General features: G+C 44.4%; 1 protein-coding gene across 4 annotated transcripts; it reads right to left on the minus strand.

The window, feature by feature from the left end:
* Window positions 1-1478: 1478 nt before the first annotated feature.
* Csnk2a2 (casein kinase 2 alpha 2) lies at window positions 1479-41873 on the minus strand. 4 transcript variants are annotated; one of them, XM_050144007.1, is made up of 12 exons: window positions 41407-41873; window positions 40666-40777; window positions 29331-29432; window positions 25740-25790; window positions 16645-16704; window positions 12090-12173; window positions 11298-11408; window positions 10695-10796; window positions 10105-10205; window positions 9486-9634; window positions 7283-7376; window positions 1479-1922 (listed from the first exon to the last, which is right to left on the minus strand). In XM_050144007.1, exons 1-11 carry the CDS (start codon window positions 41508-41510, stop codon window positions 7300-7302), a joined length of 1053 nt encoding a protein of 350 aa, XP_049999964.1. In that variant the 5' UTR covers window positions 41511-41873; the 3' UTR covers window positions 1479-1922; window positions 7283-7299. The 4 variants fall into 4 exon arrangements, with proteins under 4 accessions (XP_049999964.1, XP_049999963.1, XP_049999965.1 ...); XM_050144006.1 differs by lacking the exon at window positions 1479-1922 and having other exon boundaries at window positions 5486-7376; window positions 41407-41872; XM_050144008.1 differs by lacking the exons at window positions 1479-1922; window positions 25740-25790 and having other exon boundaries at window positions 5486-7376; window positions 41407-41872.
* Window positions 41874-67541: the final 25668 nt, after the last annotated feature.

Below are 67541 nucleotides of genomic sequence, written 5' to 3' on the forward strand. Positions count from 1 at the left end.
CCTTTATTTATGGCTAGAAAACAAATATGAGTGAGTACATCCCATGTTCCTCTTTTTGGGTCTGGCTTACCTCACTCAGGATAGTGTTTTCTATTTCCATCCATTTGCCTGCAAACTTCAAGAAGTCCTTGTTTTTTACTGCTGACCCAGTAAGCTTTTTTAAAGACAGTGTCTCTCAGGTTGGTCATGGGGTCACACACCTTCAATCCCATGGGATAATAATGGAATTCGTGAGTGTGTCATTGATGCTGGGATAACAATGGAACTTCTGGAGCCTTGATTGAAAAGCACTCTAGGAGACTATAATGGGAGGAGAAACCAAGGCAAGGTGCTTGAGTCCACTGGTCAGTGATGTCCAGTGGTGGGGTGGGGTGGGATGGGGAGTGTCAAGCTCTCACACATGGAGAACTGACTGGATCTGACATAGTGGGTCCACGATGGCCCTGTAGGAACTGGCATATTCTTTCCGCATAACCACTTGAATACTGTGAGTGTTCACACTTGGATTCACACGGCCACTCAAAACAAGAGGCAGAAGGGTGTAGAGAAAGTGGCCCTTGTGAAGAGCAAGCCTACATCCCAGCCTACTGCCTGCTTCAAACTGCCATGTCTCTGAGCTCTACAGGCAGTGTGAGAATGATTAGTGGCCAGAGGTTGGTCACAAACCCCAGCTGTGTTCACTTGTGTTTACTCCCCTCCCCCCTCCCCCGTCCCCGCACAGCTGTTCTAGGATCAGTGGAGAGGAAAGAGCACTCTAAACTGGCTTTGTTTCCTGTTAATGGCTGCTTCCACTGAAGCCCTGGTGTATGTGTGTGTGTTTGTGTGTGTATGTGAAGTCTCTGTGTGTGCACGGGCACACATGCTTTCCCTACCTTTCCTGGGGGGGGGGTGGTCCCAAGACAGGATGAAAAACATCTTTGGCCTTCATCCCCTCCCTCCCATTGGATAGCAGATTCAATCTGCCTCTAAGACTTGAAGCATTTCTTCAGAAGGAAGTGGGTGTGACTGAGTGACAGAATAAAATGTTGAGGCATAGTAGTAGTGGTGGCACAGGCCTTTAATCCCAGCACTGGAGAGGCAGAGGTGGGCGGATCTCTGTGAGGTTGAGGCCAGACAGCCTGGTCTACAAGAGGCTAGTTCCAGGACAGCCAGAGAAAGGAACCCTGTCTCAGAAAAAAAAAAAAAAAAAATGTTGAGGCATGAGCTCTAAAGAAACAGCAAACGGTGACTTACAGCCTCTTCCTGAAATCACCATGGAGGCCATGCTGAGCCACTCCTGTGGCAGAGGTGAGAGTGAACTACAGGGAATGCATCAAGGCAAGGCCCAGCTCTTCCGGCCTATGCAGCGACCCAGGCTGCTCACGCCACTCTGCCTGACACAGGCCCTGCCCGCCCTGCTTCCCTCTACTTAGGGGCTGGTCATTGCCCTCTCTGGTTTTGGCCAATGGCCCCTTCCATACTAAAAACTCTACATCCACTTCTTTTAAAACATTTTATTCAATAATATATACTTTTAAAATAATAATATGTAACTGCCCATCATGCCATACACTGCCGCCATCCCGTCTGTGGAGTCTGTGGTCAGCTAGTCCTTGGGATCTGCTGGAGCAACAGGCAGCCATGGGACGGGCCAAGGGCACGGGGAGCAACAGTAACCAACAACCATTTTTGCATACCCTTCACATTTCCCATGCTTTCTGGGTCGGGAGGAAGTCAACAGGAAGCCAAAGGCATGTGAACCTTTTACATTCGGAAGTGAGGTCTGATTTACGGTGGTGGGCTGCCCTTCAGGTGGTCTAGTTCGTGCTCGCCAAGCCTGCCACCATTGTGTGTCTGCTCTCGGGACGTGATCTCGCTACACGCGTTAAGACGTTTGATTTTGCTCTTGTTCTTATGGAAAAGTATGAGGAACCGCAACAGACCTGGGGAGAGATGGGAGGAGGGGAAAGAGGGCATTAATCAATCAGAGCCAGATTGAGAGGCAGGCCACCTGGGACAGGGCACAAACTTGTCTTTTCCACTCGATGGGACACCGGCTGCACGAGCACAGGCCTGAGTGTCCTCTTCCTGCTCTTTGATACTCTAGAGGCAGTCATTGGCCTGCCTTCTGGAGAGGAACTCTGGCCACATTATGTCTGGTCATGTCTCTTGCCCTATTCTTCAAGTTCAGGTGCTGATGCAAATGCCTAGTGACCGTCCCATAAGTCAGACAGGAGGTCCAGCTCCAGGGGCTCAGACCTGACACGCTTTCTGAGGGTACCGAGCCTAGGAAGCTGAAGTCTTGGTATTTATTCCGGGAAAGGGCTGAATCCACTCATTGGAGGACAGTGGGCGGGCTCAAATGATTGCCAACCTGCCTCTGCAAGCAGCTAGCTGTCTGGGATGGCCTTTCATAGCCATCATGGTAAAGTCGGTGACTAGCTTCTACAGACCACAATGAAGCAGCCAGTAAGCTCTCAGTCACTCTGTGGAAACTTCCCTTGGGGGAAAGTTTCTCCTGCTCTACAGGTGAGAAAAGCTGCCCATGCATGTTAAGAAATTACATTCCACCCAAGCTCTTCAGCTTTTGTCCCAGGTTCCAATCCAGAGCGATCAGTCAGGGATAAAAGCACAACCATGCAAGACCCCTACCACCAGCCAAATGATGGTACAGGCCCACAAGGAGTGGTAGGGAGAGATTTTCACAAATACCCAAGCCGGGGTCCCAAAGTTAAAGTCAGGTAACAAAGCCAGTCAGTCCTGAGAAGCAGGGGCCTTGAGTGATGCCACTGAGAAACTAGAGAACAAATCTACAACACTCCAGTCCCACTGCTAACAGCAAACTGATGGCCTCAGCCACCAAGTATGTCTTCAAAGCTCCTAGTGTATGCTGGTGCTTCCCCCTCCAAGACAGGGAAGGCAAGCTAAGGTCCCAGCAACTGTTTGTCTCCTAGTTGGGAAGATCAGGCATTCATTGTTGACATGGCAGCCCATGTCAGTCATCTAGGGCTACACCGTGGAACTGGGGCTGCAGTGTTCACGTGGAAGAATCACCAACAACACAGGCAGCGCTGTCTTCCTGCAAGCAGAAGGCTCCTTGGTTCTTCAAGATCATCCAAACTTGCCGCTGGATAGCAAGATTTCTTTTTTCTTTCTTTCTTTCTTTTTTTTTTTTTTTTTGAGACAGGGTTTCTCTGCGGCTTTGGAGCCTGTCCTGGAACTAGCTCTGTAGACGAGGCTGGTCTCGAACTCATAGAGATCCGCCTGCCTCTGCCTCCCAAGTGCTGGGATTAAAGGCGTGCGCCACCACCGCCCGACTGGATAGCAAGATTTCTGCCCCAAACTTAGTCACCATTTACAGCAAGAAGAGCCAGCAAGTGAAAAACTTAAATTTATTGATTCAAAGTTTGTTTGTATTTTTTGTTTTTCTTTTTAAAATCCCCAATACATGCAGTTCAGGGTTAAGTGTCACATTTGTAGCACATTGTTGAGTATTGACACAAAAGTATGCATCAGTTGCATAATCCAATCTTGCCAGCTTCTATGACAAAGATCGCCACCCCCCAGCGCAAAAGCAAGGGCTCCTAGCCACCTCCCTTCTCATCATCCATACACTGGAATTTGTGTTTTAAAGGCAGGACACACCAGTTTTAATTTTTTAAACTCCCCGGCAAACTCACAAGATCTGCTTGCTTTTGCTTTCAGAAGGGATGGCATTCTGCAAGCACCTCTCCCCGCAGCTCTTATCCACTCATGTGCAAGAGGGAGACTGCCCTTCCTTCTGAGTGTCTGGGAATCTAAACTGACATTAAAGGAAACACTCCTACACTGACCCCAATACACATGAATTCTTCCCATTGTTCCTGTCCCGAAGCTGTGCTGACATAGCAGCCATGATCCTGGAGAACCTAGGTTGTTTCCCTGAGTAGGTACAGCCCAAAGCCCCTAGCAACCACCTCTCAAGGGCCATTGGACCCAAGCCAGGGGCAGTATCCTCTCCCGGCACATTTGTCACAGGAGCTTAGTGACCCCTAGTTTCATTCTCAGGAAGTATGAGCTGTTCAAAGCTCACCTTTATATTTTTCTTACTGGATCCTTTTCTTTCACCTGCACCCCACCACCCAGCCACCTCCCTAAGCCTCTGGGACCCCCAGCTCCTTTCTCTCAGCAGTCAGCCTGAGATTGCTTTCTTTTCTGTGAGAGGACCCATGTGCCCTAAGCCAGGTGGGCATGGACATGTTAAGAGAAGGTTCACGAGGAGGTCTGGCAGGGCACTCTGTTCCATACCAGGCCTCAGGAACACACGCTCTCTTTACACATGCAATAGCTTCTACCCAGCCACCCACAACAGGGACAGGAGCCGGGTTCAAATGAGTGGTGGCCGAAAAGAACAAACCGCCACCAACACACTTCTTAGTAGCATTCTCAGCATGGCTTTCTCAGCCCAGGCAACCTTGAGGTCACACTCCTTGTGGATACCAAGGAGACAGTGAGCTGGAGTCAGCCCTGGGGCTGGAGCCTCTTCTCAGCGCACCAGGTGCCGGTCTTGAACACAGGCAGTACCTGAGATGACAGTGCAACACTACCCTGTTCCCCACTGTTTGTTGTGTTTTTGCTTTTCATTAGGAAATAATTAAGTCCTTGTCATAGGCACTTTTAACTTGTTATAAGGTAATGAAACAAAAGAAAATTACTGAGATGAGTTTAAGATGTATGTATTCATGTGAAGGATACTGAGTGGGTAAATTGACCAGTTTAGTCTGAATGTAACTCTCTCTCTCATGCGCGCGCGCACACACACACACAGACACACAGACACACACACACACTTTAAAACTCTCCAAACTCTAGGGGCTGGACCCAGGTACCCCTGGATCAAGATAAGTTTGGAGACAGGTGAGAGGGCTACTAGATTCACTACAACTTGGGAAACTAGGCAGAGTGCAGATCCAGAGAGAGCAAGCATTAAGCCCAAGGATGTTCCACAGTAAGGGGGAAGAGAGGTAAAATACAGGCACTGCTGCATACAAAGGACACGCCCCACTGAGCTATCACTCAAGGACCTCTCTCCTAGAGCACGCCAAAGAGGAGGGTCAGGGGAACATGGCCAACTCTTCTCACAGAAGTTTTCACTATCTCTGGAGGACCCAGGACAAAGAGGTGGGGTTACTGCTCAATTGAGTCCCCCCCAACAGACTCTTGAACAATTTAAAGGGAGAAGAGAAGCATGGGTAATCAAGGCGATGAAGTTAGAAAACAGGAAAAACATACGGTAACACATTCCCTGGACAACCAAAGGGCGCACGAGAAATCCCATAGTATTCCCAACACTTGAGGTTTGCTGCCTGACATGTTAACCCAGGTTCAGTGGCGTCCATGTCATGTTGCCAAATCAGGAAGAACAAATGTATAGCACATCGGTACACAGAAGCTGATGCAAGGAGGCAGATCTGGATGAAAGTCTTAACTGCACGGCAATGCTTTGGCTTCATAAAGGATCTTAAAGAAGATTTTAAAACTTTATTTATTGTGTGTGTTTACATGCCACAGCACAAGTGTGGGAAGAAGACAGCTTGTGGGAGCAGGCTCTCCCCTTCACCGTGTAGATTTCAGGGACTGAACTCTGGGCATCAGTCTTTGCAGCAAATGCCTTTACCTGCCATGTCACTGGCCCAGAATCTTACTTTTTAACCTATAAACTCAATTCCATACTATCAAGAAAAGTGTTAATTTGCCTTTTAAGTTCTCACAGACCAAACGACAAAATAGAATCTTCATTTAGAGATGGACCTGCTACCAATACCAATACAAGTTTATTGGAATTTGGAATGTAAACAGATGTTTCAAACAAACAATCTAACCTTATAAAAATGTATGGCATTATTAAATAGTTAATGAAGAAACCCTAAGTGTGATGTGGTTTATACCCCAAACATGTTAGGTCTCCAGAGCTGAGGGCATAGCTCCGCAGCCAAGGAGAGGGGACTAGGTGACAAACCATGTCAGTGACCAGTCCCCCAAATGAAATCAGCCCTATAAAAAACAAAAAACAAACAAAATCTACCTCTTTCTGCTAACAGGAGGTTAGCACAGTGGATCTATAAAGCTTTGACACTCGCTCCAGGAGCCCCAGTTCCTCCCCCCAGCCCTGGTCATCCTGCTTCAGCCAGTTGCAGGAGTCATGGGACAACCTTGCCCACAAGCAAGCGCCTGCATGCCAGACTTCTTTGCCATTACATTCATGTATGACCTATCAGAGCTGTAAATGCCATTACCCCGATTGCAGCCAGACCTGTTTGTCACAGGATTAAAAAGAGGGAAGGTGGAGGGCTATGCCTTTTGTACATGTGACGTCTTTCCTGAATGAATCCTAATAGAAAATTTCCCTCCCTCCTTGACCTGCCTGAAGACTAGCTTTGCAGCTGCAGCCATGGTTGTGAACAAAAGTAGTCTTTGTTTTAGAGTGGTACATTAAAGGAGGTGCCTGCACAAAGCTGTGCTGAGAAATGGTGAGGTTTTCCTTACAAGGCAGGGGGAAAACTCAAAAAAGAAACAAGATTCAACAGTTAGGCAAATCCATAAAGGTGAGCCCCAAGTTATGCACACAGCATGGAACTTCTAATGCACCTGGGACCTGTTCATGGCATGTCAAGATTTATAGTGCCTTCTTCTGACACTATAGAGGACGTGGTGAGAGTGACCGCAGTTTGCCTCCAAATGGATAGACTTAGAAGAAAACTGCAGGAATGAGGTACATTTCCTGGAGAGCTCATGTCATAAAAAAATACATAACACATGAATTTGTAAAAGAGCTTAAAAAAAATACTGTCACTGTTTTAATCTTTTTTTCTTTTCTTTCTTTTTTTTCTTTTGTAAATGAGGCTGGTGTGTCAGAACAGACTGCTGACTTTTGCTAAAACTTGAGCCTGAATTCTCACAAAAGAAAACCAGACCACAATGGAATAGATAGGAAGTCAGATATTCAGAGCTTGTTGACCGAACGGGTTAATTCAACAGTGGTATCCTGTTAAACGCAGGTACGTGCACAACAACTCCGAGCGTCTCATCTCCCATGCATTCCAAAGGGAGAGTCCCTCAGATCCTGCACTATGCGCTGCCACACTGAACAACGCAGATCCCTGCAGACTAGTACTGGGGAGTTTCTTGCTTTTGACAGGCTTTAGGTCTTTACTCTTCTTTGCCTTTAGAAGGAATGATTAGAATTTCTTTTTATCACACTGTAGTTTCCTTCAAGTTTTTGTTTGGTTGTTGGTTTTATTGGCAAGCATCAGTGCCGCATTACCGTCGATTCTCCAGGCTTCATCGTGCTGCGGTGAGGCCACTGGAAAGCACGGCGTTCTCTGGGCAAGGCTGGGACTGCTCCTTCACTACAGGGTCTGCAAGAGAGGAGCACAGGTCCACACGTCAGCACCCGCCTTTCCTATTCTATATGCACCAACCCAGACATTTATGAGGAACTCAGGTCACACAAGGACCAGGCACCAGGATCAGGAACGGACTCCTTTTCTTTTTGTCCTCAAGGCAAGGAATAGCACCCAGTCTCATGCTTGCTAGGCAATCTTCTACTAAGTCATAGTCTCAACTACTTCTGAAAATTTTATTTGTTGCTCAAATTAACACTAAACTCAGCCTTAGGCTGCAGCTCAGTCAGGGTAGTGGTCATGCCCAGTGGGGAATTATGTGGAGGTCATTCTACTTCCTTAGAATAGAGACCTGGCTGCCGGGCGGTGGTGGCGCACGCCTTTAATCCCAGCACTCGGGGAGGCAGAGGCAGGCGGATCTCTGTGAGTTCGAGACCAGCCTGGTCTACAAGAGCTAGTTCCGGGATAGGCTCCAAAACCACAGAGAAACCCTGTCTCGAAAAACCAAAAAAAAGAATACAGACCTGGCTGCTGAAAGGCACAGCGACCCTAACTTAGCCACCAATTTCTTGTCATTTCTTCTTTACGTACCAACATAATACCTAGCCTTTAAATTCTTTAAAGCATGTACAATGAGCACCTTATAAAAAGGGTGAGTAAAAGAGCCTGTGGCAGTCTATCAATTTTAAGCAGAGAGAAATACTCAATTTATTTAGAAAAGCAATCAAACAATTATCTGAAATATCAGGTTGTTTTTGTTATTATTTCAGAGACAGGGTCTAACTATATATACTAGATTGCTTCAAATTTGCAATCCGTATGCATTTGCCTCATGGGTTTATACCAGTACTGCTTTTTATTTTATTGTATTTGTTTGTTTGCTTGTTTTTTTCAGACAGGGTAGCCCAAGCTCTCAGGGAACTCACTCTGTAGTCCAGGCTGGACACCAATCTTTAGGTGTGTATCACCACACCTGGCTATTTGTTGTTTTAAGACTGAGTTTTATTATGTATCCCACTGACTGCCTCTAAGTGCTTGGCTTAAAGGTGTGTGCCACTACGCCAGGCGACACTAGTATCCTGAAGGTGGTCTACCTTGAAGAGTAAAAACAGCTTTGTGATTGAAATGAGAAAGCAGACGATGGAATGTCAGCAGTCCAGAGCTCAGAAGGCTGAAAGAGAAGACCCTTTCAACTTCTTGTTGCTTTAAATTTCTGTCCTAGGTTTAAGACCATAGTAAGTCCTTCATACTCATTACAATTACTAGAAATTAGCTAAATTCCAAAGGAAAAAAGGACAGGAAAAGCGCACAAAGGGGTCAAAGAACAGCCCCTTCCATGACTGACTAGACTGAACCACCTCTGCCCCCACACGGAAAGATGTACTCAAACCACAAGCAAGTGCAAGAGGCCACATGCTGTGGGAAATGTCAGAGCCTGGCGCTCACTTCAGGTTGCTCTTATTCACATACTGCTTCCTTTAGAAACCATTAGTGTCATCCCACTGCCTTTTTGTCTGTTTGCTTTGTTTTGAGACAGGGTTTCACTGTGTAGCCTTGGATGTCTTGGAAATTGTTCTGTAAACCAGGCTGATCTCGAACTCAGAGATTCACCTGCCTCTGCCTAAGTGCTGGGGTTAAAGGTGTGCATCACCACCACCCAGCTGATCTTCCTATTTTTAACTTATTTCTTTAAAGGGAAAAAAAATAATCTTTGATTATATTTTCACACTTGGAAAAGAAAATCTTGCCAGGCAGTGCTGTCACACTTTAATCCCAGCACTCAGAAGGTAGAAACAGAAGGACCTCATTGAGTTCAAGGTCAGCATGGTCTACAAACTGAGTTCCAGGGCAGGTCCCAAAGTTACAGAGACACCCTGTCTCTAAAACAAACAAGAATCTTAGATACCTCAGTATACAAGGCCAGAATGATGGGAATGGGTAGACAGCATTGCCTCAGGGGTATTACTAACAGTGAATTAAGCAAACACCTCCAGGAACTAATAAAAATCACCTGTAAATTGCTCTCAGTGATCTAGGATAACGATTTGAAGCCAAATTCCTAGGTTGATCTAATCCAAATATCTAGTTTTCTGACTGACACCAAAGATAAAGGGAGACACTCACAGAAGTATGGGTGCTCCATGGCCTCTTTGGCAGTCAGTCTCTGTTGATGGTCGTACCGCAGGAGCTTGTCGAGAAGATCTAGGGCCTCAGGGCTGACAAGGTGTCTGTTCTCACTATGGATAAAGTTTTCCCAACGCTTCCGTGAATGCCTACAAAAAGTGTATCATTAATAGTCTGAGACTAAATACAAGAAAAACCTCCTCTAATAGACCTAACACAAACCAACCCTTAGAATGCTGCACTCTGTGAAGCAGCTGAAGCTCATTCTTCTCAGTACCTACTTCAGAACAGGCTGGTGTAGGTACAGCCTGGTGCCCCCGTATAACCACGGCATGCTGACATGAAACTGCTCAGTCTATTTAAAACATCTGCATCTGATTAAGCATTATTCTTCTGCCTTATTTTTTCATCAACTGTAAGGCCTGGTGGTAACAAAGCGAGGCAATGGTTGGTAGATATCTGTGAGTTCAAAACTAGCTCTGGTCTACACAGAAGTGAGACTCAACCTCAATAAATAAATTGGATAAATGAGAAATTGGATTTTGTGTAATATTCCCACTTCAGAAATAGAGCAATGCTTGCTCCCTCCCTTACCCTCTCTCTTCCCTTTTTTACTTACTGTCCCAAGATATCATTGAAGTGTGGATCTAGGTCTATGTGGTACTTCTTCAGATACCCATACAGTTCATCTGTCCCCAGAACCTTGGCAATTCGAACAAGCTGAAACACAGAACACACTGAACCAAACCACCAAGCACAAAGCTTCCCATGAACTTGCCAGGACACTGTGCTGGGTCTGGGAATTAGGAAATTCCACACTACCCAAATCTCTACGGACCCAACAGAGACCCCAGCCTAGAATAAACAAAGAGACTTAAGGACACAAAGCTCACATGAATGCAAGATTCTAAACTGCTTTTAAAGGGTTAACATAATTTAGATGCTAATATCTTTGGGGACACTGATCAACAACTAGAATCTGTTTTTGTCAGACAAAGAGCTGCGTTATTTCTTAGAGCCATCTTTAACTTTCACCACAGACAGCATTAGCTGTCTCTGCATGGTCGGGGCCCTTATGCCTACCTACATATAATTATTCGTTAGCTTACAGAGCCCATGTGCACTGAGCAACACTCCATACCTCATTCCTGCCCCAGAGGCTATTTCCCTAGCATTTGTGACAAACCAGCAAGGGCTGAAGCTGCTCACCTGGTCGTAGTTGTCCTGCCCATGGAAGAATGGCTCCTTTCGGAATATCATGCTTGCTAACATACAGCCCAAGCTCCACATGTCCAAGCTGTAATCATACATCTGAAGGCAGAATGTCATGAAGTCAACAATGTATCAACTCGAGTTTCTCATACTCATCTGACATCTAAAGATTAGCCCTTGCTTTTGAGGCACTACAGCCTTATCCATACTAGACAAGTATCTACTACTAAGCTCCATCCTCAGCTTTTCTGCAGTTACTTTAGAACTAAAAGTCACCCCTTTCCCTTAAGATTAAGAAGAAAAAAGCCAGCAAGAGATTTAGTAAAAGGCTGTCAAGCCTCTAACATAAGTTTGGTTATAAGAACCAATATGGCGGAGATCACAAACTCCTGCGAGTTTGTCTTCTGACCTTCCCACGAGGGCTATAGTTACAAGTATGCTCATACATACACATACACACATAAAAAATAATAAATTCTTTGTTAATGTAGCTGAGAAAAACCTTTAGAGTATAATAATAAACAACTGACTACACAGCAATCAGGAAAATCCTTAAGAGAATATAAAGATAGCTCAGAGCAGCTTCACTGACACATTCACCTGATAGTCCACAAGGAGCTCTGGTCCCTTGAAGTACCTCGAGGCCACGCGAACATTGTACTCCTGAGCAGGATGATAGAATTCCGCCAGACCCCAGTCAATCAATCGGAGCTATGAGAAAGACCAAACAATGCGAGAGGTGCACTTCCAGATGCCCACCCATACCTGAGGATGCCACACCACATCTCTGCTACAGGTATTCGGCCACACGTAGCGTACCCATGAAGTCTACTTCAGAAACTGTAGATGAGGTCATTTCTGGAGTAGAGTACTTAGAATATTCTGAGTTTTTCCCCTTTTATAGTTATCCTGGTTTTTTACTCTACAAATCAAAAGCACTCAGCCTTTTTTCAGTCTCCATGCTCCTTTCATGTGGAACACATTTCCCATCATTCACAGCTCTAAAGCCTCAGGCACTACTGAAGGACTCAAGTGCATGCCCCACTCTGGAACTGCTCTATTTGGTCATTAAGCTAACACGGGCTAAAACAACCAGAGTTGGAGAGACCCAAGTGTACTTTTTAGGGACAGTAGGGTTGGTCTAATGGTCACTAAAAAGCAAAGCAGAAACTACTACTATAGTTTGTTCCTGAGGTCCTCTGAACACAAAAACCAAAATAAAACCAGTGACCATAGCCAAGGTCACATGTACTTCCTGGAGACTAGAGAAGTCACAGCAACTCAGCCTACTGAAGAAATGTACGCTCTACAGACACCACAGTGCTACTGGACAAGGCTGAGGTTTCCCCAAGCCTTCAGCAAAGATATGGTGCTACCTGGCTAGACTGGTACCTTTTTTTGTTGGTGATCTATCATGACATTGTGAGGTTTCACATCCCTGTGCATGATTCCCTTGCTGTGGCAGTAATCCAGAGCCTAGAAGGTAAGAAAGCAGAGAAAAGTAAGCAAACCCTCTACCATCCCCAAGGCAAACACATTTTTATTATTTGTGACACTTTACCTTGAATTGTCTCAAAAAGGGCAGCTTACTGCCTTTAAGGAGAGAGAAAATAAGATGCTCTCCAGGGACACTACAGCTGGTAGCCAATAGAAAGGGGGCTGTTGATGATCATAATGAAGGTTGCTTTAAAAAAGAGAGAATGAGAGGCCAGAGTGTGGGACCTCAGAATCTACGTGGACATGAAAAATGAATGACATATGAATATATTTATTTTTTTCCCCACGAGACAGGGTTTCTCTGTAGCTTTGGAGCCTGTCCTGGAACTCCCTTTGTAGACCAGGCTGGCCTCGAACTCACAGAGATCCACCTGCCTCTGCCTCCCGAGTGCTGGGACTAAAGGTGTGCGCCACCACCACCTGGCCTGAAGATATCTTTTAACCAGGCAGACTTAAGTTATGTGAACTATGTGAGTTTACATTTACACTTTTTCTTAAACATAAAACCTGAGCCAGCATCTAAGAATTACTATTATTAGAGAATTATTATTAGAGAAAATCACTTCCTGTAATATAATCAGTATAAAAGGCTTTTAAGTGTTGAAAGCCAATGATCCTTAGTAAACGGAAACTGAGAGCTGTGTAACCAATGCCACCATGTTGTTGTAGAGCTTTTCAGCACCCCCATAGTTCCCTGGAGCTCGTTTTTAGTTAATGCCTATGCCAAGCTACTCCTGGGCACCGTGGATCTGCTATCTAGAGAGTTCTTACCGCTGGATATTATTACTAATAGTACAGTACTTTGTCTAATTTTCTCACTGAACTTATTTATTTTTGACACTGAATCATTTATGAACTTACTAGGGTTGTTTCTACTTTTGGCTGCGGAGAGCAAATGCTTCAATGAACAATCATATTTAAGTTATTCTGGAGGGTAGGTATCCATTTATCTGGGGTAAATTTTTTAGGGGCAGAAGCGCCTTGTTGCATGGTAACTTTACAATTTTTAAGAAACTGCCTGTTTTCAAGTCCAGCACAAGATGGTCCCAGTTTTTCCACATTCTCACCAACAGCTGTCACTGTTTTTTTTTGTTGTTGTTGTTTTTGCTGGCCTCTCCCTCCCAAGTGCTGGGATTAAAGGCATGTGACACCACCACCTGTTCCTTTTTAAATTACAGCTATACAGGTAGCTCAATGTATTTCTCATTTGTATTTTCTTATTAGTGATGAAACTTCTGTCACGTGTTTACTGATCATTCTCTCTCTATATATTTAAATGTAGACTACAAATAACATATATTTATATTATATCAAAATATATTTATATTGTCTTTAAAGAAACATTGATTTAAAATTTTAAGCTTGGATTATTAACAAGCCTTTTTCCTTTTCATTGCTACACAGTTCAGTCAGGCTGCCCTCCACTCTCCGTACCCAGACTGGCCTCAGAGTCAATATTCTCCTGCCTCAGACTCCTGAGTGCTGGGATTACCCCACCCAGCTTTTTTTTTTTTAAACCCCTAATATATCTCCCACCTATCCACTCACAGCTCTTAAATCTTCTTTAACACACACACACACACCATAGGTCATCTTTGTGAACACCAAAGTTAGATCCTTTGGCTTAAGAAGCACAGGAAAGTTTCAGGAGGCCAGAAAATTCTTCATGTGGGGGCCTCCTGTATTAAAGACTATTCAGCACAATACATGGCATCTACTTATGGTCTAGGTGTCAGGTGTGTCACTTGGGCTGTGACAACAAAAGTAATTCTAGATACCAAGTACCTCCTGCAGTGGTAGACTAAGAAGGACCATACCAGGCATCTTCATGCTGGAGGGTTTTTAAACAGAGAACAAGCAAGCAGCATGCCAAGAAACATGTTCCCTGTTCTATAGCAACAGTAACAGACAAGCTTTGACATTTTTAATTTGAATTTGTAGAGTGGACAATATAAAACCTGGGGATAGAGGTGAGATATAATCTCCAAAGAAGGGAATACTAGACAGAAGGAGCCTAAGAGCACTTTCTGGATGTCCATAATTTTTCTGTCAGCCTTGTCCATTGTTTTTTGTATAGTAGAGTAGCCACCAGCTATGCAAGACCACTAAGCACTTGGCAAGTGATCAGTATCACATGAGCAGAGAACAGAGCTCTTAGGTTTTGCTTGAACAGCTACCATAGATCTAAGGACACTTGGCTGAAGGTTTATACATACCAAGTCTACTATCACAGAAACTCAAGATTTACTTTACAACAGCTGTAGCAAGATTCTAACGTGCTGTTGTGCCTTCATTAAACTGACATTTTGCTTAATCAGCATTTCATTTCATAGTTCTCATTCAAGTCCCATCTTGGCAGTTTTCTTATAAAACTAGGCTCTATGTGGGCAAATGCCCCTGGATCTGAACCAGATCACAGGAAACCTGGAGATAGGGTCGGTCACCGAGCAGTCACACAAAACATCCAGCTCAGTTTCCGCCATTTTACCCAGCCTTTGTCAAAGATAGAATCCAGACAATACCTGGGATGGGAAAGCCACTTGGAAGCAAGGGCTGAGGGGAAAAGCAGCAGTGATTAGTTCTTAGCAGTACTTACTGGCCAAACACCCTGTGGGGATCCTAAAACACCTTTAAATTCCTGTTGATCATTCATCAGTAGGAACAGATAGAATACTGCTACCACTAGACAGTAGCAGGGCCCCAGCACTGAGGACAGCTGTGCTAGTTTCTTTGTCCAGCTGGCACTCGCTAAAAATCCACAAAACCTAAATACTGACCTAAATGAACACTTCTGAGAAATGGGCAGTGGCTCTTAAGGGTGCATGTGTGGGGTTTTCTGGGAGGACTGCAAACCTCTTCCTACTAGACTTCTAGTCTGGAGAAAACACAGAAAAGGTGGACCAGGTCAAGCTCTAGTCTACCCTTCCCAACAAAAAGGGAGCTCAATAGACATGGAGTGAATCTCAAGCCCACCACTTGTGGCTCCAGGAACAGGCAGATCATTAAAGCACAATTCTATGGAAAAGCATTCATTTCATGGAGTCAGGTCTTTAAACTTCCACTCCCTAAGTCCAGCCTTGCTCTAACCTGGTTCAAGCAATGTTCCACAGTTCCCACATAAACCCCATCTTGGGAATTTTCTTAATTGACATCTAATCCCCCCCCCCCCCCCCCCAGTTTTTGTAATACTCTATGATTTATATTATTATTTTGGAGAGAATTCTCACTTTGTAGCTCTGGCTGGCCTGGAATGTACTATGTAGATTAGGTTTGTATTGAACTTAAGAGACCCACTGCCTCTATCTCCCCAGTGCCAGGAGTTAGTCATACGCCACCATGCCTGGCCAATTCTGTATTTATAAAGCACTTCTGTGAGCTCATAGTTCTTATGAAGTTATTAGTGATTCATTACCTTAAAAGGTACATGCAGCATTTTCAGAATGCTTTACTCAAGTGTTCACCTAGACAAATGAAAATATTCTTTTGCCAATTGATAATGCTTCTATTTTTCTTTTTTATAGTACTTGGTATTTTTAAGTCATTTAGAAGGTCCACCCATCACTTCTCCCTAGATTGAGCACTAGCACTTGGGGTGAGGGGTAGATCTTCTCATATAAGAAAGGATGTTAAAAGACAGTTTGATAAAAACAAACAAAAAAAGACTGCCAATTCTGTACCCATCCCTCTTTATGACTTTCCCACGAAGAAATAACCATTTTACACCCTTTAAAATCAAGGGCTGGCCACAGGGGTTGACTTTGGTTAACAGGTGCGGGCAAACCAGCCCAGGCCAGGTTGAAGTGTTTACACATTGAGGTCTTCATTCTGACGGGATCAACTATTCCAGCAACGTCAGCCTGTATCACAAGATACATGAATGGGGCCAACCCAGACCACTTTGTCTCAGTCAGGCAGACTTGAATCTAAAAAAGACTTACCAGGCAAACTCTGAGATTACGAGCAATAAGAATCCATCTTTAAAGTCTTTATGTCTGAGTGACTTAGGAAAACTTCAACAGCCAACAAGAGGCACAGGGGGTTGTGAGCTTTGTATAACGGCCCTGTCCTGCCTTTGACCAGTCTTCTAAATTTTACTGAAAACCTGTGAGGAGGGCTGGAGAGGTGACTCCGTGGCTAAAAGCACTGGCTGTTCTTTTAGCTGGTCCTGGTTCAATTCCCAACCCTCGCATAACAGTTCACAACTGTCTGTAACTCCATTCCAGAGGATCTGACGCCTTCACACCAATGCACATAACATAAAGTTAAATTAAAAAAAAGAAAAGAAAAGAAAACCTAAGAGGTCTCACAACAGAATTCTCATCAGAAGTTTAGGCCTTACTTGATTCTCTGGGTAGCAGAAGATATTCTGCTTAAATTTTGTCTTTTCAAAAACTTCTTAAAGGAATATGCCTGATTTTTTTTTAAAGTACTGTTTACAAATGCTACTTACTTTAAGTAGTTCATACATATAAAACCGGATATCAAAGTCAGTCAGGATCTGGTAGAGTTGCTGAAACAGATTTTAGAAAACAGAAAGTTAATTTAGTCTGATTGTATTTGTTATTCTAAATGCTGGCCTTCCTCCGCAAATTTAGTTACAATGGCCACCCACAACTTCACTGCCTGACCTGGAATGGCAAAGATGAGGGAGCTCAACAGTCCACCTTCAGCAGAGAAGGGGAAAAAGAAGAGTTCTGGGAGAGGGAAACACTATAGCCAATTTGATCTTTGCTACTTAACGTTCTAGAATTCTAATAACTACAGCCACGCTGTTGTTAAGTCAAAGTTGTCTAGCTGTCTACATCAAGCTGAGCCCACCCAGCTCAGAGCACACATGGAACCTTCCCCAGCTGCTGCCGACTAGTGTTAGGGGAATGAAATGACTTGTAAAAGAAACAGAGAGAAAGTAGTAGTCATTTGAAAAATGCCATGAGTCTTCTCAAAAATCTATGCCCTCTGATCCCAAGAATTCCAGGCTAAAAAAGATTACATAGGCAGTAACTGATATATTTTTTTAAAAAGGAATAATGTAATAAGGTGTTAAAAATAAAAAGGTAGCAGTGTCAAACATGACCACAAGACAAGCTAACACACGCAAGGAAACTTTCATTACTGATAATCCAGAGATTCGCCTCATGGAGTTTGAAATAAATTTGAATTTCTTGGAGCAGAGTACCAGGATCATTAAAGAGTCACATGTGCAGTCAGACACTATACATTGCCTTTAGTAACCAATAGTTCCAAGCAAATTCCTTTCCCTGTCAATGTAGGCAGTGTTTCCTATAAATAAAGTTAATTGAAACAACTTTAAACTTTTCTTTTATTAAAGAAAAGAATCACATATCCCAGGGATCTTCCAAGGAACACAGAATGGTAACACTGTGATTTTATAAACAGGAAAATGAAACTTATCTGCAAATATGACAAAGAAACTGATTAAAAGCAGTTGTAGAGAAGAGGCCACATCTCTCCTCCCCCATAGGGAAGAGTAACTTGCCTTTCCAGCTTAGTAAGAATATGTAGCTCTCTCAGCCCCAGATAACTGCTGGCTTGGGCCCATAAGATGCTGTGCGGGTAGGGGCTTACCTGTGGGCTGAGCTGTACTCAAGCGTACTTACTCACTAACTTGTTTCAGCCTCCTAAGGACCAAACCCCAGGTCTCTGTCTTCCCAACCCTGTGCTTCAAGGCAGGTTTCTTAGCTAGTACTTGATCACAACTGGCAACCAGAATATAAAGATCTAAGATACCAACTTGGGTGTGAGAGATCAATCGCAGAGGCTGTGCTAAACTGAACCATGAGGTCAAGAAATAACCCAGAAAAGAGAAAAGATCAAGTTCTCAAACCCCCAGAGTGCTAATATTTTATATTTCTAAAAAACCAATATGGGATATCTTATTTGAACCTTTATCTCTAAAGGGCTTTTTCCTCTTGGATCACGTACTATCTATATAAATCATCATGTAAAGGACCTAAGGTATAAAAACAAATGCCCTTAGGCTGTCAGCAAAGTATTCCTGACTATTCTAACCAGTACTACTTTTACTAAATATGAAAGACATTTACTCACACAACAGTGCTTGGACCTATTCCATTAAAAAGCCCTGAATGGCTGACCATCAGTCAGTCTGACCTTTCTTCATGGTTCTTGGTGGGATTAAGATTAAACTACATCTGGACCAAGTAACCACCTGTGCTTATGATTAAGTCCTTAAGGGCCCCGGCGGTGGTGGCGCACGCCTTTAATCCCAGCACTAGGAAGGCAGAGGCAGGCGGATCTCTGTGAGTTCAAGGCCAGCCTGGTCTACAAAGGGAGTTCCAGGACAGGCTCCAAAGCTACAGAGAAACCCTGCCTCGAAAAACCAAAAAAAAAAAAAAAAAAAAAAAAAAAAAAAAGTCCTTTTCAAGGGCCAACCTGGTTTCCTCTAATTGTTACTCCAATCTCCATCGCAGACTTCAGGAATCACCTTCTCTGAGACACCAACAGGTATCTGCTCCTCCATTGCCCCCTTTCAGAGATCCTCTCCAAACCACCGCCTCAGCTTTCTACACAGAAATGGGTCTCATCCTTCTTTAAACCCTAGGTCATGCTTTCCCTCTAGGGCAGTGATTCTCAACCATCCTAATGCTAAAATCCTTTCATATACATTTGTTTCATGTTGCGGTGACTCCCAATCATAAAATTATTTCTTTACTACTTCATAATTTAATTTTGCTACTGTTACCATGATTGGTAATGTAAATACCTGATATGGGACCCTACAGAGGTTGAGAACCACTGCTCTAGGGTGTTTGTTCACAGCATAGTGAGACTCTCAGGGTCCCTAGAATTAGCACCAGGTACTGGTAGGGAGCTGAGTTCTGAAGGTAAATCCTCACTGTAGTAACCGCGAACCTGCTACCTGCCTAGAGTCCTATGCCAGTGTTGCCCGAATAACTAGCTATGTATATATAAGGAAAGCAGCTGCTGCCAGCTGATGGTCACTACTGTGGTGATTCAGGATCTCTGAAGTCTTCCCACCTTCCCAAGTGTCATGAATGCACTGCAAAGCTGTATCCTACACCCACTGTCTCCACCAAACTCTTAAGTCAAGCCCTCACAGCAGGACAGCATGTCTAGCTCCTCCACTCGCTCTTATAATGCTTACCAGTTAGTGACTGAAACAGACCTAGCTTTCAAGAACTAGCAGAGTTCATGTGAAATTACAAAGGGAAACTTCCTAAGAAGCACATTTTCCTTCCAGGTATGCAGAGAATATTATTAACTAAGCAACTGCAGACTGTTGGCAGGAAAACGCTTTGCTCACATTTGCATAAGAGACTTACCAAAAACAAACCAAGTTGTTTCCCCAGAAGATTATGGTCTCACAAGTAGAGGCACTTGCTACCACACCCAACAACCTGAGTTACATCCCTAGGACCCACATGGTACAAAAAAGAACTAATTTCTACAAGTCTGATTTATACTCACTCACAAATAAAGTTTATAAAGGTAGTAAGGAAGAAACGACTTACCTATTCAGGTCAGTTGCAAAGCCTCAAACACACTGGTGATTCCCTAAAAATCAGTTCTACTACAGGAGTAATCTAATGAGCCTGGTTGAATATGTCTTTGACTTTTAAAATAAACCCTGCAACATGTGAAGAGGAGAATAGCAGACAATGCAACTTGATAACCAGGCTTGATGTCTCCTATGCACAAGTACAAACATCCAAGGAATCACCACAGCGGGCCTCACTTACTCCTACTGCATGCATGAATGCGTAACTTCAAAGACTCTGGGGAACTGTCACAGTCAGTCATACTGTGTTCTTGCCTAATGGCTACAATTCAAGAGGACTTCATTTTCTATGGACTCTGATCCAGTACTCAAGAGCACAGATATAAGAAGTATGAGAACGCAGAGCGAGTATACACAGCTCAGTATACACCTGATGGAGGAAGGTCATTGGCTAATAAAGAAACTGGCTTGGCCCATTTTATTGGTTAGAACATAGGTGGGTGGAGTAAACAGAAGAGAATGCTGGGAGGAAGAGGAAGTGAGGTCACAAGAAATGCAGCTCCTCTCAGAGCCAGATGCCTCAGACAGAGAGGCCAGGCTCTGCTCTCCCATGCAGCTCAGACCCAGGATGGACGTAGGTTAGAATCTTCCCCGTAAGCGCACCTTGGGGTGCTTACACACATTACTAGAAATGGGCTAGTCCAGGTGTGAGAGTTAGCCGAGAAGAGGATAGATAGAAATGGGCCAAGCGGTGTTTAAATTAATACAGTTTGTGTGTTGTTATTTCGGGCATAAGCTAGCAGGCAGTTGGGGTGCTAGGGACGCAGCCCCACCGCTCCTATTTCAACATACACCAAGAAATCTCAGGGTTCAAATGGAGGAAGATCAAAAAGGAGGGGATATATAAAGCCAAAGATAAGCATTATTTCATGTTGTAGCCACCAATTTAGATACTGCTAACAAGTAACCTTCAAAACCGAAAAAACAAAACAGTGTTGTTTGGAAATTTACGGAACTAGAACAAATTTTAATTTATAACATTCTTAATGCACAGATAACTGGCATCTCAACTGATACCTTTTCCTTTAGACTTGTTCTAAGACATGGTCTTCCTATGGCGCTCAAGCTGACCTGGAACTCACTATTAGTTCAGGTTGGCCTTGAATTTAGAATTCTCCTATCTCAGTCTCCCAAGCACTGGGATTGTATACAAGTGTGTGCCACCACACCCGACTCTCACTGGACACTTTCAAGTTGAGAAGTGTGCTGTTAAGTAATTACTCTAACTCTTAGGGACAGCCCCCCCTCCCCCGCCCTTTAAAGTTTGTCTTTTTAAGGGACACTATGTTTCTTTTACTGTTTAACTTTGACATACAGAAATCTGATGGTTTTTTAAAGGGAAACACCAAACTAGTACCTCTATCATGAAATGTAACACTAGCGAAAAATTAGTAAGGAACCATCAGGGTTTAAAACATGACCCACATTAGAATCACAAAGCAAACATCAACAGGCTCCAAATAGTCAGCACTGTACAGGCTAGGTATCTGTGGTGCTTGTGACCAAAAGTTGTTTGTTTTTCAAGACAGGATTTCTTTATGTATCCCTGTCTGTCGTGGAACTTGCTCTGTAGATCAAACATGCCTTGAACTCAGAGATCTCCCTGCTTCTGCCTCCTGAGTGCTGGGATTAGAAGCATGCACAACCACCACCCTGTTTCTAATGTTGGTTATTTTTTACTTCTTAGAATATTTGCATAAAAATAATTAAGTATTTTGGTGATGAGACCAATTAATTCATTTATGGTTTGTTTTGGGGGTATTTTATTTTTTGAAATAGGGTATCATGTTGACCTCAAATTCCCAATCCTTTTGGTTTCTGCCTTCTGAAGGATAGGATTAGATACCCCAGCCACATCTGAACAAAATCCAAAATCCATTTGTGTTTCATATATTCATATACACAGAACAAAGGTAAGTTCAAACCTTTTTTTTCTTTTTGGAGACAGTGTCTTATTATGTATCCCTAGATGGCCTCAAACTCAGAGATCTACTTGTCTCTACCTCCCAAGTGCTGACATTAAAGGCATGTACCACCACATTCAGTTCATTCAATATTTTAAATAGTTCTGGTCATGAAAAAAGCTTCCCCTTCTCTACTTTGTGGGGTGATAAGACTTGTAGACTAGGGATGCAAAACCTGGATAGAACATGTTTTCTGGATACAAATACAAATAAATTAAGAGTCAATAATATAAGAATTTCTGAAAAGCCCAGTTGATCTTGAACCATATACTCACACACATACAGCTCTAAAGACATTATGGGGACAACAGTAACTGAGAAAGTTCTAAAAAAGGCCATGATAGTAGATGGATTACAGTATAACTACCTAAACTTCTTGGATACTGTGAGGAACACAGAAACACACTCAGATTCTATTAACAGCACATTCAAGAACCAAGTATGGTAATGTCCAACTAACTCTAAGACGACTTAAGAGGAAAAAAAAAAGAACCTAGCAATGAGAGGGAAAGACAGATTTAACAACAGCAAGGGCATCAAAAACATTGAGTGGCCAATCAACAGGCTGATAGGTGGACATTGTGCAGAAAGTCTGGGAGGAAACCCCTTAACCTGCTAGTTTAAAATCTGCATTTCTAACTCAAAACCTATCACCTAACACTAACAAATAAGAAGTTAGGCAGGAAGACAGCTGCCTAGATTTACACACTGTATATACACTTTCAGAGACTACAATGAAGAAAAGCTGCCTAAACCCCCCCCCCCCCCCCCCCCCCCCCCCCCCCCCCGACAGGGTTTCTCTGTGGCTTTGGAGCCTGTCCTGGAACTAGCTCTTGTAGACCAGGCTGGCCTCAAACTCACAGAGATCCTCCTGCCTCTCCCTCCTGAGTGCTGAGTGCACCACCACCACCCGGCTCCTAAACTCATTTTACAAACATAATATAACCTAGATACCAAAGTAAGATGTCTGCATAATGAAAGAAAATTTACAGATTAAAACTGTCAACTGATTCCCCCCCCCCCAAAAAAAGGCCCCAAACCAACCAAGTGTGTCCGCTGCATTGCTGCTTTTGTTTTGCTGTGTAGTGATAGTGATGGAACCTAAGGCCCTGTGCATGCGAGGGACATCAGTGCTAGGTGAACACCCATCACCAAGCCACAACATAAGCCACGTCACCCTGACATTCAATGAGAACAAACACTCTTCGGATAGTACTTTAAAGTCAGCTATTAATGCATTTCACACTAAAAGAGAAAAAGATGAAAAGGAAAACCGAACCTTCCCATTTAGGCACAGAATAAACACTAACAGAGTGCCCATTTGTGACCTGCCATATCTAAGCGCCATCATTCATCCTACCAAAACACACATGCTACCTGATATTTAGTGTTGTTTTAGGATGACCAAATAGCATGGCTCAGCATTCAAAGGGACTCTCACCCCTCTGCTTCACCTGAAGGTCCTATTAAGGTAAAGCAGTCACAGGCCTGGGAGGGATGAACTCCAGAACTACAGTGAGAGGGACAACAGTTTGAAGCCAGAAAACGTGTTCATGGACTTAACAAACTAAAAAGCTCGAAATCTGGCCAACAGTGAGGTACCCATAAGCACAGAGCTTCAAACTAAGAAGAACAGAAAGGCCCAGAAATGAACAGAGCCACTATCTCTGAAAGAGAGCAAACAGCAGGCTGCAAACAGGGCAGCTGTGAGGTAACGTACCAACAACACTCTACTGGAGACTCTCAAGAGAACGATGCCCTTCAGAGCACCACTCCAGAACAGGAGCGGCAACTTAACAGAGCCAAACAACAAAACTGTGGAGAAAAAGATGAAAGGCATGGGAGAAAATGCAATCTCTCTATGAGAAAACAGATATTACATAAAGCATAAGAGAACAGGACACTATTTTTAAAAATTCAGAGACTGAAACGGACTTCTAAAATACAAAGCCTAACATTTGAATTATATTCTAGACAGCAAGAACAAGAGAGGGGTGAGAAATCAAAGAACACTGACACTATGGAAGGCTTTCAGATGGAAAAGGCCCAGCAAGATGCACAACAAAGGATGAAAGAAGCCCACAGGAAGGCACATGTCTGAACATTCAGAAGACTGAGAATGGAGAGAAATTCCTCAACACGTCCAGAAAAAGAAAAGAAAAATCTGTAAGATCAAACAGGAGGGGCTCTAGTGCTACCACTGGAACAAACGTTTCAAAACTGAGAAAATCATGAGTCTCAATGTAGAATTATATCCCGGTGAAGACATAAGTGGGGATAAAAGATGTTCTCAGATATCCAAGTCTCAAAACCACTGAGCTCCACAATTCCTTTAAAAGCATCCATTAGAGCATCATGTCTTCAGAACACCTCCTTTAAGGATTCAGATCCCAGAGAAACAGGTTCCCTATGATGTTAGATTTCCTGTCAACTCCCAAAGAACACTGATACAACACCTGGCAGACACCACCCTCTGAGAAACACAAAATGCTAAAGCCACACTGATTTTACTTGTAAGGGAGTTATAATAAAGTATTTGTTACGTACAAGAAAGGCTGCATTAGGTATATTTAAAACTTACTACTCATTTTAAGTAGATGCATCTTCTCTCCTTACTTTTCATTAGATACCCTTAGAGATAGCACCTAAGAAAATTATACGTGCAAATACGGTTATTTCATTTCGCCTGCAGCAGGGATACTGGAAACCTGCAACTTGACAAGATGGTTTTATTTCTAGCTTCTAGCTCAACAAACTCACAAGTGTCTGACTCCTTGCCAGAGCTGTAACCACCCTCAAGTCTTCTCATACCCCTGGAAATCAACATCACTATTTTTTTTTTCATATCAAACTATGTTCTAAAAAAGGTTTTCTCTTTGCATATCTTAACACCAGAAACCTCATTAGTAGGTTCATGTTTTTTTATTACAATTAAACCAATCCATGAACCAAGTTAAAGCTGCACATGGCTGCTTATTTTAGTACTCAGCAGATTAAGACAGAAAGGCTATAATAAATTCCAGGCAAACCTGGGCTAGGATGGTTCAAAACTCAGTGTTTAAAACATTTAAAAGAATATTTTAGGGCTGGAGAGATGATTCAGTGATTAAGAGCATTGCCTGCTCTTCCAAAGGTCCTGAGTTCAATTCCCAGCAACCACATGGTTGCTCACAACCATCTGTAATGAGATCTGGTGCCCTCTTCTGGCCTGCAGACATACACACAGACAGAATATTGTATACATAATAAATAAATAAATATTAAAAAAATAAAAAATAAAAGAATATTTCAGCTGGAAACACTGGAAGACAGTTGTAATCTCAGTACTCAGGAGCCTGAGGTAGAAGGATAAAGTCTGAGGCCAACCTGAGTTAAATCAAACCTATCTTTAAAAACTTCAGTATATAGCTAGGCAGTGGTGGTGCATTCCTTTAATCCCAGCACTTGGGAGGCAGAGGCAGCATGAGTTTAAGGCCAGCCTGGTTTACAGAGTGAGTTCCAGGACAGCCAGGGCTACACAAAGAAAACCTGTCACTAAAAACCATACCAAGTGTAAATACCCCAGAACAGGGTTCTTTGACAACAGCGACTGAAGTAGGTTTTTGTATCAACTGCTTTGGACACAGTGTGTATGAACACATGTTTAGCAGCTTCAATCTAAGGATTCCTTCCACTTAAGCTCTGTATCCATTATCTTTCCCTACCAGCAAGGGTAGATCTCATGAAAATCAAAGTTAATGTACACTAAAACTGTGCTGTATAAAACAGATGTGTAATAGATGAGGCATTACATCTCTTATTACAGCTGAGAGGATTCGATAGTGCAGCTAACTCCTTGAGAAAGCAAGTCAAAAGGCAATGACTCCTCCAAATTCAAGAACCCCAAAGATTTGCAATATTTGGGATCCAAGCTGCCATCTGATTCACCAACATCATCCCTGACTGCTTTGAAGTTCAAGCAGTACCCACCCTACCACCTCCAACCCCTGTGAACCCCATGCCAAAAAGAAGCATACACACCTTAAAATCTGTATTATTGATATATTCAAATACCAAAGCTGGTGTCTTTGACTGAAAGAGAGAACAGTGATTCTTTTTAGATACTCAGACAGTAATAAATGCAGTTTGTATTGGCCCACCCTCAAACCTCACAGACAAAAAGGATTCTCTCATTAGGGACTGCCTGTGTTTTTTTAGATTTGTTATTTATTTTTGTGCTTGTGTGCATCCATCACTAAAGAGACCAGAAGAGGGTATCAGACACCCTGGAGCTGGAGTACTAGGAGGTCGTGAGGATCTGAAATGAGTCTGGAATCTGAACTCAGGCCCCTCCGGCTGAGCAGCATGCACCCTCATCAGTGCTGAGCAATTTCTCCCTAAAAACCTGTTTGTTGTTTTGTTGTTTGATTTTCAAGTATTTATGATGTCTGGGTTGCTGCAAAGTAACTGGGGAAAGTGGGAGGTAGGAGAGGCAGGGTTATAGCTGGCATGAAACGAAGGTTAACACTGCTCAGTCATGCACAGGAAGCTCAATATGTACTGTTTACATCTGTGTCTATGTAAAGTTTTTTTTTTTTTTTAAAGATTTATTTATTATGTATACAACTTTCTGCCTCCATTTATACCCACACACCAGAGGAGGGCGCCAGATCTCTTTACAGATGGTTTGGAGCCACCATGTGGTTGCTGGGAATTGAACTCAGGACCTCTGGAAGAGCAGACCGTGCTCTTAACCACTGAGCCATCTCTCCAGCCCTCTATGTAAAGTTTTAAAGAGCAAGATATTCCCAGAATGACCCAGCAGCAGCCCTGAGAAACCCATTAGTGATTTTATTAAGACTTACAGCCAACAATATGCCAAGTTGCCATCTGCATCAGGTATTGCACACTTTGATCTTGGTTTAGCAAACAAGTTGCATCTGACACAGTTTTCATACTCTATTAAATCTTTGTAGGCTCCTAAAAGATCACCTGGGCTGGGTTCAGAGGTGAATGTCTATAATCCAACTTTTTCTTTTCTTTCTTTTTTTTTTTTTTTCTTAATAATCCAACTTTTAAAAGCACTATAGTTAGAGAGACTTCTCAGTGGGTAAGAGCACTTGCTGTGAAGGCAAAGAGGCCCTGAGTCCAAATCCTCAGCATCCATGTCAAAGCTGGCTATTATAATCCCCAAGAGATGGAGACAAGAAGATTCCAGAAGCTTGATGAGCAGCCAAACTGAGAAGACTCTGGCCTCCAAATACATGCGCTCCAGGTAGTAAATGTTTAGTTAAGTAACTTCCTTTTAAAATCTAGAGCTTCAAATGTCAGGTTAACTCAGGAGAAATAAAATCACACTAATAAGTAGAAATGATGTTTCAGAATTGGGAGAAAAGCATGGGTTTTAAGGGTGATAGAAATAAAAATTCACCTCAAAAATCTTTACTGCTAAAACTTTAGCTCAAGGACAAATCATAGGTTCTTACGAAGTGGGCCACAGTGAGAATGTGTGCAAGAACTCGTGCACATATGCGCACATGTGCACGCACACACACTCATCTTTACCTGGGCAATAGAGTCCAAGCAGCACCAAAAACAAATGTGTCTAACACTGTCCTCAAGAATTTGACCTTTCTACAGATTTAAGTAAGCCTGACCCTCTCAAATTCAGGGGCTAAGATTCCCTTTCTACTTCCACCTACACTACTCAAAAACAGATGTATTAGGCAAATATGTATGTCTGCTCTGTGCATGTGAGTGCAGTCATTCAGAGGCCAAGTGTCTGATCCCTCTGAAACTGGAATTACAGGTGGTTCTTAGTCTCTTGACATGGGTGATGGGAATAAAACTCGGGCTGTCTGGAAAATAACATGTACTCTTAACCACTGAGACAGCTCCCAAGCCCTGCTTTTTTTTTTTTTTTTGCTTAACTCAGGTATCACAGAAATTACAAACATTAAGTCAGATATCAGTAAGTTTAGCTAACAGAGGTGAGATGAAGAGGCGAGGGGGGGAGATAAAAAGAGGGGACACATATACAATTTGTCTACCATATGCAAGTCCCTAGCACAGCTTCTGAAGTCTGGTTGCACCACCAGGGGTCTCTAGCTCAGGTTGGCCTTAAATTCCCTAGTAGTTGAGAATGACCTTGAACTTCTGATCAACCTGATTCTATTTTCTGTGTGCTGGGATTATAGGCAAACATTACCTTGCCTAATTTATGCATTTCTAGGGAACAAAACTAGGGCTCATTCAGGCTAACGGGCACATAACAACTCAGCTATACCCCCAATTCACATTCTCTCTGTGTTCTTTAAATGGACAATACCCATTTTTACCTCGAACACTAAGACTATATATATATATATATATATATATATATATATATATAGTGTGTATGTATGTATGTAAGTGGACAAATAATTCTAAACTCAAACATTATGTAGTTCAGGGCTAATCTGAATTAAACAGAATGGGATATATTATTTATGAAATCAATTGTAACTTAGTATATAATCACCCCTTCTCAGTCTTGATCAGGGCCCAAAAGGAAAATCTTTTCTTATCCTATATTACTGTTCAGCAGGGCAAATTACTTAGCCTTTGTAGACTTTTGTTTTCTTACAGTATAATGTCTCCCTGAATCACTGTGGGGATTGAAAGGTGTGATACAGCTAAATACTCGGCACAGTGCCTAGCCTACAGCTGTCACTCAGTCTAGCAATTAAATGATGAGGATGTCCTCAGCATACAGAAGCAAAGCCCTGGTTCTTAATAAGCTGATGTAAAACTGCCACAGAGAACAGGGAAATAATTTCACATAAAGCAGATAGACAACAGAAACACAATACAAGTGGCACCAAAGTGGGTTCTGCAAGGATGGAAGCTTAGTCAATCAAATACTGTCACTTTACCCTAGGGTAAGGAAACAAAGGTTAAAACAGAACCCTGAAAATAGGTCAAAAGTTATTTTATATGTTTCTTAATTTTTTATTATTGGGAATATGTTATGTGCATGTGTGTATGTCGGCACACACAAGTCAGAGGTCAACTCTGGATTAGGTTCTATCTACCCTAATGTGGTTTCTAGGGATCAAATGCTAGTCACCAGGCCTGTGAAGCAAGTGCCTGTACCTAGTGAGCCATCCTGTCCCAAACTAAGCATTTTAGTTGTAAAAGTATGCATATATTCCTAGTTGTACATACACACCATGAGGCTCCTTGTGGTGGATGCGGAACTAAAGATATGAAACAGCAAGGCTTCTCTCTCAAAGGACTGGTAGTCTAGGACCTGTTTAGTTTTCTACACTAGAATCAACAAAGACATCCCCAATACCAGGCTTACTAGTGAGGTAAGATAGTGTAAACTGGCAATGAGATGCTTCAGGGAGCTAAATCAAAGAAACAGGCAATAACAGGTAACAAATTGAGGCAAGGTTTTTCTCTGTACATAGACTGCATTTAGTGGTGGTAGCTAGCTCATCACTGGGCCATGACAGTTGTATGGTTTTTAAGCCCATTTACCAATGAATACCAGTGTCATCAGTCCGTTATGCAGTACCACACAAGGCCCTGGGTGTTAAACACCCCACCCCAATCCACTAAAACACTCCCCAGCCACCAGGCACCTACCACAGGGTCCTTTACAGTGTCAATCAGCTTAATGATATTTGTTCCACCACGAAGGTTCTCCAGAATCTTAACCTCTCGTTTTATCTTCTTTTTCTTCACTGGCTTAAATACACAAGAGTAATCAGAAGTGAGACTTCTTTTTAAGTTAACATATTAAAATAACTTCAACAATGTTAAGGCAACAGCAAGGATTATTTGCTGTGTACTATGCTTATGCTGTGTTAAAGAATATGCTTAAATTATTAGAGAAAAAGAAGGCTTACCCACTGTAATCTTTTAGGTTAAACAATTTATAGTTCATAGTTTATGTGGCAGGATCTTTATTACATCTAGGGCATTTAGTAAATTTGAATATCCATGTAGTATTTTAAAAATAAATGCATGCTTACTGGATTACTGCCAAATGTGTTATAGCTCTGAACAGCTGCAGATCATGGACAAATGGAAAAACTGAAACAAAATGGCCAGACACTTGCTCTTCCAACAAGTTACATGTAACTTCAGGGGCAAGAGCCAGTTCACTGACATCAAGTTACAAACTTGTTTCCAAGCTGTTGGCTCCCATTTCCTGTTGCCACTCCCACTTCCTTAATATTTAGAATCAAATCAGCTCAGTCAGTACCTCTCCCAACAGATCCCATTCCTAGAGAGAAAAAGTTGTTGGATCAGCAAAGGAGAAAACTGATCTCATCAGTAGTGACTAACTGTAAAGCCACCAACCTACAAGATGGGAAATTAAAGGTCGTCATAGAAATACTCCCATTATATGTATCATTTCCTGACTGAAATAGGATCTGAAGTCAATAAGTAAAAGCAGTTCTGAAAAGGCAAGCGTGTCATAATCAATCATTTGCAGTCACTCAGGACAGCGACAGACACACGTTAAATCCCTGACCTAAGTCCATTCACCCTCACGAAGGGTCTAAGCAGGAAGGTTAGCGGCAGGAGTTATTCACACAGGTCACAGCTAACAGGAGCAGAAGCAAGAGTCCAGTTTGGCAATTGGACTGCCTGGCAGCACCCTCCTCACCTCTGGGCTTTACAAGGGAGAGATTGTACTAAGAAAAAAGACTACTTTATTGTTAAAACACTGTACATAGAACAAGTAAAGAAATCTATGAAATGATAAACAAGATCTAAAAAGTCTTGGCCAGGGAGGGTTTGGAGATGGTTCAGTGAGTAAGAATGCTTGCTGTCAAGCCTGATGACCTGAATTCAATCCCTGGAACCCACAAGGTCGGCAAGACCCACTCTCACTATCTGTCCTCTGACCATCACATGGTGTGTGTGAGAATCCAACACGTAGTATATATATGTAAAGTTTTAAAGCTCAGAGACAATAACCCCTTGTTTACTGAAACATAACCCTGAACAAGAGCACAGGAGATGGACTGGCTAGAGAAATGGCTCAGCGGACAAGAGCTGTACAAGCATGAGGACCTAGGTTTAGATCCCCAATACCTATGTAAAAGTCAGGTTTGACTGTAGCTTGTTGGGTGGTTAGTCCAGCAGAATAAACAGTGAGTTCTAGGTTCAAAGAGAGCCTGTCTTAACAAAGTAAGGTGGAGAGCGATAGGACACCAATATTGTACTCCGGTGTCCACCAGGATACAAGCACACCACATACACAGCAGGCGGAGAAAGGCTGGAAGGAGAGTAGGTGACTGTGTGCTTGCAAGCCAGCTGCCACCACACTTCTCCCTCTGCCAGGATGCGCAGTCAGAGATGGTTGGGGGCCTCTTCCCCAACTCCTCTAGGAACCTTACTTACTTCCTTGGTCTCTGTAATCAGACCTCAATGTTTCGGGGAAATCAAGCATCATACAAGCCAATTAAAAACAGCCAGGGAAGACAAACATGACAAGTAGCCTCCAGGTCTTAAAAAATGCCAACATCATGAGCGGTGTGGAGCAACCAGTTCAGCATTAAGAGTGAAGTATAAAGCCAACATTAGCATTTGAGGAATCGGGTGAAAGTAGTTTGGAGTTTTTGTTTTGTTTTAATATATATAAATTTGGAGACAGGGTCTCTCTTTGTAGTCCTGGCTGTCCTGGAATTCACTATGTACACCAGGCACACTTCTAAGCCACAGAGCCCTACCTGCCTCTGGTCCCCAATGCTGCAATTAAGGCTATATGATAACTCTTAAAACTCTTTTGTAATTCTGAAATAATGTTAAAAGACTATCTTTTATATATCCAAACTCAGGTAATAACACTCCTGTTTAAAAAACCTGCAACCAGAGTCCTGTACAATCAAGAGCTCCTCTGCTCCTGACAGCACCCACTCACAGGGACGGCCAGTGAACATGCTATTCTTATGCCACTGCCGCTTTCTCCAACCACATGCTCCTCAGCTCCCAGAAACACCAGAGTGCAGCTCTCGGAACTCAGAAACACTTAGCTGCTTTTCATCATGTCTAAAGGGAACTTACAGACTGGGAACAGCTGCGCAATGCTGAAATAGTCCAGTGGAGCCCATGGCAGCTGGAGTCCTCAGATGCTGCCAGACAGCAGCAAGACTCAAAAAAGAAAGTGACCCACAATCCGGGACACACCCCTCCAAAGCACTAAGCATAGGCAGCAAGCAGTTCCATCGGTCTCTACACTGCTCTGAGCCTGAGGAAGAAGATTCCAGAAGCTAACTATTAAAGAGCTTGGAGAGCAAAGGAGACTTTCTAATTCTACAAATGAAGAAAAGAACATTTTCCAGGGACAACCACTGACACCTTTCAAAGCTTGCAAGTTTTCTAGAAAAACAGATGGTCCGACTCTTGTACAGAGTATGTTCCCACTGGCCACCAGCTACACAGCATGCAAAGACTGCCTCGGGCATGCTACTAAGGCTTACACTCAGTCATCCAATTCTGATAGGATCTGTTTCAAAGATTCAAATGGCATTGGTTTAGCTGTTTTCCAAATTGAATATTTTCTTACTCAAAGTAGATAAAGTAGCAAAAAAGTTACCCTTGCCACTCTTCTGTCGCAACCCTGGAGCACTGGGACCACAGGTATATACTACCACATATGCTGAGGAAAGATTTACAGGAAAGAATAACACTAAAAAGTTTTAACTACAAAAACTTGTTTAACATTTAAAATATCAGTTCAGAAGGTTTTCCCATGTGAAGGGCAGTGCTGGCCATATGGAAGGCCCTTGTTCAAAGTGGCCCTAGAGTAAAGGATGTCTTGTCTACTAACCCAAATCTAAAAAAGTCCATAATAAAATAGAAGTTTGTGACACACTGCAGAAAAGGAAAAATTGACAAAACCTATCACCTTCCTATTCACCCCAGATCTTCACTCCTTTAGAACCAGTGCTGAGGACAATGACAGTATCTGCAATATAGTATTTATTAATTGCAATTCAGCTCGTCAACTTTTGCTTACCAAGGGTGTGAGAATCAAGACCTCAGTCCATTTCAGCAAGTATCACAGGCAAAGCCCCTTTTAAATTTCTTTCTAAGTTCAACTAGATTGACATATTTAAGACAGTAATATAGCACCAACTTTCATTATCCCATTATCAAACTAATGACAGCCAAACTAAGACATTAATCCAACACTTGCAATGAAGAATTACAATCAACAATGGGTGCCAGGAATGAAAAATGATGAAGGAGAGGAAAAGGCTTAGCTAGGCTGACATTTATTTCCTTAATTTCAAACATTTTTGCAGACCATTGCATTTGACCGAAATAAAAAAATTAGCTAAACAATGTTATTCACAACTCTGCCTCTAGTCTTTCAAGTATTGTCATTCCAAGCCCACTAACTCAAGGGGAATTAGTCTCAGAACTAAAGAAGAAAAAATAAGGTTTACAGGCACAGTATAACATCCCAATGACGAGATATCATTAAAAAACAAAACAAAAGAGAAAAAGCCAATGTGAGGTACATACCTGTAATCTTGGCACTTGGGAGGCTGTTGCATGGGAAATCACAAGCTCAAGGGCAGCCTGGGCTAGCTAGTGAGACCTTGTCTCAAAAAAGGAAAAACAAGGGGCTGGAGAGATGGCTCAGTGGTTAAGAGCATTGTCTGCTCTTCCAGAGGTCCTGAGTTCAATTCCCAGCAACCACATGGTGGCTCCAGGCCATCTGTAAAGAGATCTGGTGCCCTCCTCTGGTGTGTGGGTATAAATGGAGGCAGAAAGTTGTATACATAATAAATAAATCTTTTTAAAAAAAAAGGAAAAACAAAACAGAAAACGTGGAGATCAGGATGTAGACAAAGAACTCTCACATACTGTTGCTGGCATCATAAAATGAACCAGCTACTGTGGAAAGTTCCTCAAAAGAAGAAAACTAATCAGGCATGGTGGCAATGGGCATACAATTCTAGCATCCAGGAATCTGAGGCAGAAAAATTACTGGTTCAACATCAGCCTGGGCAACTTAGATAAAATACCAATTGCACTTCTGAGTATACACCCCAAAGCAGCAAGGCATAGGCTCAAAAAGGCATTTGCACACCCATGTTCAAAGTAACCAGTGGTGTGGTGGTGCATGCCTTTAATCCCAGCACTTGGGAGGCAGAGGCAGGCGGATCTCTGTGAGTTCGAGACCAGCCTGATCTACAAGAGCCAGTTCCATGACAGGCTCCAAAGCTACAGAGAAACCCTGTCTCGAAAAACAAAACAAAACAACAACAAAAAAACAAAGTAGCTCTGGTCACAACAGTGAACACATGGAAGCAGCTTAGTGTCAGCCATGGAGGTATGGATAGACAAAGTCTACCTTCTAAAAATAAGGAAATTTTTTTTCTATTTTTATTTTCTTTGAAGCAGGGTTTTATACTGAAGCCTAGGTTTGCCTTGAATTTAAGGTAATCCCCCTACCTCAGCTTCCCAACTGCTGGGATTCCAGGCATGAAACAACATGCCTAGTGAAAAGTGAACTGTATTATATGTATAAATGCATTTGTAGGCAGCATGGTAAGTCAAATAAGCCGGTCACGAGACAGAGCTTTATGATTTCACTTATGAGACACCCGAGTAGTCCAAACAATGAACAGTGGTTGCTAGGAGCTGAGAAGACAGAGGACTGGGGACCCATCATTTAAAGGTATAGTTTTAGTTTTACAAGATGAAAAGAGCTGCACAGATAGATGGTTGTAATGGCCCTAACAGCATTATAAATGCATTAATGCCATGAACAGCATGCTTAACAATGGTTACGATGATAAGTGCTATAAGCGTTATACAGAAAAGGGGGAGGGCAAAACACAGAGCAGAACCTTTTCATCTCACCAAGTTAATGTTACAACCCCTCTGATTATTGACTCTGTGTCTAAAATTGTTCAATTAGTCCAACTGTAACACTGCTATTACTATTTCATATCACTCTTCAGCACCAAGCTTATTAGGTACATTTAATCTTCTGAGATGAATTAATTCTCTTCTTGTAGTTTATCAAAACCATCCAATATCATAGAACTAAGTATTGGACCTGACATCTAAAGTCAGGCAGTCTACTTCCTGGGCACTATGAACTATGACAATACTATCACCTACACACCCTTCTATCTTTGCTTCATGGAATTCTGCTTTAACAGAGTCAAAGGTTATAAGTGAGCAGTCTAGAACTCTTCTGCCCTATTTTTCACAAAGCTAAGTCTACCACTTAGATTATGAAGTGAGATCCAGAAATTAGGTAAATGCTACATGGAGCCTTGAGCCATACAGAAGGAGGGGCACTCGATCACTGCAGACTTTTCCCATACAGGGCACACTCAGATTACCGCTAATGTATGAAAGGAATTAAACTACGCACCCCGAAATCTGGGACGTAATTGCTATGAGACTTAAAGGAACTGTATGGGTCAAAAAGGTCTAAAACAGTGTTTCTCAACCTGTGGGTCATGACCATTTTGGGGTTGCATACCAGACATTTACAATTCATTTACATTGCAATTCTTAACAGTAGCAAAATTAGTTATGAAGTAGCAACAAAACAATTTTACAGTTGGGGGTCACCACAGCATAAGGAACTATATTAAAGGGGGCCTACAACAGGAAGAACTGTATTAAAGGGGCCATTACAACAGGAAGAACTGTATTAAAGGGGTCACTACAACGGGAAGAACTGTATTAAAGGGGTCACTACAATGGGAAGAACTGTTATAAAGGGGCCACCACGACATGAGGAACTTAAAGGTTTGCAGCATTAGGAAGGTTGAGAAGCACTGGTCTAAAATACTTTCTAAGGCAGCAGCGAGAAGTATCAGCTGTCAAACCCAGAGACCTGAGTTCAATCCTGGAGACATTGTGGAAGGAGAGAATCAACACCCACAAATCATCTTTGAGTTTCACATATGACCCATGTATGCCTCCCCACACATAAATAAGTGTGATTAAAAAAAAAACCCACACACAACAAAAGCACTGACAAAAACACTGCTAAAGCTTCAAAGCAAGAAAGCAAAGCAAGCAGCAAGGCTGTCCATGTAAGCACGGCCTGTGGGCACCAACACAGAACCTACTTAACTCCGGGTCTGCATCTAGTCCGACTTCTAAGCCTTTCTATTCAGAAGAGTTACCTCAAACATCAGAAATAATTCCCTTTTACTTCCAGCGACTGCCTTTCTTCTCTTCCATACATGTCTCAACTTCCTCAGTGACATACAGATTCCTATTTACAGTGTCTGCACTAACTGGGTGACCCTAAGAAAGTCATTCCTTTTCTGGTTGCTGCTTCTAATAGGTTCTAAGCAAGTACATTCTGTGATTCTGCTTAACACACATTAATCACACTCTCCACCTATGTCCCTATAATGTCAATATTACAAACTGTGGCCAGTTTACACATAATTTCTAATACTTTATTTTTAATGTTACTAATACTCTAATATAGTTTTTAAAAACTACTCTTTATATCATGAGACATTTGATAAAACTAGAAGTCAAAAAAAAAAAAAAAAGGAAAGAAACCATCACTAAAGAGCTGCTTTAGGAAGACTGGCATATACGCTTAACTGAAGGATGAGACCCACCTCAAAGGAGGAAGTATTTTATCACATGAAGACCCCACTATTTGGATATAACAAAGGTCATCAGCTGACCACTAAATCACTAATAAAGAGTTGTAACTAAGGGACTGGAGAGATGGCTCAGTGGTTAAGAGCATTGCCTGCTCTTCCAAAGGTCCTGAGTTCAATTCCCAGCAACCACATGGTGGCTCACAACCATCTGTAAAGAGGTCTGGCGCCCTCTTCTGGCCTTCAGGCATACACACAGACAGAATATTGTATACATAATAAATAAATAAATATTTTTTAAAAAAAGAGTTGTAACTAAGGCTAATCTTCCTATAAAGCTACTTTTTTTTCAATTCACTTTTTATTTTATGTACATTGGTATTTTGCCTGCAGGTGTGTCTGTGTGAGGGCATCAGTTCCCCCGGAACAAGAGTTACAGACAGCTGTGAGCTGCCATGCTTCCAGGTCCTCTGGAAGACCAGTCAGGGCTCTTCACCGCCGAGCCATCTCTCAAGCCCCTTTAAAGCCACCTTTGAAGAACACAAAATTTTACCAGACAGTGATGGTGCACGCCTTTAATCCCAACACTCAGGGAGGCAGAGGCAGGCAGATCTCTGTGAGTTTAAGGCCACCCTGGTCTACAGAGTTGTATTTTGCTTTGTTGTGGGGGAGGAGTGGGGAGTAATGGGGAGGGGTGGTGAGAACTGAGGCCAGGACCTCTAGCTTGCTAGGTTTGTGCTCTACAACTGAGCAACCACCTCAGTCCCAACAATACAACATTTTCAAAACAACCCTACAGACGTGTTAAACATGTTTAAGACAAATTTTAATACCACCATTGCCTTAGTTCAGAATTAATTTTGACTGAAGAGGGTAATGGGTAGCCAAGATGTTTATAATACAAAATAATGCTGTGACCAGGAAGCCTTATATGAGGATTTCTAAACCACCGCAGCACTGGTTCAAAGTGCTCTGGATGTTTTCAAAAATTGTATTGCTGGGCTGGAGAGATGGCTCAGTGGTTAAGAGCATTGCCTGCTCTTCCAAAGGTCCTGAGTTCAATTCCCGGCAACCACATGGTGGCTCACAACCATCTGTAATGAGGTCTGGTGCCCTCTTCTGGCCTGCAGACATACACACAGACAGAATATTGTATACATAATAAATAAATAAATATTTTAAAAAAAAAAATTGTATTGCTCTTGACATCTACTCAGGAAACAGTAGTTTAACTGAAAGCTCTCAAGGACCCCAGGAAGCACTGCAATCCATACACACAGGCAGTGAACATCAATGTTTTTATTTCACTTCTGTGTACACCTTTCTAAGTGCCATAAAAGAACTGAAGACTTGACTGCTTATGATCAAGATGAAACTTTTGACACTGAAGCAGCTTTCTGCTTTGTTGCATAAACTTTTTAAAAATTATTTCCCCCCTTTCTCCTTAATACAATTCCTGACACTCCCACCCCGAGAAAAAAAAAAAGAAAAATAGAAGACATTACTTCTCAAGGGGCGGTAGTGGCATAATCCTTTAATCCCAGCACTCAGGATGCAGAAGCATATGGATCTCTGAGTTCGAGGCCAACCTGGTCTACAGAGCTAGTTTCAGGTTACACAACACCATCTTGTTTCAGAGGTAGGGTGGGGGGAAGACATGACTTCTCTATTCATTAGACTTGCGCAAGTTCACTTTCCTACAATTAATTTAAAAAAATCTTATAAAACTTTCACTAGCAGCTTTTCAATAGTTAAAGCTCCTGAACTGCCTCAATATACCTTGATCAATAAAATATTTAGCCGGGCGGTGGTGGCGCACGCCTTTAATCCCAGCACTCGGAGGCAGAGGCAGGCGGATCTCTGAGTTCGAGACCAGCCTGGTCTACAAGAGCTAGTTCCAGGACAGGCTCCAAAACCACAGAGAAACCCTGTCTCGAAAAACCAAAAAAAAAAATTTAGAGATCTAACAATTAAATGAAATAAAAGTCCTCCATGATCACTCTGCATCCAACCGTTGTGACTAAATAACAAAGACTGAAATAATGTCACTGAGCGCATGCACCTTGTGTCTCAGTCACCATGTGCACCTAAGTTCCTGCCTGCAGATTAAATACAGCAGACGTGAGAAAAGGAAGCCTTTCCTAGACTACCCCAAACTGAGCAGCTGCACTGTATCCAAATATCACAATAGTAGGTATTAGTCATGACTTATTTGAGTTAGTACGCAGAATTTGGAAATAAAGATCTTGTAAAGATCTTGTTCTTTTTCAAAAATACTTTAAATCCATTATAACAACAAAACTACAATATTAGTAGTTTTATACTTTACCCTTCAAATAAATAAAACCTACATAAAAATGCCATAGGACTTTGACAAAGAAGTAAAAGGTGGTTCAGGCTGCCCTCTGAGAAAAAACAAACACCTCATGAACTAAGGCATCAAAATCTCATGCTCGAACCCTGGAATTTACTTTGTTCAATGCTAAGATCCTATAATCCAATGTTGAAATGAACAGTCAGAGGCATGAAGAAATAGGAAAGAACTCTGGTGAAGGGTCATCTCAACAGTGATGTCAGGTACATTTCTTTGTGACTAGGTCTACCATTTGTAAAAAAATAACTCGAAGCAGTTTCCATACAATAAATACGTGGAACTTCTTTAGTGCCGAGGAAAAACTCTCAAGCAACTTAATCTCTGAAACTCTGCATAGGAACAACTGAAGGGCAATACTACAACACTTCCCTAACAAACACACTGGAACTCAGACACATACCTGAGCGCTGCTCCCTTTAAAACACACCACACGAAACTGCACTTACTCTAAAAATGCTTTTGCACATTTAGACATTTCCCTGAAATTGTTTTAGATTTGGGAAGTCAATCAACTAAATATGTGTATATTTAGATATTCCTAACTACAATTTGTTTTGCTTAGTCCTTAAAATTAAAATGTCTGGCCAGCCTTTAATCCCAGCGCTTGGGAGGTAGAGGCAGGCAGATCTCTTAAGAGTTCAAGGCCAGCCTGGTCTATAGAGCTGGTGCCAGAATAGGCTCCAAAGCTACAGAGAAACCCTGTCTCAAAAAACCAAAAGAGTATGAAGTAACTTCTATTAAAAACATTTATGTTTATGTATGTAATGAACTGTATGGTTTCCAGCAAGTTCCTCGAAGGAAACACTTCTCTGCTTAACGCCCCCCTCCATAACTACAGCCCTTCTGTGTACCAATCACATTTAGTGGGGCCACGCTCCCGACCTTCAACACTGCCACTTGATTCTCAGCCAGTGTTTCAGCAGCAGAGACACCATCACCTATCTTTACAGCAAAACTGCTGCTTTACCACTCTGTAGGCTAGGCTGATCAGGAGCAAGACAGCAGCTGTTTGCTGAAAGGTGGTATCCAGAGTGCTAAGATCAACTACCATTAAATGGGGACCACAGCAAGGCAGAAGCTTTTCAAACCCACTTTTTTGTCTCACAGAACCTCCACTTAGGCCACTGTGAAAACCAGGCTCACGTGAAGCACACTGCTCTCCAGTGTTCTCAGTCTCTCACTGGTGACACACAAACGTGATCTAACATGAAGAACTGCCCAGATTCTAAGGTGACATGCTTGTGCAGTAATGATCTGACAACATAAAGAACCGACCAGGTCCTAAGGATACCTTCCCGTATAACCTATAAAACATCATTTCATCTTCAATCACCTGTGCAGAAACTTGTCTGACTCCTCACGTTCATTAAGTTCATGTCTTCATTTGAATGATAACAGCCCTATCCTTATCACCCGAGAGGGCTAGTCCTGCCACCCAGACAGCTTTGTCCCAGTTATTATTTCAGTGGCTAGAATGTACTCTTTTGTCCCAAATCTCTGACTGCCTGGCTTCTCTATCCAGCCCACCTGAAATTTTATTGCGGAATGAAAGAGGAATATCCACTGGGGGATCCTCTGCACTCTCGGCTTTACACTTATCTCGGAGAGGACTCCAGTCTTCGGACAACTTTCTTTCTGGAGTAATTCAGAGCAGAGAATGACAAGTTCAATGATGAAGGAGCCCTGCACCAGCAGAATCGCCACATAAAATCTTTTTTTCTTCTTTTTATGAATAGCTATTAATTCTGTATCAAATACAGCCCCTCTCACGAGTTGTTTGAGAAGCCCACAGTTTACACTTTAAATGTCCCTGGCCTAGCAAACTCAAGAGTTCAGACAAGCTGGCACATTTCCTCAAAAGTTTAGCGGAAACTGGTAGCGGTGCTGCAGGGTCATCCTCCAGGAGATACACGAGAGTTTGAATTACTCATTCTAGTCCTCTTGCCCTGTGGGGGGAAATGTTATATGCCATTCATAGGACACTCACCTTGAGAATTTTTACAACCACCCTCTCATTGTTGGTGATGTTAATGGCCTCAAATACTTCACTATATTTGCCCCGACCAAGTTTTCGAACCAGTTGGTAATCATCTTGATTACTGTGAAAGGCAAGAGACACACATAAATGCCAGGATTCGGGATTAGGCAAGCCTATGTGCACTATACATCTGTCCAGTTACTTCCATTCATCAAGCATTTGGAGGTGTCCCTACGTACCGCATCTACCCATTCCCTAAGTGAAAGTCACCCAGAAGCTTGGTTCCCTTCACTCTGCAGAGCTAACCCAACTGACTAGTTCTAACCTGGGGAGAAAGAGCAGCTACTAGGCCTTAAGGTTCACGTTAAGTGACCGAGCAAATCATCTACCCCAAGGGGTACTGGGGTGTTCCCCTGCCCGCGGTTCCACTGCACCTGCCTCCCATTTCACACCCTCCAGTGAGCCACTACCTGTTTTAGAGAATCTGCACATCTTAAAAAAATGTTCCTCCCACCCAGATCTTAACAGCTCAAGAGGACAGTCATGAACTTCCCATCCCACAGGAACCCCAAAGTGTGAGGGGCAAGGACCTCCCCCATCCCTGACCCCACGTTTTTCCCCACCGGCTGCTCAGCCGGGGGCCGGGCGGGCAGGGGAGGCCGGGGACACGTGCGGCCTCCCTGCCAGCCCCGAGGCCGAGCGGCCGGTCGGGTGCGGTTCGCGCGAGGGGGCGGCCGACGACGGCTTTACCCCCAGCTCGGGACGTGGGCTTCGTAGTCCCAGTACTCGCGGCTCCTCAGGCTGTTCACCTCGGCGTAGACCCGGGCCCGACTGCCCGCGGCCGGGCCGGGCATGGCGGGCGGGACCGGGGGGCGCCGCGGGGCGCCGAGGGCGGCGGCGCGGCACGGGGCGTGGGGCGGCAGGCACGGGAGGCTGCGGGCCGTCGGCCGCCCGAGCAGAAGGAGGAGCGCGGCGGCGGCGGGCGTCCGCGCCAGGCCGGGCCCGCGGGGGCGGGAGGACGGACGCTCGGGCCGGGGGACACGGGGGTCGCCGGCCGAGCCGGCCCGGGGCCTGCGGCGGCCGGCGGGACGGCGGGGCTCGTGCTCCGCGGCGGCCTCCGCTCGGCTCGCGGCCCCTAGAGGCGGCGGCAGCGGCAGCGGCAGCCACCGGCCGGGAGAGGGGTAGCGGCGGCGACGGCGGCGAAGAGGGAGGAGGAGGAGGCGGAGGAAACCCGGAAAAGGGGCCGCGCTCGCCAGGAGCGGCCGCCGCCCAGCCCCGGCCCGACCCGGCCCACAGCGCCCCCTGCAGCGCTGGGGGACCGTCACCGGCTCCCGCCCTCGCAGCAACCGCGCCACCCGCCAAGCACTGTGGTCATCCGCTGGTCCACTTGCTGGCCACCGCCTAGGAGCCTTAGTCCTCGACTGGAGCCCCTTTCAGCACAGCCGCACAGTCCAGCCACCACGACCTCCCGCATTGGCCCTGGTCTGACCTTCCTGACACCAGCTGTCCCCACTCGAACTGTCCCCCTCCCTCACTCCTCCTGCCATCCACAGACCCCCATCAGCTCCAAAACTTCCCATTCTTTCTGTGCAGAACCTGTCTAGTTCTAGACTTTCCCTTCCTTCCCAGTTTTCCCCCAAATTCCTCCCTGAGAGCCCACTGAGTCATCTCTTGGGCACTTGGTTAAACTAGAGTCGGCCAGGTGGTTTCCCTGTAAAGTTACTCTTTTCTTCCTGTCATTGAACTGGTAATTAGTGGGAGATACTTTCAGACTGTAAATATCCGGTTTTTGTTAGGGAGGAGGAAGAGCTGGAAGCGAGGGATTGGGCATTTCTAGGTGGGCATCCAAGCTTCCAACACTCTTCTCTTGGGTCTTCTGGGGTCCCTGGTCGTCTTTAATTGACAGGAATATCCTCACACAGCTCAGGCTGCTCTGAGTCTAAACCCCCCCCCCCCCCCAGTTTTCTAGATGAGACTATGCTTCCTCTTCATATACCTAAATACCCAGGTTCAAGTCCTGCTGAGCTCTGTGGCTCACAATGGATGTGGATTCGAGTCAATGATTCAACATCTCTGTGCTTCAGATTTTGGCGTATACACCCAGCATCTCCTTCACAGAGTTGTGCAGATAGTTATTAAAACACTACATTCCCATACTATTTTTTGTTTTCCTTTGTTTTTGTGTTTTTGTTTTGTTTTGTTTTTTGAGACAGTTTCTCTGTGAACTCCCTCTGTAAACCAGGCTAATCTCAAACTTGGAGATCTGCCTGCCTCTGCCTCCTGAGTCCAGGATTAAAAGCGTTACAAAACACTATCACTTTTTCTTCGCTGAGGCCAGCACATGTCTATCTTTCAATTCTCTGTGTAGCTCTGACTGACCTGGGACTCACTTTGTAGTTAAGGCTGGCCTTGATCTCACAGAGATCCAGCTGCCTCTGCCTCCCAAGTGCCACCACCATCCGACTTTGTAATTCTAGCCCTCTGGAGGTGGGAAAGTAGGAGAATCAAGCGTTTGAGGCCCACCTAGGTTTCATAGTAAGACTTCCTCACAAAACAACAAATGCCGCTGGGCAGTGGTGGTGCACACCTTTAATCCCAGCACTTGGGGGGCAGAGGCAGGCGGATCTCTGTGAGTTCAAGGCCAGCCTGGTCTATTAGTTCCAGGGCAGGTGTCAAAGCTACAGAAAAATTCTGTCTCAAAAAACAAACAAATAAATAACCCACCAAAAACAAACACGCAGAAAGCCCACACATTTGGAACTTTGCACAAATCCAAACACTTTCAGAAACAAAATCTGAAAGAAAATAAAGCACTTAGAGAATAAATGGTCTTTGACCTTTGGTTTCAGACCTGTCAGGCCCACCAGTCTGATTTAGTACATTCTCAGTGTTGCTCTAAGGTTGTTTTATTTGTTCATCCCCCCTCCCCAGTTCCCTATTAACTTGTCCACATCAGCAAGTCATAATCCTAACCCTTGGATGGGCTTTCTTAGTTTTAGAAAGCCCTCAATATTCTGCAGAAATTGTAGCTGCTTTGAGCCTGTGTGCTTTCTTTCCTCGGCTTGCATCAGACTCTCAAAGGGGGCGATGGCCTGGAGAGGATTTCAAACTACTGCCATTGATCTGAGGACTGTGTCCAAACCCAGCCAGGGCCCCATTCTTCGCCTCCTCCACGCTTGCCCACCTCTGACCCCACCCACACTCCCTGTTCCTGCCTCTCATCCTTCACCACCTAGCCCACACCCTTGTCTCAGAACCTGATCCCACACCTATGGCTGCTCCCACAGACGGCTCTGGCGCAATACACTCTAGATTTGGCTGATAGTTCATTGGCTCAACCCTGAAACCTGCAGTCAGCCCTCCCACAGTCCAATGGAAGGTATCTTTATGGCTTGTTGCAAGATAGGATGGGTGCCCCACAGAATTGGCAAAGACCTACTTGGGTCCCCCCCCCCTTTTTATGACTAGCTTGGCAAGAGTTGACCTGAGGTGGTACCCTGGCAGCCTAAGCTGAAGAAATCTGACTTGGGTTTGTGAAGGACCAAGCAGATACTTTTGTACAAGTAAGGTGGCAGGGCAGGGAGAGTCCAGTATTGACTTTTCTTGTTTACTGCGGGTGCTCCTTTATATGTGACAGCGATCAGAGTCTTATAAGAGGCAACGCGAGACAATACCTTGAATCAACTTATCCAGCAGGTTCCTACCAACTCCTCCTCTAGACCCCCATTCATCTGTCTTGATAAGGTCTATTTTCAAGACATTTGAGAGGTCTGTAGTCTTTTCCCTCGCATCATTTCCTCTTAAAAAGCTACCCTACAAATTGGATGGGAGTGTACCTGTGATTCTCTAGAGTCTTGAGGCTGAGGCAAGACCCTTGAACCAAGTAGCTCAAGACCAACCCACATAATAGAGAAGACCTCCTCTCAAAAACAAGACTAGACAAAACAGAAACCCAGCCTAAAAGATGTGAAGATTGGCTGGGCATTGATGGTGGTGCACACCTTTAATCCCAGAACTCGGGAGGCAGAGGCAGGCGAATCTCTGTGAGTTAGAGGCCAGCCTGGTCTAGAGAATGAGTTCTAGGACAGGCTCCAAAGGTACAGAGAAACCCTGTCTCGAAAGACCAAAAATTGAAAACAAACAAACAAAACCCATGAAGATTCCGACTAAACTAAGAGTGATGGAAGGTTCTGCATTCTACATAGTTGAGCTTTCCCCAAAAGAAATCCAGAAAGCTAAAAGCACCGAGTTTCTGCTTTAAATGAGTACACTAGCTGACATATGAATTACATCTCAATGAAGCTGCTAAAGAAAAAAGGAAACCCCTATATCTTAGCCAGATGTGGTGGTCATGCACACCTTTAATTCCACCGCTAAGGGAGCAGGGGCAGGTGGATTTTTATGAGTTTCAGGTCAACCAAGACCTTAATTAAAATACAAAAGAAACAAAAAAAATTATGGTTTAGAGATGTAGGAAATGACATACCTTTTCTTTCACGTGAAGAAACTAAAATCTGCTTGTGAGTTTAAATATGTGTGTTTGTACATCATAGAACCAGAGAGGGGATAGTGAGAGGGGAAGGAAAGGCTTTTTTTTTTTTTTTTTAATTATTGTGTGTATGGGGTGGGCTGGGGCATGTGCCATGGTATTTGTGCTGGAGGCCAGAAGACATCTTTTCAGAAGCCAGTTTTCTTTTACCGTGTGTGTTCAGGGTTCAGACTCTGGACTCCAGACTTGGTAAGCACAGTTCTCACTGAGAACCTCTGCAGCCCGAGAGAAGACCTTAAGGGCCTGGGGGGGGGGGGGGAGCAACAGAAGGTGTGCTGGGAACACACAAAGGAAGACTGAAGGAAGAAAGAGGATCAGGTGGAGGGAGCCTGTGGGAAGGTAGTGGGGGATGGGACAACATGAGAGCCAGCCAGAGTGACACCATGCCATGACGAAAACCCAATACTTTGCATTCTAACCTAAAGAAGTAATCAGTGGGTCAAAGTGCCTGCCGTGCAACCTTCAAAACCTGAGTTCAAATCCCCAGTCTCTACATACCTGGAGGAGCCTGCAGCCCTAGTGCTGTAGGAATATGAACAGGAGGATTCCTGGGGCTTTCCGGCTGCCAGTTCAGCTCCAGGTTTAGTGAGAGACCGGCCCTGTCTCAAGATAATAAGGTAGAGAGTGATAAAGCAGTACGTGGTACATACATGTGCACATGCACCACACCGATATTAAACATAAAAAATAATTTTTATTTAATTAAAAAATAAAACCCACAGGTTGGGGTTTTTCTGCAGATGAGGAAACCAAGATCCCAGTGTCAAGGACAATTTGAGGCCGTCACTATTTAAACTCACAATGTTATTTTCCTAACTCCTTTCAGATTCAGTCATCCCTCCCCCAAAGAAATTTATCATAAAAATCATTGTTTTTAAACTTGTGATTAACTAGAAATAATGTATATGCGCCAAGCTAAGGGATCAGTGAAAAGAATTACAGTATTTTTCTTTTTTAAAATATTTATTTATTATGGATACAATATTCTGTTTGCATATATGCCTGCAGGCTAGAAGAGGACACCAGACCTCATTACAGATGGTTGTGAGCCCCCATGTGGTTGCTGGGAATCGAACTCTGGTCCTTTGGAAGAGCACGCAATGCTCTTAACCACTGAGCCATCTTAGTGAGGCACGAGGCAGTGTTAAAATGGTGCTCACAAGGAACTCTCTGTGGTCAGAGTTTGATACTAAAAGAACTTTTTTATTGATACAAAAAGTTGTACCATCAATCATGGTCAAAAGAATGACAAAGGACAGCAAGGTGGCTCAGTAACGTGATTGCCACACTAGCCTTATGATGACCTGAGTTCAACCCCCAGAACCCAAGTAAAGGTGGAAGGAGAGAACCAGCTTCACAAAGCTGTCCTCTGACCTCCACACTCATGTGGCAGCATGTACGTACCCACCCACACATTCATTATACACACGTAATAATAAAATAAGCCAGGAGTGGGGCACGGGCCTAATAATTTTAAAATAAAATTTAAATGGAAAGCCATCATAGCCGTTTCCTGCTTTCTGCCTTCTGTAAATATGTCACCTTATATGGGAAGGATGTATTACAGACTTTGGGACTGAGAGACTGTCCTGGGTCATCCAGGTGGGCTCAGGGTGATCACAAGACTCCTTAGAAATGAAGAAGGGAGCCTGGAAGTGGTGGTGCACACCTTTAACCCCAGCACTTGGGAGGCAGAGGCAGGCGGATCTCTGTCAGACTGAGGACAGCCTGCTCTACAAGAGCTAGTTCCAGGACAGGCTCCAAAGCTACAGAGAAACTCTGTCTTGAAAAAACAAAAAAAGAAGTGAAGGAGGGAGGGGGCCGTCAGAGAGTAGATGTGTTGCTGGAGAAGCCATGATCATAATGATGGGATTCTGGCTTAGAAGATACGCATCCCGCTGGCGTATGGCTGCTTGAAGGTGGAAAAACCAAGGAAACAAATTCTCCCCTACAGCCTCCGAAGTACAAATGTAGCCCTGTGAGTACCTTGGTTACCAAGGAGACCATTTCAAATTAAGCCGTGTTATGATGTTTGTGGTCATTTGTCAAAGCAGTAGAAGAAAACTCTCTGACCAAAGCTCGAATCCATTTCTGAGCAGCCTGGTGAGGAGCTCTCCTCCTCTGTCCTCGCTGAACTAAAATTCCTACCGAGCTGATGGCACCGTGGGCAGGAGGAGTCATTTTCTCCAGTGGTGTAACTCTGGTGAGCTGCCTGCATCCAGTAAATAAACCCACACCCGTGCTCATACAAACAACTGGAGTTAAACTCAGTAGTAGGTCACAAACATCAAAGCAAGCAAAGACAGGCATGACAATAAGAGGAGGAACTTTTGGGAAAGGGGGGAAAAAAGGAGGGAAGGAGAAGAAAGCCGGTAAGAGGGTGGCGGGTGACAATGACACAAACATCTCTTATTTGTGTAAGAAATTGTCGAAGGACAAAAGTCCTGCCCAGTCAGGCTCGTGTAGGTTCCCAGCGTGGTGTCTTTCTGTTCTTGACACCTTATCTCCTTTGTCTGTTTGGCTAGAAACTCCTTATTCTTGATGTGTCCTTCCATACCTACTTGTCCCTGACACAAATAAGTTGTTCTTTAAAATGCTAATGCAAAAAAACAAGTAATGTTTCCTTTAACGGGAATGGACATTTTTCAAAGAATTTAGGAGTCAGTAAGGTAAAAAGCAAAAGCTGTTCTCCGATGCCTTCTATAATCTCACAGTTTGGTGTGTACCCTTCCAGGACTTTCTCCCACAGTAAAAATAAACAATACAACCTATGCTCTCCTATTTTGTTTGGCTTCGCTTCAAAGCAAGATGCCCAAATACACACCTATGTTTAGTAGGTGAGATTGCAGGTAGGTAAGAGATACATAAAAATGGACTAGAAGGAAATACAGCCAGTGCCTTTTGGGCTTAGGATAATGCTCATGCTTGTAATCAGGAAAAAGTCCTCAAGGTGTATATGGACCTGACCCCACCCTCACTCAGAAAACTTGAAGGTTATGGGGACTTTTCATCAGTTGAGAGTAGGAACAGGGTAAGAAAACAGGGTTGTAAGTACTCAATTTGATATAAGGAGCCCACTAGTAATGTTGGGCTGTCACCTAAGGGTGCCCCTGGGACTCCAGACAGGTAGATAAGCATGTGAATAGGGACCAACTGCTGCCCTGGGTCCTTTACAAACACGTTCTTTTTTAAAGATTTATTTATTTATTATGTACCCAGTGTTCAGCCTCCATGTATGCCTGCAGACCAGAAGAGGGTGCCAGATCTCATTACAGATGGTTGTAAACCACCATGTGGGTTGCTGGGAATTGAACTCAGGACCTCTGGAAGAGCAGTCAATGTTCTTAACCTCTAAGCCTCTCTCCAGCCCCCCCCCCCCAAACACGTTCTTTAGGGACATCCCCTTCTGATTCTTGTTGCCCTAATCACCCTTAGAGAGTGTCTGGGTGTCCTCCATCCAGAGAGTGCCCTGCAGGAGGGGCAGAATATGGAGCCACACAGCACAGTCACATAAGGTACAGGAACAGAAATTTTCTATTAGTCTCTTGACGAGGGCCCCTTTTGTTCAGCCCATCTGGCTGGATGGGCATAGGAGCTCTTAAAGTTAATTGAACTCTCCTAATACTCTCAGGGAAACATGGATAAAATTGTTTGGACCAAAATGTAAATAAAATGCTGAGCATCCATTAATCTAAAATCTGAAACCTTAAATTCTTCAAAAATCCAAAATCTGTGTGTATGTTTGTGTGTGTATTTGTGTATGTATGTGTGTATGTTTGTGTGTGTATTTGTGTATGTATTTGTGTATGTATGTATGTTTGTGTGTGTGTATTTGTGTATGTATTTGTATATGTATGTATGTTTGTGTGTGTGTATTTGTGTATGTATGTGTGTATGTTTGTGTGTGTATTTGTGTATGTATGTGTGTATGTTTGTGTGTGCATGTATTTGTGTAGGTATGTGTGTATGTGTGTGTGTTTGTGTGTGTGTATGTGTACATTGTGTGGGCATGTGTGTGTGAACACTAGAGGTTGACATCAGGTGTTGTTCCTCAGTTACTCCTCACCTTACATTTTGAGAGTCTCTCGCTGAATCTGGAGCACACCAATTTGGATAGGCTTATTGGCCAGTGAACCCCAGGGATCCTCCTAGCTTCTTCAAGACTAGGATTTTAAGTGGGCCACTACCATCTGGATTCTATCTATCTATCTATCTATCTATCTATCTATCTATCTATCCATCCATCCATCTATCCATCCATCCCTCTCTCTATCCATCTATCTATCCATCCATCCTTCTCTGATGGAAGAGGGTTATCTGTCTATATATTACTTTCATTGGTTAATAAAGAAACTGCCTTGGCCCTTTGATAGGACAGAAAATTAGGTAGGCGGAGTAAACAGAACAGAATGCTGGGAAGAAGGGAAGTGAGGAAGATGCCATAGCTCTCCTCTCCGAGATAGACACAGGTTAGAATCTTTCCTGGTAAGCCACCACCTCATGGTGCTACATAGATTATTAGAAATGGGTTAATCAAGATGTGAGAATTAGCCAATAAGAGGCTAGAACTAATGGGCCAAGCAGTGTTTAAAAGAATACAGTTTCCGTGTAATTATTTTGGGTAAAGCTAGCCGGTGGCCTGGAGCTGGGAGGCCCACAGCTCCTTCTACACCTCTCTCTATCCATCTATCCATCATCCATCCATCTGTCCATCATCTATCTATCTATCTATCTATCTATCTATCTATCTATCTATCTATCCAGTGTATGTGTGAAGCATGTACATGTTAATGTGGGTATATGCACATGCAGGTGCATATGGGTGCTTGTGGAGGGAAGAGGTCAAGGTTTAGTGTCTTTTCTCAGTAGTTCTCTGTCATTATTTTTGGAGGATAGGGACTCTCCTGAACCTGACATTCATCAGTTTGGGCTGGACTGGCTCGTCAGTGAACTTCAGGGATCTGCTTGCTTCTACTACCCCAAAGATGGGGTTACAGGTGTGTACCACCATTCCGGACTTTTACATGGGTTCTAGTGATCAAAATTCAGATCCCTATGCTTGAATAGCAAGCACTTTACGGATTGAGCCATCTCTCCATCCCCAAATCCAAAACCCTTTGAGTATCAAAATGATGTCACCAGTGAAAAATTCCACACATGACTTTACATTGTGGGTGAGCAAACTTGCCAAAAGCACTATACAGAACTACCCCTAGGCTATGTTCATAAGTGAATTTTGTGTTTAGACTTGGGTTCCATCTCCAAAGATATCTCATTATGAATATGTAGATATTCCAAAATCTGATGAAATCCTAAGTATCTCTGGCCTTAAACATGGTAGATGGAGGAGTCTCAACTTGTCAATGTTGTCGCAAAGGGACTTGCATTTTAACAGGGTCAGGATGAAGACAGCTAGCAGATGCATCCTCACAGTCCTGGGATTTCAGTGATGAAAGGTGGAGAGAGAGGCACGCTTGGCTGGGGTGGGCACTCGGATTGACCTGGGCTGACAACATCTGTAGCGCCATGAGTAATGCCAAGAGTCTCTCCCCGACAGCTAGTTGCTCTTCCTTAGCATGTCTTTGCCCTCACAAATGGCTCAGGATCATCATCAGCTTCTTCCTCGTCACATCCGCCATGACAACCAGCTGCATTTCTTTGCAGATGCCAGCTCGCTTCCACCCTTTTGCTAAAGTTGGGTGTCCCTTTACATTGGGACTACCCACAGCCTTTACCCTGACTTAAGCCTCTGTCTCCTCTGCTCCGCGGACTCAGTGCAGGGGTCCTCTCAGCAGCAACCTCTGGACTTTCACATGCACACCACACCAGGCAACGTCGGTGGCTAGAACTCAGCAGGTTCATTGCTTGTCACATTGCAGTTGGTGTAACTGGGGAGTAAGACCAGCTGCTCTGGTTGGTACATGAAAGAATGTGGAGGGGTCCTCCTAAGGTTGGGTGTTTTCTGCCTTCCAACCCTCAGTCCTTTTCAAAGTGGGACAGCCTTTATGCTGTTATTTTATTTCTCTTGATAGACACTAGGCACTATAGCCCCAAGAAGAGCAAACCAAAGCATGATACAAACCAGCCCTTGCTGCTTTGCTTCAGGAAGTGCACTGTGCACATGCCTTGGGGTCTTCACAACTGACTGGAGCGTCATCCCGTGAAAGTCCAGATAGTAGGGATGGACCCATGGCCCTGGGACCTGCCCTCTGGGATGCCTGCCACAGCAGTGTAACACAGAGTTCCAGGAATCCACCTTCAACTCCAGAAAGCACAATCTAAGCCCCCAGAAAAAATTCCAGAGACTGAGCAAATGGAGGGTGGAAGGTGGCACCGCTGAAATCCAGTTGACATTGGTGTCGTCATTGGAACTAACACTGAGTCAAGCAGGAACCCAGCCTAACTCCCCAGCAAGTGGAAGCATTGTGTCATTGTGCAACGGCCTCTACCTCACAACTGTCTAACCTTAATTCTAATGTCGTTTACGTCAGTTGGGTCCCTTGGGACACAGGGAGACTCCGGGCTCACCTACAGCTTTAGTTGTCAGACTTTCCCATTGACAACAGTTTCTCCACGTCTGTCTGGGGGCCGAAGACCAACTGCAGAAGATTCATCCTGTGTGAGGTGTCCGGCATCTCCTCACGATTTGGTTCAGGTATCGTGGGCACAGACTACACAGAAATAACGGTCGAGCTCACCTCTTCATCCTACTGAGTCATTCAGTGTCCCTTGACCCACTACCCAAGACAGGGACTCCAGTCAGTCGATCATCAGGGTAGTACCAGTTAGATTTCTCCACGGAACTGTTACCTCTTAAATGAACATATCTTTTGGGGATGTTGTTTTGGTTTTTGTTTTTTGAGAACCATGTAGTTCCTGTGGCCCTTATTAAACACTGTATTTATGAACTCATTGTTTCCTGTTTCACTCAGTGAGTTACAGTCAAGCATTATGAGGTTGAGGATAGTGTGTACACCTGTTATTCCCAACACTTGGGAGGTTGTGGTTTGAAGGTTTCAAGGTCAGCCATTATTACTACATAGCAAGATTTTGTCCCAAGTAAACAAACCTTATGAGGTTTTAAATTTTTTTAAATTGTTGTGTATTTGTTTATATGATGTGTGTGTGTGTGTGTGTCATGTGTGCTTACAGGCATGTGCATGCCACAGTGCACATGTGGAGGTCAGAGGGTAACTTTTTGGGTCACTTCTTTCATTCTGCTGTGGGCTCTAGGGTTGAACCCAGGTCATCAGGCTTGTAAAGCAAGCACATTTACCCCCTGAGCTATGTTGTCAACACGTGATTATTATTATTATTTGAGACAGGGTTTCTCTGTGTAGTCCTGGCTGTCCTGGAACTTGCTCTGTAGACCAGGCTGGCCTCAAACTCAGAGAGATCCTCTTGTCTCTGCCTCCTGAGTGCTGGGATTAAAGTTGTGGCCATTACTGCCCAGCAATGAATTATTTTAATGTTCAAATTGTTAATTATTTTACTAGTAAGATTCCTTTCCAATAGATTCCTGAGTATCTTGTTTGTTTGTTCGTTTGTTTGGAGATAAGGTTCACTGGTAGCCTAGGCGAGCTTGAACTCCCAGCCTCCTGACTGCTGGGATCACAGTTGAACATCACTATGTCCAGCTGTATTTCAGTCACAAAAGATACTCCAGGACCATGCTGTAATTTTTCCTGCTCCAGCCCTGCAGTCACCTACTGCTTCAAGGTATCCTTATTCCTTTTTGTAGAGAACAGTTTTTAAAAGTCATGATATCGGATTGAAGTGTGTTCACTATTACAACAACACTCTGGCTACCCCAGTCTCTCATAATTGAACACACACACACACACACACACACACAATTACTACACTTGTCTATATTGAAACCTGTGGGTTTAAAGTGTCCATCATTTCAAGCTACACCCACATCACTCATTCTAGTTTTGCCTCTTCTGGGTTCACACACAGCGAGCAATCTGGCAGTGAAGAGCTCCTTCAGCTGGAGGAGGGATGTTATAGAAAGTCCCTACAAAGACGCGAAGGGAGAGCACTTACCGTGCAGATTCTGGCACGAAAGTGCTGTAGCAGGACTCAGCTTCACCTGCAGTGACCTAGGCCGAAGCACTGTGGGGGAGAAACAGCAGGAATCGCACAGCTGGGTCAGCGGGTGACAGTGGATAAGTCATAGGGAACAGTGGAGGCAGTGATTTATGGACCTTCATAAAGATTCTGATTTTTCAGATGACCATGATATGATAGGAAGCCATCAAAAGAGGGACACAGCTCTGAAAGGTCTTGCTCCAAATGTGAACGTGAAAGCCAAGAGACCCGCTATAAACCAGGTGAGCGTGTGTGTGTGTGTGTGTGTGTGTGTATGTGTGTGTGTGTGTCTCGGGGTCCACAAGCGTGAGAATGCTCTGCTCTGGCTGTCTAGGAGGCTAGTCAACTGGACGAGGCCCTGGCTCTGAGGAGCAGGTAGTGGTGTCCGTGAGACAAATCCCGCCGAAAACCTAGGTACAAGCACTTGGTTGAGGTGCTTGCTGCCGCTGTCTGTCCACCGGTGAAACGCTGCCACCCACCCAATCCGGTCCTGGAATGTGACTCCTTGGTCAGAGCTCTAAGCTTTTCTACTGAGCTCTCTCGTATCCTTCCCTGGCCTTCTCGATGAGTCAGAACTCCCACTGTTTTGAGCCCTGATCCGCAGGGTGTGGGTCGGCATCTGATAAGCTAATGAATAATATTGTATTGATGCCTACCCCTCCCTGAAGGAGTCATTGATTCGCTTTTTTTTTTTTTAAGGTGGCAACTTATTTACCTACTTCTGGGAATGTGCTAATAAAGAAGGAGGCCATTTCTTTCTGGGTGGTTCTTAAAGGGCACTGCCCTAATTAGGGTCACTACTGTTGTGACAGAACACCATGACCAAAAGCGAGTTGGTGAGGAAAGGGTTTATTTGGCCTACACTTCCGCATTATAGTCCATTCCCAAAGAAAGACAGGGTAGGAACTTAAAACAGGGCAGGAACTGATGCAGAAGCCATGGAGGGGGCTGCTTACTGGCTTGCTCCCCAAGGTTTGTTCAGCCGTTTTGTTATATAATCTAGGACCACCAATGGAGGGTGGTGTCACCCATAATGGGCGGGCTCTACCACAACAATCACTGGCTTGTCTACAGCCCAATCTCATGGAGGCGGTTTCTCAAATGAGACTCCCTTTCCCGATGACTCTAGCTTGTGTCAAGCTGAGTGTGGTAGCACAGATCTGTGATCCCAGCTCTTGGGAGGGGGCAGTAGGAGGCTGAGAAGCTCACAGCCAGCCTTGGCTAGACAGTGATTTTGAGGCCAGCCAGGGCGATGTGAGACCCTATCTCAAAAACAGACAGACAGACAGACAGACAGACAAACCAAACCAAAGAACCAACCAACCAGACGACAACAACAACAAAAACCCAAACAAACAAACAACACAAATATTTTTGGTTGTGAACCTAGCCTTTAATGGCTGAGTACAGGTGTCTATGGTGTGGCTTGGGCCACTGGCAGTAGGACCAGGATCTAATTCTAATGGATCAACTGACTTAATGGAGCTCATTCTGTATGGAGAGATACCTTGCTCAGCCTAGGCACGGGGGTGAGAGCGGGGTAGCTTGGTCCTGCCTTGAGGAGCTGTTGGGACAGACTTAGTTGACTTCCCAGGGGAGGCCTTACCCTCTCTGAGGAGTGGATGGGGGTAGGGTGAGGGAGAGTGGGAGGAGAGGAGGGAGGGGGAACTGGAAGTGGTATGTAACAAAATAAATAAGTAAATAAACAAATAAAATTAATTAAATATGTATAACAATAACCCCGAAGCAAACTGACTCTCCCTCTCCTAGCAGTAGCAGTGACTCGGCAGCTGGGGGTGGGACTTCCTGACCTCCTCCTCACGCTATGTTGGGTTTTCATCTGACAGCTTGTGCAGGTCTTGTGCATACAGTGCCAGCTGCTGTCGGTTCATCTGTGCAATCGCCTTGCCGTATTCAGAAGACTCTGCTTCACTGCAGTCGTCCATGGCCTCTGGCTCACACATTCTTTCCGATCTCTCTTCTGGGCCTCTGCAAGGCCATTAATGCTCTAGTAGATGCCCCCCACACCCGTGCACGTATTACCAGTACTAAAGGGATTCTATGATAGCTTATTTTGTAACTAGAGCACACGTGAAGTTGAGAGGTGGTAGGGATAGGGGAGGAATTGGAAGGGAGGGAATGAGGGATGGATTTGAGCAAAATACATTCTCTGCATGTAGGAAGTTCTCAATCAAAAATAAACTTTAAGAATCAGGAAAAAAAATGATGTGAATTTCTAATTCGTTCCCACATTTTTCTTGACTAGAAAAACATGTAAGACTAATGGGTGTGATTTAACAGCTTTAAAAACTATGAGGAAGTAAATAATTCGCATTAACAAACACTCATCCCCATCTCCAGCAACTAAGTTAAGCTGGTCTACAAGTATTTACAGCAGGGTTTTTCTTAATGGCCCCACAGGTGGAGGCAAGCCATGCATTCACTGGCTGACTAATGGCTAAGTGCAATTCTGTGCATCTGCCATTGAAATGTTATTTGGTAATAAAAATAATGAATTACCGATATATGCGGCGGCATGAATGAACCTGTGGAAACATTATGCCAAGTGAAAGAAATCAGTCACAGAAGACCCACATATTGTGGGATTTTATTTATAGAAACCTCGAGAATAGGCAAATCCACAGAGACAGAATGAGGATTGCTGGTTGCTAAGGGGTGGGAGGCGAGGAGGAGTGACTGCTAACAGGGTGTAGGGCTTCGCTTCAGGCTGATGAGAGTGCCCAAGGGGGTGATTACGTGAGAGCCACTGAGCCGTGCCCTTTAGACGGCTGTATGGTTTAGGAGTCATTTCTCAATAAAATTGTTAATTTTCTTAATGCAAGCAAGGAAGGGAGTTCCAGGGAGGAAGGGGAGGAAGGGGAAGAGGAGCGAGAATAGAAGTGAGGGAGGGAGGGAGAGAGAGAGGAAGGAGGGAAAGAAGGAAAGGCAGGAGAGGCATGAGAGCAGGCAGGAAACCAGGTCAGAGCAGTGACTGAATGAGGCGTCTCAGGTCGCAGTCTCACCTTGCTGGAGTGTGGCTAGAGGGGAGGAAGATAAGGGATGAGAAAGGAGCACAGGAACTTTCTCTATTTTGCCCTAGGCAAACACCGAGCCACCACTAACAATGTGGATTTCCCCATTAGAGAACAGAGGATGTGGGGCTGGAGAGATGGCTCAGTTGTTAAGATCACCTGCTGCTCTTCCAGAGGATTGGAGTTCAGATCCCAGCACCCACATTGGGCAGCTTACAATGGTCTGTAACTACAGCTCCAGGGGATCTGACGCCCTCTTCTAGCCTCCAGGATCACCTGCACTCACATGGCATATGTACCTTCATAATACAAACATTCATGCATACATAAATACTTATGTATTTAATACATAAATACTTATGTATTAGAATAAAAAACATTTTAAAACCAATGAAGAACATTTGAAAACTCTCCAAATTATAAAACAAAAGAAGCACTACATGTTTTAATGCATGTCTAACAGAGTACTCAGCGTGGCTTCACTTTTTAGAGACCTTCGTCTGACTTGAAGCTGACAGTTCACTGGGGCCCAAAGTTATATGCTAACTGGCGGAATTTCAGTAGTGAGACAAATAGTTTTTGTCTGCTAACAAAGATAACCCCAGCAGATACACAACTGACCCTCATCTGTAATGGGGAGACTGAGGCAGTGGGATTGAGAATTTGAGGCGAGCCCCGGCTATGTTGTGAGGCCCTGTCATCTACACATACAAAAGATAACCCCAAGGGTAATGGTTTGATTGTCCTGTAGGTCATTAATCAATTTTGTTCCTAACCTGGCAGCCTTTTATGATGGGCTACACAATTACTTACTTTAAAGGAGTTAGATGGTTCTTCGTAGCATCTAACATTTCCCCCATTTGTAAACACATCATGGGTGCATGCTCATTTGAATAAGAATTCAAGTTTTGAATATTCTTTTTTTTAAAGATTTATTTATTTACTATGTATACAACATTCTACCTCCATGTATCCCTGCAGGCCAGAAGAGGGCACCAGATCTCATTACAGATGGTTGTGAGCCACCATGTGGTTGCTGGGAATTGAACTCAGGTCCTCTGGAAGGGCAGCCAGTGCTCTTAACCACTGAGCCATCTCTCCAGCCCCCAGTTTTGAATATTCTTAAGGTGACAGTTTGACAAGAATAAGCTGTTGTTTTCTGTATTACAACAAAGTTACTGGGGGGCTAGAGATACGACTCAGTGATTAATAGCATTTGCTGCTCTTGCAGAGGACCTGGATTTGGTTCCCAGCACCCACATGGCAGCTCACAAACATCTGAAACTCCAGTTCCAGGGGATCCGACACTTTCTTCTGACCTCTGCAGGCACCAGGCATACACATAGTGCATAGACATACAAGCAGGCAAAACATTCATGCACATAAAAGAAAATAAGTAAGTCTTTTAAAAAGTTTTAAGATGATACTGAAAAATGATGCCCTTGATCAGAAGATGTCTGAATTTGTACCAGAAAGATTCCCCCTTTGCTCTGCATGAATAAGGAGGTATTGGGAAGGATTCTGGGTACTTAGAGCCAGGGGAGATGTTACAACGTTGCCATATGAAAAAGGGAGGTTTGGGGAGAGGGACAGAGAGAGATGTCTTGCTCTGGCCTCCCTGTGCATGCACGAGAGCACACACACCATATATTTTAATGCACCACACACACACACACACACACACACGCAGCAACAATCTCCCACACCAAAAGGGATTATGCTTAAGATTCTTATAGACATATGTATGTATAGGAAGCAGGAAAGAAAACAAAGTTTCTTTTTCCTATTCTTGATTCTCACCTAACATTTCTGATACCAGCTTTTTGAGGCTTCTCCACATACACACTACCACCACCACCACCACCACCACCACCACCACCACCACCACCACCACCAAGTAACCCTCCAAGATTTGCTAAAAGCCACTAGCTGGGTGTCTTCTAGTTTAGTTCAGTTCAGACCAGAGCTTGGCCTGGAGACAGAGTCGGATCCTGTAGATTGAGGGTCCAGCTCTACTAGGGGTACCAGTCTCAAGTGTGGACTGTGATCTGTGCTTCCAACCAACTGAGTACCTTAACTGAGGTTCCGTCAACTCTCCTTAGGGTCAGTCACTTTGTTAGAGCTCAGGGACTGTTTATTAGAGATGTAACGAAGATTATAGACACTAGCGAGTGGTGCCCAGAGCTGAGGGAAGAGGAGCGGAAAGCGTCCCCCGCCCCAGTGGGCACTCCTCTCCTGCAGCCTCCAGGAGTTCAATTGTCTCAGAGCTTTCAAAACTCAGTCCTTTGGGTTTTTGCGGAAATATCCTAGGTAGGCATGATTGGCCCACAGCATCACCTCAGCCTTCAGCCCCTCCCAACTCCTTATTACTCTAGAGATTCCGGGACTTCAGAAGCTAGAAGCAGGGGTAGAAACCCAAATTATGTCCTGTGGTTTGAATGTCCCTACAACAAATATAAATCAAAATTTAATCTTCCAAACGCCAACCATGCCAGAGCCAAGAGATCCTGCTTTATAAAAACAAAACTATGCCAGGCGGTGGTGGCACGTGCCTTTAATCCCAGCACCCGGGAGGCAGAGACAGGTGGATCTCTGTGAGTTCGAGCCCAACCTGCCTAACGCTCCAAAGCTATCTCGGAAAACCAAAAACCAAAACAAAACAAAGCTGCAAGGCGGGTGGTGATAATACATGCACGCCTTTAATTACAGCAAAGTTAGGCAGATCTTTGTGAGTTCAAGGACAGCCTGATCTATAGGGGGAGTTCCAGGATAGACAGGGGAACACAGAGAATCCTGGCCTCAAAAAATACAAAACCAAACAACCAAACAACCAAAAAAACAAAGCTACAAAGAAAAAGGCAGAACCTAAAGTGTCCACACTATGATCAGAATAATGAAAAACAGGTGAGGATACAGAAGCAATGAGTTCCAGCCCCACCCCACCCTCACCTCCTCAGTACCCTCCTCCTTGGAGTTGAGCTAAGGAATGACAAGGGTGATTTTTGTTGTTACTGTTCTCTTCTTTCTTCTGGAATATAATTCCTATCCCTAACTTTGGAACATTACGCAGCTATAATAATGAATGAGGAGGATCTATATATATGGACATTGGCAATGTCTAGAATATATTAAGTGGAAAAAGCAAATTGTCAAACCATATGCTTAGTGCGATCCGTTTTTATAAATGTAGAATTATACAAAGGGAAATGAACACTTGCTTATGTGCATAAGGAGGCGGGGCCACAGCAATTATATTGGAGGGAAAATGGAAAACATGACACTTTCAGTTAAAATAACAGACTGAGAAAATCCTCTGTCTCATCTCCAAGGCCAAGAAAATAAACTCACAGTAACCCATCCTCGGAGCTTACAGCCGTAACAAGCCATCGAAAGGACCAGAGAGGGGACACCAGCAGTGAGAGATGCTACTGGAGGTTTCTGACAGTGGGAAGCAGCTGAACCGACAAGAGCTGAAACTTAGAGGTGCCAACAAGCGGCCTGCTCTGCTGGTCTACATCAGGTGCGTCCAGGCCACCCCTCACAGGCCACACGCCTCGCAGGTCAGCTACAAGTGTAGCCAAATATGTTTGTGGTAGATGACATCACATGGCCATGACCAAGGCTTGAGCATGCCAGTGTATAGTCATCATGTGAAGAGGTAGTGGCTGTTGCTCCTGCAGGGGCCTGACTTCCATGGGTAGAGACCTGACATCATTTGGTGACCGGGCCATTGTACTGATGTCTGCTGAGAAATGACCACCATCAATGGACTAAGTTGGCAATATCTACCTGGTAAATTGCCCCTTAAAATGAGGGTTTGCTGTGCACTCTTAGCTTGCATACACTTACACGGCAAGCCTTCCCGAGCAGCAAGAGGGTTCAAGAGCGATGGCCCTAAAATGCTCGGAATTGGGTCAGCACGATACACCCGAGCTGGAGCAGGACCACACACGGAAGTGTGCTGAGGAGTCCCGTACGGAAAGCATTGAGACCACAGACGGGATTCCCCTTTCCCAAAAGAGCCTCTCTCCTATTTCATGTGCTGCCCCACAGCCTTACTGAGATCTCCTCCCTACTGAGAGATGGAGTCTGTGTTCCCATTCCTTCATGGGGGTGACACTCAATCCATGACTCACTCATCACGACAGAATTCTCCAGAAGTGCCACTTCACAGGCTGGAGCTCTTACACTGGAAGCTTAAACCTCCATGTCAGCAGTTTGACCTGAGACCACCAAACCTCAAAGTAGCCTATGTGGGGAAACACAGGGAGAAGCCCGAGATGAGAGAGAGAGAGAGAGAGAGAGAGAGAGAGAGAGAGAGAGAGAGAGAGAGAGAGAGAGAGAGAGAGAGAGAGAGAGAGAGAGAGAAGTCTGGCCAGCTCCTGTCATCTAGCTGGCTGGGGCTGCAGGGGAGTTCCCAAGCCAGAACCCCTCGCTAGTCCTCCCACAGACAAAGACTGTAAAATGACAATGTTGTAATGTTGTTTGCATTACTTTGGGGTGATACTTCTCATGTCAGTTGTCCTTGGAGTAACCTCTCAAAGGCCCTTTCAAATGTGGCTTGGCCAACATCTACTCCTTTGGACCCTGGTACAGGTTTACACTACAAACCAGGGAATCTCCCAACCTAAAGACAGGGCAGGGCCAAAGGCTTGAAGAATCGTGATTCTAAAACCAGAGGTAACGTGTGAAAGTCCATGTGAACCCCGCCCTTCTGATCACTTGGCTCTGAGGATTCTGTCACTCGGGAACATCTTCCACAGCAGGACACTAAACAGTCACCATTGGAGAAATTCAGGAAACTAGCATGTAGATACGGTGAGCGAGGTTAAATCTTCACACAGCAGCAAGAGCGAGTCCTTCAGCAAAATGTCAGGGAGCTGGAGAGGTAGTCTAGCCGTCAAAGCCACCTGCTGCGAAGCCTGGCGACCCGAGTTCACCTCCCAGGATCCACATGGTGGAAGGAGACCCAATTCACAAGCTGTCCTCTGACCTCCCACGCATACCGTGTGGCTTGCGTGTGAGCACTCTCCCCAGACTAAATAAACACAAAAGTGATGTAAAAAGTTTGTCAATGCTAAGGTTGGGGTGCAATTCCATGGTAGAGCATTTGCCCAGAGCAGCCCTGGACCTGGCACCACAAAGAATAAAGGCAGACAATCCCAGAAAGTACTGGCTGGGGTTTGGGTAAGGAACTGGGGAGGAAGGAAGGAAGCCGAAGAGTGTGTTTAAGCCCGTGCACAGGGTGAACAATTGGAGCTAGATCACACTGGGGCCTCTGGGAGAGTGTGCAGAAAGAAACATGCCTCAGAAATGTCCATTCAGTGGGCAAGGATCCGTCAGCTGCTTCCGAGTGAGCGGAGCATTGTTTCTTGCAGCTTTTCCTGCACTCAGAATGAACACAGGACCTGGGAAGAGAATAACCCTTGGGAAGAGTCATAGACATTTACAGCCAACAGTTCTTTTACATGATACTTTAGGAAGATAATTTGGAAATAATTTAGAAAACTATTCTTGAAATTAAAGATTCTAAACCAAGCAGAAATCCAATCCACCAGAATTAAAGGCAGAATAAAAATATTCTTATATTCCCATGGACCCTGTCTTGGAAGCTACTAGTGTGTTGATCCATCAAAGGAAAACAAGCCCTTCAAGAACGACTCGGATCCAGGATGCAGGGAATGTGGCGTGGACATGCAGAGAGTGTGTGAAGGGCCACACAGGCACACTGAGCCGAGTCGGGCAGGGCGGGGAGACCTCTGGAAGGTTCTACTTGGGAACGGGACTTACAGGTTATCTATTGTGGTTGGTACTGTAGACAATTGCTTTCGGAAGGGTTTTACAGTTCTGTTAGAGAGAAAGGGAGGAAGGAAAAGGGGGAGTGAAAATTTCCCCCATGGGAAACCCTGAACAGGGAAAATAATGCATTCACTGTACTTGGCTTCAGAGTAGTGGTTCTTGGCCAATATCAGAAGCACTTGGGAAGCATCAGAAAGTACCGACGGCTGGTCCCCACTCTCAGATAGCCTGATGAAAGAGATTTCAGCACAACCTGGACTTTGTGATTAAAGGTCCCTGAGTGATTTAGTGTGCAGTTAAAGTTGGCCTTATCTTGGCAGGAAAAATTCTTCGCTGATCACAATAATGTAAAAACGGAATAGGATTCAAACAGAAAATTGTCATTCAATTCTATGGGGAGAAGGGAGAGAGGAGGCGTGTGGGTGGGCAGAGCAGTCAGTCATGCCTAGAGTCAAGAGATCAAGGCTTCACAAGGGAGCATCTTATTCAGAAATAAGGAGGCAGATGCCAGGAGAGACAGATGCAAGAGTGGCCTTTTCTTAGAGAATCAGAACTCACAGATGGGAACTGTGTGTGTAGGCAGGAAATGAGGACTTTGCTGACTTTCTCTAGAAATAGTATTTGACTTACTAATACCACCAGTGTGCATGCATTTGACCGAAGGAAGGAAGGAAGGAAAAGAAAAAAGAAATTATCTTGATAAAGAACAAAAGAAATAATTGGGAGGCTAGCGAGATGGCTCAACAGTCAAGTTCCCAGGCTGCTTTTCCAGAGGACCTGGGTTTGATTCCCACCACCCACACAGAGACCCACAACCATCAGTTACTCCAGTCCTAGAGGCTCTGAGGCCCTCTTCTAGCCTCCCTGAGCACCTGTCTTGAATGTGGTGCACAGACATACATTCAGACAAAATACTCAAACACAGAAAGTAAATAAAATGTAAAAAAGAAAAAGAAATAAAATGGGAACAACCCAACTTTCCATGAAAAGGAAATGATAAGTAAGTTGTATTCATCTCCGAGGATGCAGTCCCTTAGGAGGAGGACGGTGAACAAAAGTCACAATCCATTAAGATCTGTACAATCCACAGGCATAGAGGACAGCTATGTGTCTCTCAGGCAAATCCAAATAGGGAAGTGGAGAAGAGACACCTGGTTGTGGTGAGCGGGAAATGGACTCAGATGGCAGTAAAAGTCATGGGAGATTTCATTCTGTTTCTTTTTATTTCCCTAAGAAGATAAATTTCTCAATTATTGTTGTTGTTGTTGCTGCTGTTGGTGGTGGTGGTGGATTGTGTGTATGTGTGTGTGCTTGCACGTTGGGAATCAAACCTAGGGCCTTGTGCATGCTAGGCAAAGCTCTACTACTGAGCTACATTCTCAGCTCCTTTCTACTTCTTGTAAAATTCAAAATTAATTAAAAATGAATATGCATAGATGAAGTCTAGACTACCCTGCACCGAGCGTTAATAACAGTTTCCTCTGAGTGTGGGCTTGGCTAGAGAGGAAGGTTTCTGTTTTCACTCTAGCCGTACACTAATAATCGTTTTTCTTTACAGAGACCTCAGGGAGACTTTTGACGAGGAAGGGGTCTGGGAATTGAGGCAGTTCTGGCCTGGCATGTGTCCTGCTTCTGACTTGGGAGGAGGACAAAGGGTGAAGGTTCTGGCCTGGCAGGGGCAAGGGGATCTGGTAAAACCAGCTGCGAGTTGAGCTGTGGAAAGGGTGTGCTGATGGTGTGACTCACTGTTGAGGCGGGTGGAGATGGCTCACCCCTCCCCTTCCCGCTTAGCCACCAGGCAGCTGGGCAGCTGGAGCTTGCACAGCACCCAGTCTCTTCAATCCTAAAGTAGGAACCCTTTCCAAACCCAGACAAACAAGGGGCCGTTTGACTTAAGCCACTCACGAGGGTTTCTTGGAGTCGGCCTGGGCAAGTAGAGCTAGCCAGGTTCACTGACTTTGACTAAACACAAGAATCACGAAATCCAGGACCCGTGGGCCTGTGTGTTTGGGGCAAGGGCTTTAATCGTCAACAGAGCTTCCTTGATTACCCTCCACATTCCAAGAGCTCCTACCTCTATGCATTTTCTACGTGACCCTCAGGGACCACTGGGGAAGCTTACAGAAATGTGTATAAAGATCCCTAAAGTTTTAGATTATTTATTATTTATTTTTTTGTTTTTTGTTTTCAGATAGGGTCAGACTCTGGCCCAAGATTGTTTGGGACTCACTCTCTGGTCCATATTCAAGTCTATGACAACCATCCTTCCTCAACCTCCCAAGTGTTGGGATTACAGGCAGGATTACGTAGCTGATTTTATCTGACAGATTAGTGGCTGTATAAAGTGGGGGTTTCGACACCAGATGTAGAGAGCAAGAAACGACCCTCCAATGTATGATTGAGGGGAAAGTTTTCTTGTAAATACGAGGGAGAGTACAGCTAGGGGCACCCGGAAGACTCCAGAGCAGGGAAAGTTGTAGACTAAACATGGCTAATAGGATGGATGACTAGGCCATAAGTGGGGGATGGCCAAGAGAGAGGGGGCCAGATGAGGGGGGGAGGGGCGGAGGTGGAGGACCAAGAGAAAGCCAAGAGCCCGTGGCCAAAATGGCAACCTTACAAAGGAGTGAGATGAGAAGCTGGGGGAAGGGAAGCCCATGAGCTAGGGTGGGGCCAGGTGAGAAGAGCTGAGAAGAGCCAGGACGGCAGCACAGGCTCTGTGACAGGTGCTGTTGAGATAGCCCGGAGGCCAGCGTGCGCTGTGGTGTGCTAATAGGCACCAGGGTTAGTCATTTGTCCCCAGTTTCTTTGGGACCTGCCAGTGGCTAAGTGCAGTGTCTTACCAGCCCAGTCTTTTCAACTCAAGATCCTCCTGCCTCAGTCTCTCTAGGGCTATGATGACAGGCACGCGCCACCTTCCCCAGGAAACCCTGCTTTTTCACCAGCCGTGGGGCCAACCTTGAGAAGGAGAGAGGCCCCATTACCTCCAGCGACACTCCCCCACTTTGTCAGCCAGTGTTAACTCACATGGGTGCCAGGCTGGCGAACGCTGAGGGCCAGCTCATGTGCTGTGTAAGCTCCAGCTGCCTGGTGGCTAAGCAGGCAGGGAGGAGCAAGCCACCTCCACCCTCCTCAACAGCCAAACACTGGTGGTTTCCAGTGGGCCATTTGTCATCACTCTACCCGCACTGAGGCAGGAGGACATCCGTGGGCCCTGCGTGGAATGCCTGCTAAGCAGACCTCAGTGCAGTTTTTAAATGAGCCTCCGCTGAAGACGATCTAGTCTCACCAACAGTTGGGCTGGCTGTCCAAGTGATTCTGGAACCCTGATTTTACATTTCTCCATCCTTATTTTTCTGCTTCGTTGTTTGTCTGTGTGGTTCTGGGCGTCTGATTGGAGCACTGTGCACCCCAGTCAAGTTCTCTGCCATTGAACTTCATTCCTAGCTTAGTTCTTTGAAACAGGGTCTTTAGCTATTTAACTCCGGCTAACCTCCAAATAATGACCCTCTTGTTTCTGCCTTCCCAGCACTGGCCTGGTGTAACGCGCTTGGCTTATTTATTTATTTATTTATTTATTTATTTATTTAGGGTCTAGGGCTAGAGAGAAAGATGGCTCAGCACTTAAGAGCACTTGATACAGATGACCTGTGCTTGGTTCCCAACACCTCCCTTGGGCAGCTTAAAACCTCCTGATACTCCAGTTCCAGGAAATCCAGTGCCCTCTTCTGCCCTCCACAGGTTCATGCACATGCATACTTATGCAAACATACACAATTAAAATAAATAAATACATCTCAAAATAGGATCCTAGGGACTATTGAAGCTCCCTTCGTATGACCTTGAACCCTATTCTGCCCATCGCAGCTCTGGTGGACTGGATCAGTCTCTACCACCACACGCATTTGTCTCTGCTTTTAACAATTAGCCGGACACTTCTTGGTTCCCTCTGTGTCTCTCTCATTCCGTATCTGCTCTTTCAGCATCTGATCTGTGCTGCTCCCCAGAACAGGGAAAGACAGAGGACAAGGAGTGGATCCCCCGGTCCTGTGGCTCAGGAGGGAACAGGGGTCGCTGTTGATCTTCATTTCTTGATGTCAGTTTTAATTATCACTGAGTTTCATACAAAGTAACTGGTGGAGGATGGGGTTCTTTTGTAGTTGACTGGAAACAAACTAGAACCACAACAAGAAGGGAGGGGTACCTAGGGGGTGACCCAACATCTTGAGGCTTCAATACACAATGAAGCCTCAAGAATACTCTGGATGTCAGCAATCCCTCCTCATGTTTTCCTTTTCCCCTCAAGTCAGGCCTTGTTTGGTCTCGAACTTGCTGCCCTCCAACCTCCACCGCTGGGGAGCAGGGATTGTGACATGCAGTTATCAGTGTGTCTTCACTGGGGGAAGGTAGGCAATGCTCTTTGTGCAAAGAGGGCAGAGAACCCGAGCAGTTTGCTTAGGTCTCCCAGCTGGTGGGAGACAGAAAACAGCGGGCATTTACAAAGCACTCGAATGCACACATCCTTGTTAGTTGCCGTCCTTCCAGTTTCCGCCTTTATTATACACATTCTGCACAAGAGGAACCAGAACTCTCTGGGATAACAGCTGAGTCCAGACTTGGATAAGGGAAACATAGACAGATGGACATCTGGGCTGCCAAGAAGCAAACAGATACACAAAAAGGGATGAGGACATATCAAAAGGACACAGGCACCAGCTCAAAGAGGCTTCTACTGGTCAAATCTGGGGGGACCCAAGTGCCAACTAATCTAGCAGTAGCAAGGAATTGACACAATAAAGTAAGAGTCTAAATCTATCAGGTGGGCTGGAGAGATGGTTCAGTGGTTAAGAGCCCTTGATCTCCCAGAGGACCCAGGTTGGATTCCCAGCACCCGGGTAACAGTTGGTAATGTTTTACAACTCCAGGTTCAGGGGATCTGCTACCCTCCTCTGGCCTCTGTAGGTACTAAGCACACAAGCATACACACGGTGCCCAGACATGCAGGCAGCCAAAATAACGATATACATAAAATAAAAATAAATATGAACACAAAAAGAACTTATCAGTTCACCCTGATATAAGTAAACAAAGTAGAATTTTAGACAAACATAAAAGGAATGATAGAATTAGAAAATACACCCTTTGGCAGAGTGGTGGTGGCACATGCCTTTAATTCCAACACTCACAGGCTCCAAAGCTCCAAAACCAAAAAAAGCCTCCGGGTGGTGGTGGCACATACCTTCAATCCCAACACTCGGGAGGCAGAGGCAAGTGGATCTCTGTGAGTGCGAGTCCAGCTTGGTCTGGTCTACAAGAGCTAGTTCCAGGACAGTCTCCAAAGCTGCAGAGAAGCCCTGTCTCGAAAAACAAAAAACAAAAACAAAAAAAAAAAAAAAGAAAGAAAAAGAAAA

This window comes from Alexandromys fortis, unplaced genomic scaffold, assembly GCF_014885135.2.
Source record: "Alexandromys fortis isolate MF-2015 unplaced genomic scaffold, M_Fortis_MF-2015_v1.1 scaffold_1, whole genome shotgun sequence".
NCBI classification, from domain to species: Eukaryota; Metazoa; Chordata; class Mammalia; order Rodentia; family Cricetidae; genus Alexandromys; species Alexandromys fortis.

Coding starts and splice junctions, on each gene's coding strand:
- Csnk2a2 (XM_050144007.1), bottom strand. CDS start 41,510: ATGCCCGGCCCGGCCGCGGGCAGTCGGGCCCGGGTCTACGCCGAGGTG. Junction 25,791..29,330: donor ACACTGTAAAGGACCCTGTG/GTAGGTGCCTGG, acceptor TCTCTCTTTCAG/TCAAAGACACCAGCTTTGGT. Junction 11,409..12,089: donor TAGATCACCAACAAAAAAAG/GTACCAGTCTAG, acceptor TCTTTCTCATAG/CTCCGATTGATTGACTGGGG.